The sequence below is a fragment of the Scomber japonicus genome, chromosome 23 (assembly GCF_027409825.1).
Source record: "Scomber japonicus isolate fScoJap1 chromosome 23, fScoJap1.pri, whole genome shotgun sequence".
NCBI classification, from domain to species: Eukaryota; Metazoa; Chordata; class Actinopteri; order Scombriformes; family Scombridae; genus Scomber; species Scomber japonicus.
Genome location: NC_070600.1, coordinates 24,054,469 through 24,126,147, shown reverse-complemented (window position 1 = coordinate 24,126,147; position 71,679 = coordinate 24,054,469). Strand labels below are relative to the sequence as shown.

The window sequence follows — 71,679 nt, the reverse complement described above, 5'->3', positions numbered from 1 at the left end:
AGGAAGGAAGGAAGGCAGGCAGGAAGGAATGAAGGATGTAAGGAAGGAAGGAAGGTAGGAAGGAAAGATGGAAGGAAGAAAGGGAGGAAGGAAAGATGGAAGGAAGAAAGGGAGGAAGGAAAGATGGAAGGAAGAAAGGGAGGAAGGACAGATAGAAGGACGAAAGGAAGGAAAAGAAGAAGGAGAAGGAAGAGTAGACAGGAATGAAAGACGGAAGGAAGGAAGGAAGGAAGGAAGGCAGGCAGGAACGAAGGAAAGATATAAGGAAGGAAGGAAGGAAGGAAGGAAGGAAGGACAGATAGAAGGAAGAAAGGGAGGAAAAGAAGGAGGAGAAGGAAGAGTAGACAGGAATGAAAGACGGAAGGAATGAAGGAAGGAAGGAAGGCAGGAAGGAAGGAAAGATGTAAGGAAGGAAGGAAGGAAAATAAGACAGGAAGGAAGGAAGGGAAGATGGAAGGAAGAAAGGGAGGAAGGAAAGATGGAAGGAAGAAAGGGAGGAAGGACAGATAGAATGAAGAAAGGGACGAAAAGAAGGAGGAGAAGGAAGAGTAGACAGGAATGAAAGACGGAAGGAAGGAAGGAAGGAAGGAAGGATGTAAGGAAGGAATGAAGGATGGAAGGAAGGAAGGCAGGCAAGAAGGAAGAAAAGATGTAAGGAAGGAAGGACAGATAGAAGGAAGAAAGGAAGGAAAAGAATGAGAAGAAGGAAGAGTAGACAGGAATGAAAGACGGAAGGAATGAATGGAGGCAGGCAGGAAGGAAGGAAGGAAGGAAGGAAGGAAGAAAGGAAGGAAAAGAAGGAGAAGAAAGAAGAGTAGACAGGAATGAAAGACGGAAGGAATGAAGGAAGGAAGAAAGGGAGGAAGGACAGATAGAAGGACGAAAGGAAGGAAAAGAAGAAGGAGAAGGAAGAGTAGACAGGAATGAAAGACGGAAGGAATGAAGGAAGGAAGGCAGGCAGGAAGGAATGAAGGATGTAAGGAAGGAAGGAAGGAAGGGAGGAAGGAATTACAATAAGACAGGAAGGAAGGAAGGAAAGATAGAAGGAAGAAAGGGAGGAAGGACAGATAGAAGGAAGAAAGGAAGGAAAAGAAGGAGGAGTAGACAGGAATGAAAGACGGAAAGAAGGAAGGAAGGAAGGAAGGATGTAAGGCAGGAAGGATGGAAGGAAAATAAGACAGGAAGGAAGGAAGGAAAGATGTAAGGAAGGAAGGAATAAGGAAAGTCGGCCGGATTGGACCCCTCAGCGGGCCGGATCTGGCCCACGGGCCGCATGTTTGACCCCCCTGCCCTACAGTGTAGTTAAATGGACTTATACTAACAACGACTTCATAGGAGAACATTTTATAGAACATGAAGAATACAACATGTTGGAATATTTTAAATTAACAGAGGGTCAAATTTAGACATTTGCAAATACATAAATGTTTATCAGCTGCACAAAAAATATGAATATGAACCCTTTTTAAAATATACTCAGGGTAACGTTCCCCAAACACCGCTGGAGAGAGAGAGAGTTAGAATAGTGAGAATAACTCAAACATATGTAGTCCTCTTTAAATCTAGACCAGAGGAGTCAAACTCATTTTCATTCAAGGGCCACATACAGCCCAATTTGATCTCATGTGGGCCGGATCATTAAAGAGATGGAGGGAAGGAAGGAAGGACAGAAGAAAGGGAGGAAGGACAGAAGAAAGGGAGGAAGGACAGATGAAAGGAAGGAAGAAAGGGAGGAAGGACAGATGGAAGGAAGGACATGAAAGGAAGGAAGAAAGGGAGGAAGGACAGATGAAAGGAAGGAAGAAAGGGAGGAAGGACAGATGGAAGGAAGGACATGAAAGGAAGGAAGAAAGGGAAGAAGGACAGATGAAAGGAAGGAAGGACAGATGGAAGGACGAAAGGAAGGAAGGACAGATGGAAGGAAGAAAGGGAGGAAGGACAGATGGAAGGACGAAAGGAAGGAAGGAAGGAAGGAACAAAGAAAGGATAAAAGGAAGGTAGGAAGGACACAGGAAAGTGGGCCAGATTGCACCCCTAGGCGGGCCGGTTCTGGCCCACAGGCCGCATGTTTGACACCCCTGATCTAGACCATGTGACTCTGACTGTGTGGTCAAAACTTTCAAGAAGCTGGAGATGAAGACTTTTGGAGAAGCGAAAGAGGAAGAGGATATCGCTGAGTGTTGTTTCTGTCAGCTTAGCACAAAAAATAAAAATGTAGGGACATAAAATCCCAAATATCGCTGCTAGTTAGTTAGAGCAATAAATCTATATTATATCGTCTTAGATTTTGAATATCAGGATGTGGAATAAGAGTCTTTTCCTGCTTTTAAAGGCTTCATTACAGTAAAAATGTGATTTTCTGAGGTTTTTGTTATTATAGTTTTAATAAGATAGTTTTAATAAGAAAGTTTTAATAGTTTTAATAAGATAGTTTTAATAGTTTTAATAAGATAGTTATAATAGTTTTAATAAGATAGTTATAATAAGATATAAGATAGTTATGAGGATGAAGACTGATGGCTCTAATGGTTCTATAATAAACTCCATACTTCCACAAAGCTCTGCTCATTTTACCTTCACATAGAAAATAACATTTACATCATTATGTCTATGTTATATTATCATGTCCTTCCTTCCTCCTTTCCTTACTCCTTCCCTCCCCCCTTCCTCCTTTCCTTCCCTCCTTGCTTCCTCCATCATTATGTCTGTTATATTTTCATGTCCTTCCTCCCTCCCTCCCTCCCTCCCTGCCTCCCTCCCCCCTTCCTCCTTTTGTTCCTTCCTCCGTCCTTTCCTTACTCCTTTCCTTCCTTCCTTCCTCCCTCCTTCCTTCCTCCATCATTATGTCTATGTTATATTTTCATGTCTGAGGTAAAATAGGACATGATATTGTGTGATAGGAGATGTTTAGTCTCTCTGCTCTGAGACATGAATCAAGCTTTAATCTTTCCTTCCTTCCTTCCTTCCATCTGTCCTTCCTTTCTTCCATCTGTCCTTCTTTCCTTCCCTCCCTCCCTCCCTCCCTCCCTTCTTCCTTCTTTCCTCCCTCCCTCCCTTCCTTCCTTCCTAGACTCGAGCACATGATATTGTGTGATAGGAGATGTTTAGTCTCTCTGCTCTCTGAAACATGAATCAAGGTTTAATCCTTCCTTCCTTCATCTGTCCTTCCTTTCTCCCTTCCTCCTTCCCTTCTTCCTCCTTCCCTTCTTCCTCCTTTCCTTCCTTCAGCTCCCTCTGCTCTCTGAAACATGAATCAAGGTTTAATGTGCTTCAACGTTTAGTATAAACTCTTTTTATGAGGAGAACAAACTGTGATGGTAGAATATGAACAGTCTGTGTCAGCTAGGCAGAGAAGCTCCTGTATAACTAATATAATTAATATAATTAATATATATATATATATATATATTAATGTTAATAGCAGAGACAGCGCCGTGTGTGCTGAGCAGGTTAGAAACTATTTTGCTTTATTATAATTTTTTTACCTCCTTTTTCCCGGCGTCTATTGCTCACGTACAACTCTGAGCAGAGATATGAAGGAAGCGAGACGTCTCACTACTCAGCACTTAAAACATAACCAACTAATAACTGACTATTAAATTCATTCTGTCGTTGGTGACTAATTGTTGCACCACTAACTTTAACAACTACTAAGAGAAAGATCCGACAGGAAGTATCGATTATCACGGTAACACTCTGATTTTAAACCTATGATTATTATCCTTCCTTCCTTCCTTCCTACCTAACACCATATCAACTAGTTAGGCATGATCTTACATCCTTCCTTCCTTCCTTCCTTCCTTCCTTCCTTCCTTCCTTCTTACCTAACACCATATCAACTAGTTTGGCATGATCTTACATCCTTCCTTCCTTCCTTCCTTCCTTCCTACCTAACACCATATCAACTAGTTTGGCATGATCTTACATCCTTCCTTCCTTCCTTCCTTCCTTCCTACCTAACACCATATCAACTAGTTTGGCATGATCTTACATCCTTCCTTCCTTCCTTCCTTCCTTCCTTCCTACCTAACACCATATCAACTAGTTTGGCATGATCTTACATCCTTCCTTCCTTCCTTCCTACCTAACACCATATCAACTAGTTTGGCATGATCTTACATCCTTCCTTCCTTCCTTCCTACCTAACACCATATCAACTAGTTTGGCATGATCTTACATCCTTCCTTCCTTCCTTCCTTCCTTCTTTCCTTCCTACCTAACACCATATCAACTAGTTTGGCATGATCTTACATCCTTCCTTCCTTCCTTCCTACCTAACACCATATCAACTAGTTTGGCATGATCTTACATCCTTCCTTCCTTCCTTCCTTCCTTCCTTCCTACCTAACACCATATCAACTAGTTTGGCATGATCTTACATCCTTCCTTCCTTCCTTCCTTCCTTCCTTCCTGACACCATATCAACTAGTTTGGCATGATCTTACATCCTTCCTTCCTTCCTTCCTACCTAACACCATATCAACTAGTTTGGCATGATCTTACATCCTTCCTTCCTTCCTTCCTTCCTTCCTACCTAACACCATATCAACTAGTTTGGCATGATCTTACATCCTTCCTTCCTTCCTTCCTTCCTACCTAACACCATATCAACTAGTTTGGCATGATCTTACATCCTTCCTTCCTTCCTTCCTTCCTTCCTTCCTACCTAACACCATATCAACTAGTTTGGCATGATCTTACATTATAACTTTTATATTAAATAAAGCTAATGGAATACTATTGTTCTAAATATTACATTTCATCTGGGTTACCATGGAGACCAGGAAACATTTACAGTCATTACTAGTATAAGTCCACTTAAATACACTGTAGGTGGTTATTTTGTGGTTACACCATTTGACATTTTCAGGAGCATTCAGTCTTACTTTTAGTTTTTTGTTGTTGTTTTTTTTAAAATGGTGCAAATTTTATTTTTAAAAAATACAAAATGTACTTTTTTAAATACACCTGATGCTGCTTTTAAGACACAATTTAAAGATATTGTGGTCATCTTGCTAGTAATCAGCTCTTCTCTGCCTTTATATAACAGGGTTTCTGCAGGTTTGAACAAGTTAAAGACCTTTATTAATTAAATATTTAAGACTTACACGAAGTATGCAAAAGTAAGGAAAGGTCTTTAGTCCCATAATTCATTTCAGAGTGACTAAACATCTGATCTTGTGTGTGAAACCAAACTCCAAATGTGCCTAATTTGAGGGACTTCTTTCAGATAATGCACACTGCGCTTCAAATGGACTGTTTAGTATCAGTTTTAACCAAACACTGAACTCTGATTGTTCAAGCCAACACTACCTGGATCCTTCATGAAGAATTACAAACAATAAAACAAAAGAAAAAGGCGACGGAGGAAGCAGTAAATTAACGCACATAATTAAGACCTAGTGTGCAACATATGGACGGATTTAAGACTTTTTAAGGCCTACAATTGAGATTATTACATTTTAGACTTTTTAAGACTTGTTAATACCTTGCAGAAACCCTGATATAAACATAAAGGCAGATTAAATGTTTAAAACCTGGTGAAAAGCTGCAAAACATGAGGCGATGTAAACACGGAACCACTGAAATATGTTTGTTTACTACAGAAAGCTGATAGATTAGACGATGCAGCGGTTTCAAACAACGTGAAAAACAACTCTTATTATGCTGTAATGTGAAATAAAAGAGTGTAACACCGGTGAGAAAAGTCTCCGTGTGCTTTTAAGCTCCTCTTGTTCTTGTTTAGGAAGCTGCAGCACTGTCGCAAAAAAAGGCTAACGTTAGCCACACAAAGCTAATGCTAATTCTGTCTTATTCTGAAATAAAACATTTAATTAGGACGTTCAAGCCTAACAAATAAGCATAATTACTGAGCTTTGTGTTCGCTTTGCAAGGTCCAACACAACACAAATAATGGTTAGCGTTACTTTGTTAGCTGCTAGTGTATCGAGCTAGGAGCTAACTGCTAACAGCTAACTGCTAACAGCTAATTCTATTGAAATACATGGGAGCGTTAGCATGCGAGCTAACACAACCGAGCGCTGCCGTTCGGCTAAAAACAATGTTTAAAAAGCCCCCAGCTGGAGCACCTGTGAGCCCGGTGTGAGATGAGTTAGTGAGCCGGTGTGAGGTGAGTTACTATGCGGGTTGTGTGAGCAGGCAGCCGGCTGTGTTTGTGTCCAGGCCTCCAGCGGTTAGCTCCATAAACAACAACACAAAGCAGAGAAACTGGACCAGAAATCACGATTATTCCCTCGTTCATTCGCAGCTGGGTTACGCGGCTAGCTATCGTGTTTCCGGTGTGTTGTTCGCCGGGCTGCTCTAGCTGATGAAAGAAGAGAAAAGAAAGTAAAAGGAATAAAAAAAAAAGCAGCTCACCGCATCAATCTTTCTTCCCCGCTACAATCCAAGATGGCCGACATCATCAGCGATGATGCTGGGAGGCCTTTCCCCTCTGACCTCTGAGCCTCCATCACTCTACTACAGCCTTCTCTAGTGTACTATACTGTGCTTTACTACCTTATTATACTCTACTACTTTCTGTCTCTGAGCCTCCATCACTCTACTATACTATAATATACTCTACTATACTATACTGTGCTCTACTCTACTTATACTATACTCTGCTATACTATAATATACTCTACTCTACTGTCCTCTACTATACTATACTGTGCTTTACTACCTTATTATACTCTACTATACTATACTCTGCTATAATATACTGTGCTCTACTCTACTCAAGTGTACTTTACTACCTTATTATACTTTACTATACTCTACTATACTATATATACTATACTATAATATACTCTACTATACTATACTGTCCTCTACTCTACTCTACTCTACTTAATTATACTGTGCTCTACTCTATTATACTCTACTGTTCTTTACTGTACTTATACTCTACTCATACTGTGCTCTACTCTACTGCACTCTACTATACTATACTTTATTCTACTGTGATCTACTCTACTGTTCTTTACTGTACTATACTCTATACTACTATACTATACTGTGCTCTACTGTGCTGTACTCTATTCTTCTGTGCTCTACTATTCTAAACTATACTTAATTCTACTGTGCTCTACTCTACTATACTATACTCTACTCTACTATACTATACTCTACTCTACTGTTCTTTATTCTACTGTGCTCTACTCTACTGTTCTTTATTCTACTGTGCTCTACTCTACTGTTCTTTATTCTACTGTGCTCTACTCTACTGTTCTTTATTCTACTGTGCTCTACTCTACTGTTCTTTACTCTATTATACTCTACTCTACTCTACTCACACTATACTATACTTTACTATACTGTGCTCTACTCTACTGTTTAATGTGCTATACTGTGCTGTACTCTATTATACTATACTCTTCTCTACTGTACTCTACTCTACTCACACTATACTATACTATACTATACTGTGCTCTACTCTACTCTCGTCTAGTGTACTTTACTACTTTATTCTACTCTACCATACTATACTATACTATACTATACTATACTATAATATCATCTACTATACTGTGCTCTACTCTACTCTTCTCTAGTGTACTTTACTACCTTATTCTACTCTACTGCTTTCTCTCTCCAAGCCTCCATCACTCTGCTATATATTATAATATACTCTACTCTACTGTCCTCTACTGTACTATACTGTGCTTTACTACCTTATTCTACTCTACTATACTATAATATACTCTACTGTCCTCTACTGTACTATACTGTGCTTTACTACCTTATTATACTCTACTATACTATAATATACTCTACTGTCCTCTACTGTACTATACTGTGCTTTACTACCTTATTATACTCTACTATACTCTACTATACTATATATACTATACTATAATATACTCTACTCTGCTATACTGTACTATACTGTACCAATGGATGGCAGAACTAATAAAAGTGGGCAAACTCTCCAACCTCTGCATCTCTCTTTGGAAGGGGAGGAATGTGTCATGCTGTAGTGGAGAGGTGCTGCCATCCCTCCACATGAACTAACCGGAGCTGAAAGTGCTCCAACACTTTATAAACACGTGGTGGTGAGAGATGACCCAACATGCTCAGCTCGTCTATACTGTTAACGTCCTGAAGCCTCCTGCTGTGGACAGATCTGTGCTACATCAGAGCAGTCTGTGATGATTAGGCATGGGCCGGTATGAGATTCTGGAGGTATGATAACCATAAGCAAAAATATTACGGTTTCACGGTATGGCGGTAATGTGATTACAGATCTAAAATGTTCCTAAAAGGAAGAAAAATAAAGACAGACATGTTAATTTAACCTGAATCTGTAATGACAGTGTGAGGAGTCGTGATACTCTACGCTGCAGCTGCACCACCTGAGGGATTTCTGACCAGCACTTCCTGTCTTTGACCAGCACTTCCTGTCTTTGACCAGCACTTCCTGTCTTTGACCAGCACTTCCTGTCTTTGACCAGACTAAAAACAGCTCATACCTTAGGAACAGTATGACAGAAAATGTGGCGGTTTGGGTTATCGTGGCTTTTCATATTGCGGTATACCTTGAACACGGTTATCATCCCATGCCTAGTGATGATGCAGGGAAATCCTTCTCAAGATGAGTTGGAGGTGAATCTAACACTTCATCAAATGTTGTGGGACCAATTCATGAGAGTGGAGGTGGATCTGTTCGCCTCATGAGGAGAAGCACAGCATCCGTTATGATTCTCCACGAGCACACGAGACGATCTTCCACGAGGGAGTCGATGTGTTTTCTCACCAACCGAAGAACAGAGGTCTCATTTACACTTTGACTGACCATCAAACTCTCGGGGAATTGGGGCAGTGTGTGTCATGGTTCCTGACTATGATACAGCTGCTATCGGGGAAACCATGGCAACCACATAGCACAGCTCTCACAGCCGGACAGGTTAATCCTTTATTGGGCAAATAATTATATTTGGTAACTTCTGTAAATATCCCAAAATATCCTTCCTTCCTTCCTTCCTTCCTTCCTTTCCTTCCTCCCTGCCTTCTTTCTTCCCTTCCTCTTTTCCCTTCTCCCTCCCTCGTTCCTTATTTCCTCCGTCCTTCCTTCCTTTCCTTCCTTCCATCTGTTCTTCCTCCCTCCCTCCTTCTCTCCTCCCTTCCTTCTTTCCTTCCTCCATCCTTCCTTCCTTCCTTTCCTTACTTCCATCTGTTCTTCCTCCCTCCCTCCTTCTCTCCTCCCTTCCTTCTTTCCTTCCTCCATCCCCCTTTCTTCTTCCTTCCTTCCTTCCTTCTTTCTTCCCTTCCTCCCTCCCTCCTTCTCTCTTTCTGTCCTCCCCCCTACCTTCCTTCCTTCCTTCTTTCCTCCGTCCTTCCTTCCTTCCCTTCCTTCCTTCCTTCCCTTCCTTCCTTCCATCCATCCGTCCTTCCTTCCTTCCTTCCTCCCTTCCTTCCTCCCTTCCTTTCGATGAGTGTCCTATAAAGGGTTACTCCTACACTTCCCAGCAGCTACGGGTCTGGCCCATGAACAGAAGCACCTGGAGAGATCGGGTTCGTCCCCTACGCTGGTACAGACTAGCCAGGGGACAAAGGCCCTTTCTACTAATGCCTGTTATGCAGAGAAGTGGTCCACTTATCAACACTGGTGTGTGGAGAGGAGCTCTGATCCTACATTGTGTCCTCTGTCCTTGATTTTAATCTTTCTCCAGCTGCTATTACACTGTAAACCCAGATTTTGTTTCTAATTAAACATCTGAGTGATCATTACTTATTCTTTTATGTTTTGTAAAAACCTGCTATCATTACTAAACAACATTAGTTGTTTGGACTATTTAGCTGAAAGATTCATTGCACTAATCATGTTTAGTAGAGATAACTTGGTATGTTAACTTTCATAAGAAAAGGGAGGGGCCTAATTCAAAAACCTGCCGGTTAGGGTTAGGGTTAGTTGTACCAGTTCGATCTGGTACGAGTTCACCGGTCGGAAGTTACGAGTGGCCGTTATAGTGACTTTCACCGGTAAAACAGGTCGGAAAAACACGAGTGGGTTGCCTGGAACGCTACAAAGTCAGCTTTTTTTTTCTGTGTAAAGTTACTGTTCGAACCTGTGCATGGTGTAAATAGGCTAACACTAGCTAATGTCCACTCAAAATTGTGTTGGCTAAATGTTAAAGTTAGCTTAGTGTTAACAGTCTGAGGACGGCTCACACACGGCAGGTTTGCGCGACTGTATCATATTACCGTCATTTTACGCAGTAGAAAAGCCGTTCAATAGCTGTCGGGGGCTACGGAGTTTAGTGAGCACTGTGAAAGTGTTTATGTTGTTCACACCGGGTGCTGTGCGCAGCGCATTTATCCACTTGACCGCTCTCTTTTTCCCTCTCACTCACTCTCTCACACATGCTTGTTTACATGCGGTTTTCCCTGTAACACAGTCGTTAGTTTTAGCTTGTGTAAAAAGTTAGAGTTCCATGTTAATACAACTTGACATATTTAGTTTTAGCTTGTGAAAAAACTAAAGTGGTATAGGGCAACGGGTTTCCACGCGATTTGCGAGTAAAGTCAACTAATTCGGGTTAAGAGTGTAGACAGAAATCTGACTCTATCTCTGGTTAAAACATATGCAACAGCTACTTCATCCTGTCATGACAGCTATGGAGAAAGATTGGTTTTCGTGCACTTTCAAAAAGGACTCAGATACTACGGCTCTGCTGCCTCATACGAGATCTACCCAGGATTACTGACAAGGCAACAACCTATTTTCTGATGTGTAGAGATAGTTATAATGTCTGAAAGAAAAAGTCAAGTTTTTCTTTATCATTATCCATAGTTGCACAGTTCTTCTTTAGCCCTTACACAGACAACGTGCACCAGGAGATACGGACTCTTTAACAGCCTGTTAGGAGTATGATAGTTTAACCCTTTATTGGGCAAATAACTATATTTGGTAACTTCTGTTAATATCCCAATATAACCTTCCTTCCTTCCTTCCTTCTTTCCTTCCATCCAGCCTTCCTTCCTTCCTTCTTTCTTCCCTTCCTCCCTCCTTCTCTCTTTCTTCCCTCCCCCTACCTTCCTCCCTTCTTTCTTTCCTCTGTCCTTCCTTCCATCATTCCTCCCTCCTTCCTTCCTCCCTTCCATCATTCCTCCCTCCTTCCTTCCTCCCTTCCATCCTTCCTTCCATCCTTCCTTCCTTCCTTCCTTCCATCCTTCCTTCCACCCTTCCTTCCTTCCTTTCCTTCCTCCCTTCCTTCTTTCTTCCCTTCCTCCCTCCTTCTCTCTTTCTTCCCTCCCCCCTACCTTCCTCCCTTCTTTCTTTCCTCTGTCCTTCCTTCCTCCCTTCCTTCCTACCTTCCTTCCTCCCTTCCATCATTCCTCCCTCCTTCCTTCCTCCCTTCCATCATTCCTTCCTTCCTTAAGTATTTCAATGAGTGCCCTATAAAGGGTTAATAGTATGTGCCTTGAATTGATAGAACTGGATTGGTAGAATTGAAGCTTGTTGTAGGTCTATACTTTGATATAAATGGTAAAAATCAGTTTAGAAACTAGTATTAATGACCCGGGAAGGCAAGAATGTACCACTTCATTCCATTATTTACCATTATGACCATTTTAATACATTAATAGGGGCAAAGTATCCTTTTGGACATACAACTCATGAAATCCCAAATATATTAAAAAACACATATTTGTGGAAATGCTTTACTTCAGTGCAAATGAGATAACTAGTGACATCACATAATGTTTCACTCCTGCCTGTTTAAGGGTTAGAGGCATTTTGTTTGTTGGTGCAGTGTTCGCCCAGAAGACCAACCACGGTAGGTTTTACATACGTTGCAGCAGCTACTGCACGCCATGAAACAGCCAAGCTAACAAGCTAAGCTAACTAGCTCATTAGCATCAATTTTTTAAGTCTGTGTTCCTGAATTGGCGTTGAAATCCAGATAGTCTGAGGTGCGAAATCCAGAATCAGTTGTATTAAGTGACAATAGCGTCTAAAATGCTGAGAAGAAGAGGTGCAAAAAACACGGATACAGACAGCGACACGGGAGATACCACATGCATTAGATTATTGATAGATTATTTAATCTATCTGAGCTGTAAACACTAAAGGATAAAAATATATAGCAGCACAATAACATACACACATTTTCTCTGAATGTGCTCATAATATATTATTATTCATTTAAAATACATCTGCTCCCATATTCTCCTAATTATAATATATTCATGGTTATAATGTTTTAAGCATGACGGTGACAGAAGGAGCTTCACACTGAATGATGAACTGCTTTGGACTGTAAGTGTCAGGCGGTATAAAAGGTATTCACAATGTTAGAACTGGAAATGCTTTTAAATAGACAAAATCTGGATTCTCACTTCCTTGATCTTATTCATTTCATTATTATACTGAGAATTATGCAAGTGGTATAATAATAGACTTCCCTTTTTAAAATGTATTTATTCTAATGGATTTTTGAAATTCATATGAAGGATGAACAGCTGTCTCAAAGCCTCCTGTGTAAAGTGTGCAGTGTCACCCTCTACAGTCATCAAAGTACAACAACCACAACAATAAGAATAATTTATTTGGATTGCACTTTACATTTGAAGCAAAGAGCTATAAAAGATAAAGGCATCAATATACAAGACAGGTAAAAAAACGAACATTAAACTCTATAAAATAAGAGCGTAAAAGCAGCAACCAGCAAGTTTAATCAAAAGTCAAAGTTTCTACTAAAAAAACATGTTTTGTGTCCTTTTTTAAAAACTCTCAGTAGTCTGTGGCGCCCTCTGCTGGTCAGACAGGGTATTACCACAGATGCACTGGTGAATCAGGAGGGAGATTTTGCATTTTTTCAAGGAAGGAAGGAAGAGAGAAGGAAGGAAAGGAGGATGGAAGGGAGGAGGGGAGGAAGAAGGAAAGAAGAGGAGGAAGAGAGGAAGAAAAGGAGGAAGGAAAGAAGGAAGGGAGGAAGAAAAGGAGGAAGGAAAGAAGGAAGGGAGGAAGAAAAGGAGGAAGGAAAGAAGGAAAGGAGGATGGAAGGGAGGAATGGAGGAAGGAAGGAAGGAAAAGAGGAAGGAAAGGAGGAGGGAGGAAGGGAAGGAAGGGAGGAAGGGAGGAAGAAGGAAGGAAGAAGGAAGGAAAGGAGGACGGAAGGAAGGAAAGGAGGACGGAAGGAAGGGAGAAAGGAAAAGAGGAAGGAGGAAGGAAAGAAGGAAGGAAAGAAGGGAGGAAGGAAAGAAGGGAGGAAGGGAAGGAAGGGAGGAAGAAGGAAGGAAAAGAGGACAGAAGGAAGGTAGGTAGGAGGGAGGAAGGAAGAAAAAGGGGGAGGAAGGAAGGAAGGAAAGGAGGAAGGGAGGAAGGGAGGAGGAAGGAAAGAAGGAAGGGAGGAAGAAAAGGAGGAAGGAAAGAAGGAAGGGAGGAAGGAAGGAAGGAAAAGAGGACGGAAGGAAGAGAGAAAGGAAAAGAGGAAGGAGGAAGGAAAGAAGGAAGGGAGGAAGAAGGAAGGAAATAAGGACGGAAGGAAGATAGGTAGGAGGGAGGAAGGAAGGAAGGAAAGGAGGACGGAATGAAGGGAGAAAGGAAAATAGGAAGAAGGAAGGAAATAAGGACGGAAGGAAGATAGGTAGGAGGGAGGAAGGAAGGAAGGAAAGGAGGACGGAAGGAAGGTAGGTAGGAGGGAGGGAGAAAGGAAAAGAGGAAGGAAGGAAAGAAGGAAGGGAGGAAGAAAAGGAGGAAGGAAAGAAGGAAGGGAGGAAGGAAAAGAGGAAGAAAAGGAGATGGAAGGAAGGGAAGGAAGGGAGGATGAACGAAGGAAAGGAGGAAGGGAGGAAGGGAGGAGGAAGGAAAGAAGGAAGGGAGGAAGAAAAGGAGGAAGGAAAGAAGGAAGGGAGGAAGGAAGGAAGGAAAAGAGGACGGAAGGAAGAGAGAAAGGAAAAGAGGAAGGAGGAAGGAAAGAAGGAAGGGAGGAAGAAGGAAGGAAATAAGGACGGAAGGAAGATAGGTAGGAGGGAGGAAGGAAGGAAGGAAAGGAGGACGGAATGAAGGTAGGTAGGAGGGAGGGAGGAAGGAAAAGAGGGAGGAAGGAAGGAAGGAAAGGAGGACGGAAGGAAGGTAGGTAGGAGGGAGGGAGAAAGGAAAAGAGGAAGGAAGGAAGGGAGAAAGGAAAAGAGGAAGGAAGGAAGGGAGGGAGGCATTGATATACAAGACAGGTAAAAAAAACTCATATAACTCCATAAAATAAAAGCAGCAACCAGCAAGTTTAATCAAAAGTCATAGGTTCTACTAAAAAAACATGTTTTATGTCCTTTTTTAAAAACTCTCAGTAGTCTGTGGCGCCCTCTGCTGGTCAGACAGGGTATTACCACAGATGCACTGGTGAGTCAGGAGGGAATATTTCTGAGATGATGAAAGGAGATCTTGCAGAGATGTTTGATACAGGCTTCAAAATGTGAGTTAACCCTCCTGTTGTCCCTCAAGTCAAGGAAGGAAGGGAGGAAAGAAGGAAGGAAGAGAGAAGGAAGGAAAGGAGGATGGAAAGGAGGAAGGGAGGAGGAAGGAAAGAAGGAAGGGAGGAAGGAAGGAAGGAAAAGAGGAAGGAAGGAAAGGAGGGAGGAAGGGAGGAAGAAGGAAGGAAATAAGGACGGAAGGAAGATAGGTAGGAGGGAGGAAGGAAGGAAGGAAAGGAGGACGGAAGGAAGGTAGGTAGGAGGGAGGGAGAAAGGAAAAGAGGAAGGAAGGGAGGAAGGAAAGAAGGAAGGGAGGAAGGAAGGAAGGAAAAGAGGAAGAAAAGGAGGAGGAAGGAAGGGAAGGAAGGGAGGAAGAAGGAAGGAAAAGAAGAAGGAAGGAAAGGAGGGAGGAAGGAAAGGAAGGGAGGAAGAAGGAAGGAAATAAGGACGGAAGGAAGATAGGTAGGAGGGAGGAAGGAAGGAAGGAAAGGAGGACGGAAGGAAGGTAGGTAGGAGGGAGGGAGAAAGGAAAAGAGGAAGGAAGGGAGGGAGGGAGGAGGGAGGGAGGAGCGAGGAAGGAAAGAAGGAAGGAAAGAAGGAAGGAAAAGTCAAAACAGACGGGTCAATTAGACCCGAGAGGACGACAGGAGGGTTAAGGGTCAAAATTAATTTACTTTATTGTCCAATTTAACCCTTTGTAGTTCACACCAAGAAAGTGCTATTTAAAAAAAAAAAAAGTCCTACCTCATTGGCTACGTTCACACCGCAGGCCTTAATGCTTAAATCCGATTTGGCTGTTCTCATATTACACTTTTAAATGTGTCCTCCTGAAGTGAGCCGCATGCGCAGTTGATCGTTAATGACGTCACGCACAGAACGGTGTTTACGGAAGTGAACGTGATGAAAGTTACTGCAGAGGTAGTCTCGTTTATGGTCTCATGTTAAAAACAGTGTGTGACGGCAGCCGGAAAACCTGTGAGCGGGGTGATGTTAAAAAGAAGGAAGAGGAGAAAGAGAATTAATACTCTGATGATGTCTTTATAGCTGTGTGATGCTCTCAGAATAACGTCAAAGCTGCATTAACCCTTTATTGGCCTTTATTTATATTTGGTAATTTCTGTAAATATCCCAAAATATCCTTCCATCCTTCCTTCCTTCCTTCCTTTCCTTCCTCCCTACCTTCTTTCTTCCTTTCCTCTTTTCCTTTCTCCCTCCCTCGTTCCTTATTTCCTCCGTCCTTCCTTCCTTTCCTTCCTTCCATCTATTCTTCCTCCCTCCCTCCTTCTGTCCTTCCTTCCTTCCTTCTTTCTTCCCTTCCTCCCTCCCTCCTTCTCTCTTTCTTTCCTCCCCCCTACCTTCCATCCTTCCTTCCTTCTTTCCTCCGTCCTTCCTTCCTTTCCTTCCTCCTTCCTTCCCTTCCTTCCTTCCTTTCAATGAGTGTCCTATAAAGGGTTAAATTAAAAAATCCGCTATATGTATCAGAATCAGTAGCACATGTGTTGAAAGTGGCCTGAATCAGATTTGGAAATGTCAGATTCAGTGTGACTTGTGCTGTTCACGTCATCAGAAACAAATCAGATATTGGTCACATTAGAGAGAACAAATCGGATTCAGGTCACTTTTAACTGCGGTGTGAATGTAGGCCTAGTATTTGAGGTCATAACATAAAACCATGAGTTACTTCCTCATTGAGCCTAAAAGTGATGTTTTACAGACGTCTTTCACACTGTTAGTGTACAAGATGAATAAATGAAAGCCAACTTCAAAAAGGTCTCCAGTAGGATCTCTGATGTCAGCAGTGATTTGTATTATTCTTCCTTTATACACTAGAACAACCTGTATCTATAGCAACCATAGCACAACCTGTAACTATAGCAACCATAGCACAACCTGTAACTATAGCAACCATAGCACAACCTGTATCTATAGCAACCATAGCACAACCTGTATCTATAGCAACCATAGAACAACCTGTATCTATAGCAACCATAGAACAACCTGTATCTATAGCAACCATAGAACACAACCTGTATCTATAGCAACCATAAAACAACCTGTATCTATAGCAACCATAGAACAGCCTGTATCTATAGCAACCATAGAACAACCTGTATCTATAGCAACCATAGAACACAACCTGTATCTATAGTAACCATAGAACAATCTGATGGTCTGTACATTACATACCTCATACAAGTGCTAAAGATTGACCAAAAAGTTAAATGGGTTCAATCAGGAGGGTCAAACTCATCTTCATTAAAAGGTCACATACAGCCCAATATGATCACGTGGGTCAGATCATTAAGATAAAAGAAATGAGTAAAGGACAAAGAGAAGGACAAAGGAGGAAGGAAGGAATGAAGGCAGGAAAGATTGTCGAAAAATACATTTCTAGATTTAACTTTTCACCAGGTATCATGACACAAGTGGAGCTACAAACTTATACAGTCATAGAGAAAGTAGACTAGAAAGTATAACAGTATAACAGGGGTGTCAAACATGCGGCCCATGGGCCAGAACCGGTCCGCCGAGGGGAGCAATCCGGCCCACTTTCCTTCCTTCCATCCATCTTTCCTCCCTTTCTTTGTTCCTTCCTTCCATCTGTCCTTACTCCCTACCTTCCTTCCATCTGTCCTTACTCCCTTCCTTCCTTCCTTCCTTCCATCTGTCCTTACTCCCTACCTTCCTTCCTTCCATCTGTCCTTACTCCCTACCTTCCATCCATCCTTACTCCCTACCTTCCTTCCTTACTCCCTTCCTTCCTTCAGTCCTTACTCCCTACCTTCCTTTTTCCCCCCTTCCTTCCATCTATCCTTCCTCCCATCTATCCTTCCTCCTTTTTGTCTGTCTTTTCTTCCTTCCATCTTTTTAATGATCCGGCCCACATGAGATCAAACTGGTCTGTATGTGGCCCTTGAATGAAAATGAGTTTGACACCTCTGCTGTAAAACTCCTATAAATGTGTTTTTATATAAATAGTTAATCTATAGTATACTGGGTGTATTTTAGTTATATATTGGGTGTATACTGGGTGTAGTACTGTGTGTAGTAGTGAACAGCAGGACAGCTCTCAGAGTTGGTGGTTGGCTCTTAAAAGAGCCTTTGTGTGTGTGTTTGTGTTTAAGGAGCAGGGTGGTGGTGGTGGTGGTGATGTTTAGCCGCCGAAGCCGTACAGAGTGCGGCCCTGCCTCTTCAGCGCGTACACCACGTCCATGGCGGTCACGGTCTTCCTCTTGGCGTGCTCGGTGTAGGTGACGGCGTCCCGGATCACGTTCTCCAGGAAGACCTTCAGCACACCGCGGGTCTCCTCGTAGATCAGACCGGAGATACGCTTCACTCCGCCGCGGCGAGCCAGACGGCGGATGGCGGGTTTGGTGATTCCCTGGATGTTATCACGGAGGACTTTCCGGTGACGCTTAGCGCCTCCTTTACCGAGTCCTTTCCCGCCTTTTCCTCTTCCGCTCATCGTGTTTACAGTTCAACAGTTAAAAAAAACAATGAGCCGCAACAAGCAGAGCTGTAGATTTAAACACAGTCTGCGGACGTAAGAGAGGACACCCCGCCCACCAACTTTCTCCAAAACAAGGTGACGTCACACTGTCTCACTGTCTCGCGCTTCGCTGTCTCACTGCTTTCCTGTCTTTCTGTCTCTCTGTGTGATATTTATGTAATATCTGTCATTAATTATGTGGATGTCAGCAGATAAGATGAAATATTCCTTTATTAGTTCCTCACTGGGGGAAATGTTCAGTATTACAGCAGCAAGCGGACAGTAAAATATAGAAGAGTATCAATAAGAAAGAATAAACAATATTAAACAAGTATGAAAAACAATAGCAGTATAAATATATAATACAAAATAATTGTGTCATTATATACATTTACATCACAACAGTAATATTGGTATTGAGTGGTGATAAACCAGAGATTATATTGTTATATATGATAAATGATATTACTAGTTCTTTAGCTGTCAGCGTGGATGTCTTTATATTTATAGTAAACCAATATAATATCTATAGTGAATATTAATAGTTTGTAGTTTACACATGTTTGAAAAGTTTTACAGGTGAAAAAACATCTTACTGGTTTGGTTTAAGGTTTTTGTGGGAGGTTTAATGCCTAAACAATCAGACAAAGAAAAAGTGGATTCATATTGACACAAAGTGAATCTGAATTAAGGTAAAGTTTGTAGCTCTGTTATCTTGATTAAAACAAAAAAAGGAGGGATTTGTCTCAAAACATCATGATTATATAAATATGTGTAAATCATTAGTAGGAAATAGTCTTTAACTGTACACAAAAAATCATCCTATTGAAAAAAATAATGTATATTTGAACAGTCAAAGCTGACTATACAGTTATTGGCTCTACATTAAACCATAATATTTATATCTCTACATAAACCAGCTTTATCATTATACATGTAAGTAATTCAGACCAAGAGGTTTCAGATTACACTGCTTATAAACTGTATTAATTGTCATCTCCACCAGAACTTGTGGGTGGCTATTTTATATTTAACCCTTAAACAGGCAGGAGTGGAAAATTAGATGTAAAAAATCATAATTTGATGTTACTAGTTATGTCATTTGCACCTAAAGTAAAATATTTCCACTCATATTTTTAATATATTTTGGATTTTATGAGTTGTATCTCCACCAGGATGCTTTGCCCTTAAGGTATAAAATGGTGATAATGGTAAAAACACTTAAATGTGTTATTTAACATAGTAAAGTGATACATTCTGCTCATTAATGCACAAATACTAGTTTCTAAACTGATTTTTTATCATTTCTATCAAAGTACAAACCTACCACAACCTTAAATTCTACCAATTAAAGGCTCATATATACAATTAAACAACCACTTTAACCAATCATGCTCCTTAAAGAGTCTCCTGGTGCACGCTGCCTGTTTAAGGGTTAAGTCTCTATTGAGCATCTATTATTTGTAATTATCTGATACATACTGTAGAAAACAATATGACAATGAATTTATCATCCTGTATGAAGCAAACATGACACATTTCTGTATAAAGCTTTTAAGATATTGCCTACCTTATAACATACTGAGAATAAATGGAAATTCACAGGCCTCTTTTCCATTTGATGGTTTATTCTTGGTCCCTTATAAATTGAGTCTTGGTTGAAGTTTTGTTGCAGCCTGAAGCTTTTCATTTAATGTTTAACTCTTTGTAGGTCTGCTCAACTGTTTGGCATCACCAGATCATGCTGTGGTTGCTAGATACAGGCCATGTTAGTGTACAACCAATGAAGAAACAGAAATGACTGCCAATATGAGAAATCTTGCTGGAGCTTTTTGAAGTTTTAGTTTTTCCATCTTGTCCCTTGTGATGGTTGATCTTAATGGCCACCTCCAACCATTTGGTAGAGGCCTGTAAATATTAAGTTAGGGCCAATTAAAAAGTTCATGGCCACAAACCGGTAGGGAAGACAGAAATAAATACCTATATAATGCCATATTCTTAGTGTGACCTACAAAGGGTTACATGTAAAATACAATTATAGCCTCCAGACACCATATTAGCCAACCGAGTATGAACAGCACTGGGATCTTGCTCTTTAAGGTAAAAGGTGTGTGGCTCTTAAAAGAGCCGTTGTGTTGAAGGAACCGGGCCTTGGGGTTTACTTCTTGGCGGGTTTCTCGGTCTTCTTGGGCAGCAGCACCGCCTGGATGTTGGGCAGCACTCCTCCCTGAGCGATGGTCACTCCTCCCAGCAGCTTGTTCAGCTCCTCGTCGTTGCGGACAGCCAGCTGCAGGTGACGGGGGATGATCCTGGTCTTCTTGTTGTCTCTGGCGGCGTTTCCAGCCAGCTCCAGGATCTCAGCGGTCAGGTACTCCAGCACCGCCGCCAGGTAGACGGGAGCTCCGGCACCGACTCGCTCGGCATAGTTTCCCTTCCTCAGATGCCTGTGGACACGGCCGACCGGGAACTGGAGCCCGGCCCTGGAGGAGCGGGTCTTCGCCTTGGCTCTGACCTTTCCGGCACCCTTACCACGTCCAGACATGTTGGTTGTTTATTCTTCGAGTGAAACAGAAAGAATGACGCACAGCTGTTAACGCCGGCCTTATATAAGGAGCGGCTGCGCGCGCATTGGTCAGACGTTAACACAATCCTCCAATCAGAAGAGAGCTCCTCTTTTCCGTCTTTTAGCCGCTTTTAGTTTTTACCTGAACTTTATTAAACACAAGGATGATTTATTAAACACAAAGATGATTTATTAAACACAAGGATGATTCATACACAATAAATAAATAACTACATTTAAAAAAAAAAGATACACATTTTCTTCTGTGTTTGAATTAGCATATACTGCCATTCACTGTATGGGATTATACATTATATCAAATCATCTGAACAAAATATGATGTTTAGAAGAGAAATGCTCCATGTAGATGATTATATTTGACAAACATTATCAGTATAACATCAACTTATATCATCAATTAAAACTAAATTAGGTACTACTATAAATTATGTGTTTAAATATCGTATTGGTAAAAATATATTTTCCCTAAATCATGGTTTAAATGTGCATGTAGAAATACATTCTGGTTAATTTCTGTTTGTGTGACTATACTCTTTCCTAATATTTCACTCTGTCATCTAAGTTACTGTTGTGGATGAATCATTAGGAACAATTTTATTTTTAAAGCACTTCAGTGTAGCACCACAACACTATAACCTAAATTATAAAAATAAAATATTATCACCTTCATGACAAGATCCACAGAAACTGAAAACTACTACAAAAGTAGAATTTATAGCAGAGCTGTTGTACTGGATGGCATTATATTGCACAGGTGTACCTAATAAAGTGATCGTAGTCTCATTTGTATAAATTATGCCATACAGGTCAGTTATCATATAAAACTGTTTATCATCCATATATTAGTCTATTATCATTAATCATAAACATGGTTCTTAAACCTTTAAATAGGCAGGAGTGGAAAATGAGATGTTAATTTTTCTTTTTATATACATTGATGTTACTAGTTATCTCATTTGCACCTAGTAAACATTTCCACAAATTTAAAAAAAATGTTTTGGATGTTTTGGATCTCATGAGTTGTAACTCCACCAGGATACGTTGCACATATTAAGGCATAAAAAATGTATATAAGTATGTAACTCCTGGTGCATGTTGCATGTTTAAGGGGAGCCACGAGTGATTCATTCAACTGTACCCTTCTTTTCTTTTTAAAATAATCTTTATTGAAATGTCATAAGTATTGTAAATATAATACAATAATAATTATTACAACACAAAACAAAAGAATGTAGACCTACCTACGTACATTTAACAAGAAAGTGTAACGTGCCAAAAAGCATTTCAAAAAGAGGATATTTGTATGAATAATACTTCAGTGGTCTGCTGTTCACAGGTTCAGTATGTTCCAGAGAAGGACAAAAAGTATTTAACTACGGTATCACTTTTGATTACTGTCTGTTTTCCATCATCTAGAACATAAAACAGATATGAGTTGGATCATTTCTTTGTGTTTTGATGGCAGTTTGTCATTAATAAAACAATACATGACAGAAGTATAACTAAACTCAAAGTGCAGACAAACAGCTTTCAGTCTAGTCCAGACTTCCTGTGCTCTGTGACAGTCCATTAAGAGATGCTGCTGTCTCAATAAATAAATCATGGGACATTTTTTTGGTCGTAACATAACACGGAGACACAACAGCTCTCACAGGACACCTGACCACTGATATCAGCCAACGTTCATCCCTAATGATCTCTGACTGGTTCTCACTCTTTAAATGTTTTATCACGTCTGTACTTTCATAATACGTTTTTATAATTATAATAGTATAATAGTTTTATAGTCATATCATTTTACTGGGCAGATCACCCTAGTCTATGGGTTAGTTTTCAGGTATAAAATCACCATATACTAATTTATAATAGAGGCCTCATCTCCATTTTCTCCGTTTTGGGAGCTCTCCTATCCAGAGAGCATTCCTAATGATTCCCCTTCTTGCTATTCTCAATCATACCAGTGTGTAACTTTCACTAGTTGTTCTAAGTAAGCACATTTAGAGGGAATATGTTCTTATCCATAACTGTCATTTAAGTTTACATGTTATGTAAAGGCAACAGTAATGATATTGTTATAATAAAGCTACAGCTCAGTGTCAGTGCTTGATGCAGCTCAGTGAAGACCATAAAGCATCAAAACAGCACCATAAAGTTTTACAGACCAGCCCCCCCCCCCCCAACCAACAATACCAAGAGACAGGAAGTTGAGATATGAAGTGATTACCTTGCAGTGATCTATGAACTGACCCCAAGTTAATTTAAGATCAAATAGCATACATGTCAGTATATTATAGTTTTTGTATTTACTATAGCCTTCTGAGAGCACATTGTGGTTTTAAACTGCAGGGTATAAAGCTACCTGGGACTGACTGAACATCTGAATGAATGTTACAGATCCACTGTATGTGTAAAGGAGAGGCAGCAGTCTATTTCTAAGCAGTTATTGTAGAATTGCAGCTTCATGCCATGTCTGAATATTTATAAAAACATGACTACATTAGGACAGTTAATGTCTCTTGAAATAACATGTGAGTGAGGTCTGATATAATATACAGCCGAGTATAGAGCCATTCAGTGCTTTATGTGTAGAGAATATAAGATTACCTGTGGCAGGAACAATTCAGACCTATGCCTAGACTTCCCTGCGGTGTATGTAAACTGTTGCTTCAGTTTGTTTATGTACCATAGTCAAGGTTTAGCTTAATTTCTGAACAACAACTTCAAGTAAAAGTTTGATTCCTTGAGATGATAAAGTAAAGTGCCAAGTTACCATGCTTATATTTTGAGCAATGGTACATTTACAGAGTCAAGACTTAGCGAAGCGAAGCAAGATTTTAACATTAAAGCTAAGTAATGAGTCGACATACAATCAGATATAGGACGTGTTGCTCTTAGAGAAAGTTGGTGGCTCTTAAAAGAGCCGTTGTGTATCTTTATCAGCAGGTCTGAGATCAGTTTAAGCTCTCTCTCCACGGATGCGGCGGGCCAGCTGGATGTCTTTGGGCATGATAGTGACCCTCTTGGCGTGGATGGCGCACAGGTTGGTGTCCTCGAACAGACCGACCAGGTAAGCCTCGCTGGCCTCCTGCAGAGCCATGACAGCGGAGCTCTGGAAGCGCAGGTCGGTCTTGAAGTCCTGAGCGATTTCTCTGACCAGACGCTGGAAGGGCAGCTTGCGGATCAGCAGCTCGGTGGATTTCTGGTAGCGACGGATCTCTCTGAGAGCCACGGTACCGGGCCTGTAACGGTGAGGTTTCTTCACTCCGCCGGTGGCAGGGGCACTCTTACGGGCAGCCTTAGTGGCCAGCTGCTTCCTGGGAGCTTTACCTCCGGTGGATTTACGGGCGGTCTGCTTGGTTCTTGCCATTTCTCCCTCTGTGACTTCTTAGCTTCGACAGAAACACGAATAACATCAACGGCCGAACTGCGGCGTTTTAAAGGAGCTGCCGGCGTAAAGGCGACGCTGATTGGTCCAGGCTGGGAGGAGCGCGCGCTGCAGCTCATCTGCTATTGGATAAGAAATTCAAATTAAGCCCCGCCCCCACAACGGCTACAAACAAAGAAATAGAACACGTTACAGTATTTATCGTTTTATCCTGAATTAAACACGTTAAAAACTTTAAAACCATATGTATACGTTTATATATTTTCCTCACTGCTTTAATAATGATATAATAATACAATTATTATTTATTTATTTACATTTTAAACCATATTTCGCGTTTTATGGGTATAAATGTGTATGTGGTCGCGGATATGAGTGCGATGTGCTTGGCTCGTGCGTATCTCTTATATACAGTCTATGGTGCGTATGTGTATTTGTTTTATGTGCATATATCTTTTTTATTTTTTATACTGTATTGTGCTGTTTAGGGCGCACTCACACGAGGCAATCGTATCGTGCCCACGTTTGCCCCCTAAAATCCGGATTATTTGGCTAGTGTGAGTGCAAGTGTACTGTGCTTGAGTACGGATTAATATTTTTCCCGAAAATAAGACATTTTAAATCCCGGGAAAAGAAGCCAATTTTCCAGGTAATCCCTGGAAATCGACGATTTTTAAAAGGCAACACTAGCTGAGCCCTGGTCATTTCAAGCAACACTAAATGCAACGAGGAGACATTATGCATATATGGGTTCCCAATCCGATCATTTTTTGTGTATTATTTTATCATTATTAAGGCAAAAGAACTCAATTCATGTGCATGGATATTGCATCCAGCGTGCTGCGTGGACTTCATTACATCTGCTGCACAGCTGCTACCACACTAAAATGTAAGTTTGTTTTCTGTGACTGTGACCCTCATAAAAGTAATATTTTACTAATCTGCATTATATAAACTAAGAAAATTCATTAAAGTAAGTCATTTGGCGACTTCTAAGTCATCAAACTAAGTCTTACTTTTACTGGAGTAAAGAGTTGAATCAGTACGTTTGCTTTTACTACACTGTGCATGTTTTATGAGCGTATGTTTTTGCGCATGTGTCAGAGGCAACCGTGCTTGAGTTCACTTGGGGTTGAGGTAATGTGAGTGCAGGCCAGCGGGGGACAGCATTTCGTTGTACACTTGCAATGACAATAAAGATCTATTCTATTCTAAAAATAGATGAATAAAAAATGACTTAGAATTCAGCACTCACTGATTGTAATACCTGAGCATTAATTCTATATGTCTTCATTTCTTCCACTGTACTAAAACAAAGCCAGTAAAGTTATGTATTAAAGCGATCAGAGGTACTGATTTAGTAGGAACTGCAGTTTAGATAAGAAAAAGATAAGATACTCTTCACTGTATATCACATTTTACTGCACACTCTGTCCACCTGTGGTACAGATACTCATCTATAGGGTGAATTATGCACAGAACAGACAATATTGGACACATACATTAAGATATACAGTCACTGGCCTCTGTATTAGCTACTGTGCAATCTAATGTAATCCAATAAAACAGCTCTGCATTAAATTTATGTTCATAACTGAGGTCAAAGTGGGTGATGGTGGTGTATTAGGGTGCACTATAATAACTGGTGTTCCTAATTATTTTGTCCACTCCATTAACATACATAAGAAGAGTAAACTATTAGGAACACCAGTCATAATAAGTTATAATGCACTTCAGTACACCACTAACACTTAGTACGACCTCAGTAATAAACATAAAGTAGAATTATCACCTTTTTGACAATGATAACATGTATAAACTTCATAAATGTAGAATTCATAGCAGAGCTGTTGTATTGAAATTAAATTAGATCACACACAGGTGAACCTTATACAGAGGCCAGTAACTCTATATCCTAATTAATGTGTCTAATATTGTCTGTTCCCTATTGATGAGCATCTATAAACCGCAAGTGGACACAGTGTATATTAAAATGTATTAATATGTGATATACAGTTAACACTATTTTGTGGTCTATGGGCATCACAGTTTGTTTCAACACTTTATTTTATATATGATGATTATCTATATGTGATATTACTTATTATGTCTTATTATATTGTATTATACGGATAAGATCTGCAAATCTTAAACAAATAAAATGATCATTTTTTGATATAATTACCAATAATATAGTCTCAATAACGCTACAAAGCATTTAAGAAAGTTGTTGTTTTTTTTTGACTGACTGACTGTACGACCTTAATATGGGCTATGAATTTCTTTTAGGATTAATAAAGTATTAATGTATCTATCTATCCATCTAATACTGTCTTTTACCTTTAGCAATTGTGGTCTTTGGGCATCGCATATATATTATCTATACGTGATATTACTTAACATGAACTGCACTACCTCACCTTACTGTTTTATCTGTTCCACACTGTGTTTAATCTTTATCGTTTTGTTTTACTATTTACTCTTTAGTTTATTAATTGTACGGTGTAAAGTGGCCAGAGAGGTGCCTTCAAATTAAATGTATTATATTCTACAGGATATAATCTGCAAAACTAAGAAGAAAAACATCTATAGGTTTAATTTCTGGTGTAGAAATCATGGAAAATCTCACTTTAAAGCCTACTTTTATAGAGTTACTATGACTATATTATTAATAATTATACCTAAAAAAGATCATTCTACTTGTTTACAATTAAAAAGGTACTATGAGTAATTGATGCAGTGAGTGAGATGAGCAGGAGATGCACTTTAGTAAATGTGGGGGGCTCTTAAAAGAGCCTTTTGGGTGCTGAATGAATCTCAGCTGTTTTACTTCTTTGCCTTCTTGGCTGCTGCTGCTTTCTTTGCCGGAGCTTTCTTCACGGGGGTCTTCTTCACAGCCTTCACCTTCTTCACTGGGGTTTTCTTGGGAGTCTTTTTCACCACTTTCTTGGCAGCAGCAGCTTTCTTAGCCGGAGCCTTCTTAGGTGATTTCTTAGCCGCTACTGGTTTCTTTGCTGCCGGCTTCTTCTTCTTGGCTGCGGCGGGCTTCTTAGCAGCTGCTGCGGGCTTCTTGGCTTTCACCGCGGCTTTCTTCTTCACCACCTTCTTGACCGGTTTGGCTGGTTTTGCCTCCTTGGCGAGCTTGAAGGAACCGGACGCCCCTGTACCTTTAGTCTGGGTCAGAGTGCCTTTAACCACCAGCTTAGTGACGGCGGTGTTGATCCGTTTGTTGGACTTCGCCACATCGACGCCTTTAGCCGCCAAAGCCTTCTTCACCGCGGCCACTGAGAGTCCTTTCTTCTCCTTGGACTCCGCCACAGCAGCGATGATCAGGGTCGGGAGGCTCGGTCCGTCCTTCTTTGGCCGGGGAGCAGCCTTCTTTTTCGGGGCTTTCGCCGCGGGTTTCGCCGGTGCCACTGCTGGAGCTTCTTCTGCCATCTTTGTTTGTAGAGTTTAACGGTTTGTCTCGCGCTGGTAACAAGAGGCGGGACTTATAAAGCACATGAGAACCGTGGAGAGGCAACTCACAAAGCCGCTCTGCCTGCCGACTCAAATCAGAACACACTTGTGTTTTCTCCTCTACATTTAGGAGTTAAATCGCATGTAAAACGCAAACTTTTAAACTATCTTTTTATCACAGCAGTGAGAAAACGTTCATCCCTTCAGTCTGAGCTAATTTCTGGCGACTTATACTGATTTATTTTACTCTGGGAGTCTTCAAACCTCGCTGATACACCATCATTTTGCACGCCACGCAGCGAGTTTTCTTCACAAATTGTCTCTTAAAACGTGTTAAAATGATTTCTGGTAAATGTGACAGTGGTGCTACAGTAAGCAGAGACGTTTGACGACACAATAAACCTAAAACCAATGTAGTGATGTGATTTATTCGTTTCTAATTTGACATGTTTTCGGTGGAGTTAAACACACGGTTACAGTCGTTGACTTGGGGCGGTCATACAGACTCCATCACTGATGGATCTGATGGAAATGACCCATGTCTCCATTAAATGTTAGACTGAACACCAACATGACTGAAATTATAATACTTAAAAGTTAACAATCCTCTTTTTATAGGTTACAAAAACACCACATGCATTTTCTCTGTTGTACAGGGACATATAGCTGATATCGTTGAAATTAGCTTCAGTGTGATCATTTCCACCCTGAAATATGCCTAACTATCAACATTTTTATTTAATATTTAGCTTACATGTGATTTAAAACATTTTTTTATTAAATCAAGCCTTTTAGCTGGACTGAGGTTATAAGTTGTGTTTGTATTTCTTTCTCGGGGAACCTGAAGTGGATCTTATAAGCTATAATATAATTTAAGTTATATATAATCGATTTTTTTAAATGCAGATGTAGATTTTTTTTTAGACTGTGTCATTAAACTATTTTTTATTAAATTTGGATACATTTTTGACTGAATATTTTTTAGGTCGTGGACTAAACAAGATATTTTAGGTTGCATCCTGGATTTTGGGAAATCATGATTGGCTAAAAAAGAGTCGGATAATAATAAAAAAAGTGCTTCATAGTTCAAATGCTTTATTTTTTTTCTATTTTCCACCTTTTTCTGACATTTTATAAACCAAACAACTAATCTATTAATCAAGAAAATAACCTACAGATGAACTGATAATGAATTGTTAGTTGCAGCTCTTCTTAATGACCTTCTTTATCAGGCGTGTCAATTCATTTTAGTTCAAGGGCCACATAAAGTCCAATTTGATCTCAAGTGGGCCAGACCAGTAAAACTAGTGCATAAATAACCTATGATGATTGATTTATATAAAACACATTATAATTTCACTATAATGAACCATCCAGAGGTACCATGGCAAGGAATACGATCAAATCTGTCCAAACCCACCAAAGAAAAATTTGCAATTACTTCAACTTGGACATCCAGAAGCCTTGAATGTGAAAATAGGCAACAATAGTGGTGCATTTTATTGGAAAATTGGAATTAGGCCTACTTTTCTGCAATTTTGCACACACACCTTTTCTCTCCCTGTGCTCTCCCACACACAAACACACACACACCTGTTTATTTGTACAGTCATACACATCTGTGGTTGTTTGTCTGTTAGTTATGGTGGTAGTACAATTTGTAACTTATTAATAGTTTTAGCTTTAAAGAGAAGTATTTTTGTGATCATTGTGCATATGTTATTGTGATAAGTGGCTGATAGAAAATAGACAGTGCTCTGAGTTTCACCTTTTTTACTTTTATGACTGATTGAGGTTAATCAGACAGTTTGGTTATTGTTCCAGTTTTCCCGGTGGTGCGCTATATTAATCATTAGAATTGATAATTCTATAATTTCTTGTTAATAATAATTAATTTTATAATTATTAGTCATTAATAATAACCAAATGCATTCCTTTCACCAACATTACAGTAGTCCCTCCTTAGTGGTGCTAGTTCTTAATTTTTGGTGCTCAGCAGTGAGTTCATTATTTCTGGTGATAACTGAATCCCTACAATTTTAGTGTTCTTTTAGTGAGGCAATTATTACCAGTTACAACAAATGGTGCTCTGTAGTGAGGCCATGAGTTCTAACAGTAAACTGAGATCTGTAGTTTCAAATGCAGGACTAGAGATGCTTATACATCAATCAATCAATCTCAATCAATCTTTATTTGTATAGCGCCAAATCAAAACAGAGTTATCTCAAGGCTCTTTCCACATAGAGCAGGTTCTAAACCGAACTCTTCAGGTTTTAATTTTGATGAGACCCAACATTCCCACATGAGACACAGTGGCAAGAAAAAACTCCCTTTTAACAGGAAGGAACCTCAGAACCAGACTCAGAGTTGCCTGGACTGGTTGGGGTTGAGAGGAGAGAAAGGAAAGATAGAGGAGAGAAGCACAATGAAAATCAACAATGAATCACACGCAATACATTCCTTTATTTTATCTCATATTGACTACTGTAATGCACTTTTCTCCTCAATTGGTATGACTGCCCTTGACTGTCTGCAGGAAATCCAAAATGTTGCTGCAAGACTCACTAGGTCAAACAGACAGTCTCTCATATAATCACCTTTCTGATTACGACAACATCAACAAAACACTGAAAATGTATGAGATTTGTAAAAGTAGAATTGATGGCAGTGCTGCTGTATTGGATTACATTAAACTGCACAGGAGTTCATAATAAAGTTGGGTGAGTATGTCCTGTAAACATGAGTCATTTTCTAGTTCTCTGGAAACATTATTCAACATTGACACAAACTCCGCCTCAACAGTAGGTCATTTACACAGTTAGGATTATACTGTAATTCAGATGTCTTAAATCATACAATGTGTATGTGTTCCTGTTGTTACATGACTGTTTTAATACTTTCTGTCTCAACGGTTTACTGATTAAGGGTTGCTATGGACAGCTAAGGCCCAACGGTTGCTAAGTACAGCTAAGGCCCTACGGTCACTACGGCAATGTGAGAATCTGCTTAGCAAAAACCTTGCAAAAAGACTCACCACAAAGCATACACATAAAGTCAACTGTAGGTTTCACTTCCTCTTATGCACATCTGCGGAAATTAAAACATAGGCTAACCATTAATCATTCCTGATCTCCTTCACATATGGTTTTGGTGGAAGTGATTCCACAGTGATTCCACACAGTCATTTAAAAGTAGATGATCAGCTTCTATTGAGCGTCAGCAGTCTGAGTCAGTCACATCAAGTGACATCTGACACATTTACAGTAGTTTTTATCATAAAATTCCTCTTAGTGTTTCCTGTTGAGGTGTGGTCGACGTATAGTGACAAAAAGACTTTGGTACTAAAAACACTGTAACGTTGAAACATAGAAGATGAAGATTTGACTCATTTGGACTCTGAAGCTTCATATTAGCTTCACATCAACTTTTAAATCCATGTTTACACAGGAGGAGGACTGTGGGTTTAGTCCTCCATCACTTCCATTGTAATTGTTCAGTATGAACAGGAGCAAGAAAAAGTATTATAAAGTATTATAGATTGTTTAACAGAAATTCTAATTTTGAGTCCTCCAAAATAGCCTAATACCAAATACAATATTATTATAGGTTAAAACTGACAGAGACAGATCCTTTGATGATTTTTTCCCCCAAAATAAATCAGAGACGTTACACGAAAAGAAAATATGTTCCTGAGTTTCAATTCCATGTGTTACTGTAGAATGTGCATTCATTTAAATCAATATTAAACTTTAGGTGCATACGTTCTCATTCATCGTTTTAAAGTGCACTTCTTTAGCTTTAGGTGGAATCGATTATTTCATATAGGCCTAGTTACATCTATGTATCGGTATGAGGTAGAATCATCAGTAGAATATATTATTTAACATAAATCCTTTTAAGGGCGAAGCGGAAACATTCTTAGATAGAGATAGGCCTAAGTGAAACAAGATTTCTACAATTCTCCCATTAACTCCTCCTTCCAAACATTACTTATCCTTTTCTATAATCCCAAACAGCCTCAACACACCCACACACACCCACACACCCCCCTTGCATAAACTATGGAATTTTTCTGTTTGGCTTCTCGGAATAAGTCCCTTCTCTCCTTTCTCCTCTGTTCAACCCTCTGTTTGAGCCAATAAGCACCGGAAATCTCCATTTTGGATAGCATCCAGTGGAGTCATTTACTGGAAGCACCTCCCATCGCAGCGCTGGGCCGTCCCCTTCCACCTAAACTAGTTCTTCTCCTCTACGGATGTTTCCTCAGTTTACCTCCTCACAGGCGAAGCGTCGCAGCCCGAGAAACTGACAACTCAAGTACTGTATTTTTATTGTGTATTTTTGTCATTGAAACGGTTTAAACATGGCCGGAATCGACCCATGCCTCAAAAAGACCTTCACCATCTTCAACGTCTTTTTCGCGGTGAGTGTTTTAACGGGTTTTTTTTAACGTTCGTCTTTGGTAAATTAAAAGTGCGTAGTGATGGTTGGCCTCGCGAGTTTAACCGTTGGCCATCTCTCTCTCTCTCTTTTTTGCTTTTATTTAAACATTTAGTTTTGTTTTTAACGGTCTAATACGCGTTTAAACCTAAGCACTACAATTTAACGGCAGCAATGTTTTAAATGAAAAAATAAATGAATCCTTGCTTTCTCTCGGGATATAGACAGGGTTAAAAAACAGGCTAAAGTTAAATAAAATCAATTTAAAAAGAACGTTTGTTTTACGTTAAGCAGGATGTCGAGCATTCATTAAACTGTATGTGTTTTTAAAAGGTCAAACAGTGTTTCAAATCAAACAACAAAAGTGCAAGTCATCCCATTTTATGACTTATGTTAATGACTTGTGCTGTATTTATTTGTGTCCTTGACTTCATTTATTTAACTTTATGAGGCTATCATTTGATTTTTTTTGTGTTGTTTTATATTATATAATATATATATACATATATATATTATTTATATAATTAAATGTTGTCAGTGTATTTAGTCTGTTGCCAGGGCTGCACCTACTCATAAACATAACAAGGAAATGGGCATTATAGTTACCCAGAGTCTTCAAAGTAATTTAACATGTTTTATTTGATTCCGCGTGACTTTTAAATGTTACAGCAGCCAACAATATAACAAAATAAAGACATCAGATAGAGTCAAGCTGCAAAATTTCACATTTTAGAAGTCAAAACCATCAAATGTTTGACATATTTGCATGGAAGAAGTGACTTATGTTTCAGTGAAGCAGTTTTATTAATCGTGTCTCTGTTCTTGGGTTTTCTCTGCTGGTTTCCAGTTTGTTTAGGTTTTATGAAAGCTTAATTTCTGGTGATTTTCACACTGCAGTCTCTGTGTCTGTGTGGTTTTATCTGTAAGTGTGTGGTTTGACTTGTTGGACAAGTTGAGGCTGACTCTTATCAGGTCACCTGTGACTGAGGTTATACCACAAAGCTTTACCTTTTGTCATATGAACAGGATCTTAAGCTTTTCCAATGTGCAGATTAGAGCTTTTCCATATTTATAATTGATTAATACTAAAGTAAACGGTACAACAGCCAGGACACTGAGCATACTTGCTTCAGCATTTCCGTACAGCTGTTTCACCGACGTATGCATGTTGGATGCCAAAGATTGATTGATTTGATTGTACACGTACAACACTTGAGCTGCAACAGTTACAAGAGGTCATGTGAAAATAGACTGGAAACTATTTTGATGATTTAATAGTTGTTTATTAATTATTTTACACTAAAATTCTGAGAACATCTTAGTTTCAGGTTCTATGTGACAGTTTGAAGCTTTTCTGTGTCATATAAACAGTCACTGGCCTCTTTATTAGTTCAGCTGTGCAATATAATTCAATCCAATACAACAGCTCTGCGTTCAGTTCTACATTCATGAAGTTTATACATTTTCAGTTTTTGTTACCATTGTCAAAGAGGTGATAATTCTATTTTATGTTTATTATTGAGGTCATAGTGGGTGGTGTATTAGGGTGCATTATATTGAATGGTGTTCCTAATATTTTGTCCAAAATACATGAGTAATGCACCCTAATACACCACCGTCACTAGGTATGACCTCAGTAATAAACATGAAGCAGAATTATAACCTTTTTGACGATGTTAACAAAAACTGTTACCAAAAAAGTTGCTGACTGCGTTGATTGACCCCTCAATTACTTAATCGCCTAATTGTTGCAACTCTAACTGTTTCCCAACTTTTCGGGCAGGTTGTGACCTCAGTGTTTCTAAAATGTAGGCTCTTGCAAACCCTCAGATTTATTTAGTCATCACCTCTAAAGGTTGGGAACCACAGACATAGATGATGATTTGTTTTTTATATTTGTTTTGGTCGTGTTCTTGTTGCAGCAGCTCAACATCGATCTAATCATGCTCTTTCATTGTTGTTTCAGATTATTGGCGCCATCATCATCGCACTTACTCTGCTGTGTCAGATCCTCACCAGCGCCAATGGAGATGAGGTAAGAATACTTTGAGGACAAAAAAGAATCCCCCCCCCCCCCCCCCCCCCCCCCCCAACCTAAATAAAAACTGCAAATATGAACCCGTCAATCATCTCTTCTGCCTCCAGCTGGAAGGACGCACCTACAGCATCATCGCCTTGTACGTGATGGGCGTCATCACCATGTCGATTGCCATCTTGGGAGCCTGTGGAGCCCATAAGGAGAGCAAAGTGTGTCTGATTGTGGTGAGTATGCTGTGCTATGAAAATCAAGGTCTCGTCACACAGGAGCGAGAAGAGACTCAGTGACTTTATCAGACTGACATGAGTATGATTCAGGTCATCTGTGATGCGGCTGCTTTGAGGAAAAACAGGAAAAAGTGTAAAGAGTGGGGTTGTTCATTTCCTGTTGTTTACATTGAGAGCAGCAGATGTGTTCCCGTCTCAACTTTTCGTTTCCTCTCTCCAACTAAAAAAGCTAAAACGGCAAACTACAGTTAAGAATCAGTCTATCAATCAGAGTTTATTTTATATATTTGTATCGCACCTTTCATAAAGGTTTGTATACTGCTCACACGCTCATGATAACACATAACAGATGTAAAATAAGTTGAGGTTAATGCACACAAGAAATAAGACTGATGAAAATGTAATAAAATAAAACAGATTTAACTAGATCAAAGAAATAGATCAGATGGATAAAAAAAACCAAAAGAGATAAGTTTTATAAGAGTAAAAATAAAACTTTACAACACAAATATATTCAATAAGTGAATAAAATACAGTTTGTCTGATGAAAAATCATTGTTAATTAAAAGTCAGGCTAAAGAGAAAGATTTAAGTTTATGGTTAAAGACGTCCAGAAAGAGAAAAGAAATTCAAAAAGATAAACGCTGTATAATACAAGTTTTCGTCATTTTAAAAATTGATGAATTGACACATTTTCAGTCACTTCTGACTTCACACTGTGATGCAATTCGTGTGTTTTTGGGGGGTCGTTGTGTAACTGTGGGCATCTTTACAAAATTGCAAGAATAAACCAACACTTTCGTTTCCTCAGAAAGGTCAACCATTGATTTTGAGTTTTCCAAAGTAAAAAACTATGCTTTGGAAAGTTTTTAAAAGTAATAAATCATTCATTCTTTCTCTGTGTGTTCACATCCAGGTCACGTAGTGACGACAAAAGTGTTAAATTAATTCAAATGTACCTTTTCATATGTGTTAAATTGCAAGTCTGTGTGGTATTAAAAAGTGAGTTACAGATAAAAGCCTCTTCTTGTGTCTCTCTGCAGTTCCTGATCTGTATGGTGATTGGAAGTCTGCTGATGCTTCGAACTGGAGTCCCCATCGCCGTCGCCCGCCCCAGGGTAAACCACTCTGCCGTTGACTGTATTGACCATAACAGAGAATTGGTCTGCTAATTGAGATGAATGTCAAAAACACACTTGTGATGTGTGAAGTCAAGGTCTCGTTCAGAGCTGCAGCTAACGATTATTTTTAATTATCCATTAGTGTGATTGATTTGTTTTTTTGATTGTGCACACATTCAGTTTATTTGTGTGTTTATGAGGAAATGGTACAAGCAGGGTTTTGTTTGTATATCGATGTTAATTTGATGCTGTGTTTGTGTAGCTTGAAGGTTTGATGGAGGAGAAATTCCGTCAGCTTCTGCCTTTGGATAAAGCTTCAGAAGATGTGAAGGACATGGCCGACTCCCTGCAGACACATGTAAGACATCCTCCTCCGTCTCTCTCCAGTCGGTCTCTGTGGTCTTAGATAAATGAAACTAAAGTTCTGCTACCAGGAAACAGACTCTGCATGTTAGACACAGCACAGAATTTATTCATTTGGATCTACAGCAGCTGTGAGTATACAGTACCAGTCACACTTTCTCATTGATGTGGATGGGAAGCTGTGTCCACACTTTTGACTGGTGCTGTATATATAGATATTTACACATAAAACAAGTAAATAAAGTCTTGTTTCTTTCTTTTTGAAACTGCCTTTTCGTGAAAAAGAGAAAAATGAATGACGCCTGGTCCGGAGCATAATAAGGACTAAAACAATGAACAGTTTGTTAAACAGTTGATGAACAAATTTAAGACTTCCATGGGTATTTTTGTTTTGTGGTTATTAAATTGATGAATATTCAAATCTGGAACAGCTACAAAAAAAAAACAACAGATTTTTGGAAATGAACTTTTGTGTTAACAGTTGATGGTGTGCAGTAAGTGGCTTCCATTTATGTGGTAAAATGTAAATATTAGCATATTAAACATAAGATTTCCATGATCCCCAGAGGATGAATACTGATAATTAACTTTTTTTCCCCCATTAAGTTGAATCAGGTCGAGTATTAACAGTTGAAGTTACTTTGTTCAGGAAATAGTTACTATTTAAAACTCACAAAAACCAGATGGTGAATCTCAGGAGGTATATCTTTAAATATTTTTTAAATAAATAACGTGCAAAAAGTGCCAAAATCCAGGTAACCATAGCAACAACACTTGCTAATGGTTAAGATGATGAATCGTATTTTTCTGATAAAATGAGAACCAAAAAGAATTGTTTGCGTCTTCTTTTAACCCTCCCACCTGTCTCCTCTTCTTCTTCTCTTGTTTAGCTCCAATGCTGCGGTCTGTTCAGCTACCAGGACTGGGAGCGCAACATCCCCGACTCCTGTCACTGCAACGAGGAGGAGGAGATGGAGGGACTATGTCAGACCGAGTCCATGTACAAAGTCAGTCTAAAACACATATTCACACACCGTCATCTCCTGAAGTCTGTTTATAAATGCAGGAAACTAACATTTGTCTGTTTTTTAACGTCTCTTTCAGGTTCTCATGCAGCAGAAAAGCTCCATCTTCTCCAGGGTCAGTGAAGTTAAACAAGCATCGACTTGCTGTTAAATTGATGGTGTGAAAGTGAAATATTTAAAGGTTTTTCTGTCCTCTCCCTTTCAGCCCTGCTTCCCCATCATGATGCACTACGTCCTGATGATTGTTGACATCATGATCGGTGTGGTCTTCAGTCTCGCTGTGCTGGCGGTAAGTCGGAAATGTCCCAAACAACTTCATATTTACTATAAAGTGCACATTTACCCTGTGAGTAACAAATAAGTGTCAAATATAAAAAGTTACATTACTTTGATGAAGTCATTGAAATAGTTACATTACTTATTACGTTTTTAAATAGACTAACTAGTAATCTGTAGCCTATTACATTTCCAAAGTAACCTTCCCAACCCTCTCTGTGATATTAACTTTACTTCCTGTCTCTCTGCAGCTGCTGGGCATGATTCTGTCCTCCATCATGATCCACCAGATGCGTTACCGGGCCAGCCCCACCATGGTGGTGGTTCCCGCCGTCTTCACCTGCGGACCTCCCAAGTACCAGGAGCTGCACAACCAAAAGTCATAATAGAGGAACCTCCTGTGTCCTTCAGTTCAGGAAGATTTCGCTTTTTGTTTGTTTGTTTGTTTGTTTCTTCTTGAATTCGCTGAGGCGACTATATCCAAAGTGCCTTAATTCACTATGAGGAGATCTGATTGTCGGCTTGACATGATGATGAAAGATATAGAACACACCACTGGTTTAATTTTCTAATGAGGAGCTGCTTAAAAGAAAACCTGCAGCAAGATTATTAGCTGCTCTTTTTAAATGTAAGAGTGAATCTGATTTATTGTTTGATTTTTTTGTCAGAATCTGCTGCTTTAATACAACCAGAGAGGAGAGTGATTTCTTATTTCCCCTTCACAATCACACGATAAGTTGATTTTGATTTTACTGAATGTTTGGTTTATTTTAGAGAAAAATTATTTCATTTTCAGTGGAGGGTTAATACTGCAAGCTCATTTTTCTAAACCAAAAAGAGACGAGTTAAATGTGACTTCTAAAGTGTTTTTTTTGTTTCCCTTTGCGAACACGAAGCTGTTCTCCAGGAATACAAATGTCAAAACAGGAAAGGTAAATCCATGCAGTCGTGTCTAGACGGTAACCCTAGAGCTGCAAACTGCGGGAGAGTTTCAAATATCTGGGGTTTCCATCTACACACAACTGCAAAACATACAATAAGAGTTAACGAATCATATTATTTGACTTGTTGCTTAAAGTCGAGATAATTGAAGTAATTCATATATTTTTTTTAAAAAGCATCTTTCTATATAAAGTTTTAGCAGCCGAGTGCCTGCGTCACATAAAACATTAAAATATAAGTTAGTTTTTTTTGTGTAAGAGACAAGAGTTGCATCTGTTTAATAGAGGTTTGGTCCTAAAACATCCTCTCAGCTTCAGTGTCAGAAAGTTTTTGATTTGATTCATAAAATAAAAAGGATTTTTTTGTGATTGTAACAAACCAAAGGGAGAAAAATCTGTGGTGAAACCCTCTCTGGTGTTTTTCTGTAACACAATGTTTTTGTTTTGCTGCAGTTTCTTAAAGCTTATTGCACTTTTCACGTCGTTAAACAATGCAACAAAAAAAGGGAGAGATAAAGAGACTTTTCTTTATTACATTAACAAAACGTATGTCCTAATTCTCATTTACTGCCTTTTTGTAGATTATTAAAGCCATACCATCGGTGCCAAAAACTTTTTTTTTTCCCTGCAGAAGCTCAGAAATAAATCTAAAATATGTTTTACAGCCCAAAAACTGAAAACTGAACAACTTTAATCCATCAGTGGTATGTTTGCAGAAGCTCGCCTTAGTCATGTTTATTTTTTTTTAACTATTATATAAAATGTCGATCAGTGGGTTTTTTAATTTTTATCTTTCTGGGACATTAAACAGACCATAGCCGATATTTGTCCTTCATACTCCATATTTTCCCATTAGCTTAACGTCAAATATCGCGATATCAAGGCTTCTCTTTTGTAGACTCAACAGTGTGTCGACAAAGCTTTAAAAAAAAGCTTCCTGTCCAGTTTTTGTTTTGTTTTTTTAATGATAAAACATTGTGGGAAAAAAAAGTTGAAAGATTGTCTTAATCTGGAGCAAAGGGAAAATTCTGTGTATCATTGCATTTTTTATTCTGTTGCGATGACTTAAAGAAATAAAAACATTAAATAAAACTACTCCTGTGTGTTTTTTCGTTTGTCAGATTGTTCGGAGAGACGTCGGAGGTCTCACTGAAGGACAACGTCAACATAGTAAAACTTTAAAGGATAATTACCGTTTTTTACAACCTGGACCTTATTTATAGCATAAAATACGATCATTTACTCATCATTCAGTCATTTGGAGTCGTTCGGACGAAATTAGCTCCAGTGTTGCGCCGCGTATATCCTTATAATGCGAGTACACAGGGCACCGAAGCGCAGCCTCTATATAACACATTATCTGCCACCAAACTAGTTCATTTCACCTATATTTACCGGTTGTTATGATACGTTAGTGCTAATCCCTTCCGAGTCCATGGTGGCATGTTATCAACATCCGGGGTCTGTAGGTTGACCCAGAGCGATAGCTGGGATATATAAAGGCTGCGCTTCGGTGCGACTCCAAATGACACCAAAGTTATCTGGGTGAGTAAATGACCGTATTTTATGCTATAAATAAGGTCCAGGTTGTAAAAAACGGTAGTTATCCTTTAAATATGCACGCTGATTGTCAAACAAATAAACCGCATGGACGCTTGTGGTGTATATTTTAATATTAAGACTAAAAGTTTTAACTACCACATTAATAAAGCGCAGTGTATTTTAAACAAAGCTTTAAAGTTGTAATTCATAGCATTATAAAGATCACTGAAACACATGAATAACAACTGCAGAGTTATTTCAGCCGCAGCAGGTGAACCATCAGATGGATGAAGCTTTAACCTGCAGCACACCTGGTGGTTTTCAGACGTTATGACAGCTCCTCAATACCACGTTTCAAGTATCTACTGTTGGAAAAGTACATTATTACATCAAGGTATTTGCATTAATACTTCCACTCTTCTACATTTTGTACTTTTTACTCCACTATTTGTATTTAAGTGCTAGTTACTTTGATTTTACATACAAAAACGTATTTAATATGATGTATTGTTATATACTCACACAGGCGTTTTCAGTTAATTGCATGTATTTGTCTGTGTTGTTGAATCCATGTTTTGTAGAGGTTCAACAGCTCAAAGTCTGTGTGGCTGAAATAATTGGTCAATCAAAAGTTTAATTGACAGCTAAATTAATTAGGTAATTTAATGCAAATGATAACAGATTCATTTTAGTATTTTTCAATCATAAATTCTCTGGTTGCAGCGTCTCCAACATGAAGATTTTCTGTTTGTTTGTAAATTAAAAAATGTTTTGGTTGTAGACTCGATTATTTTATTAATGAAAAAATAATCCTAATTCTTAACCAGACGAAGGTTACTAACAGGAGAAAAAAAAAGAAGGCCAAACTCAGGATTTGAAACATTCAGAAACTCTTTGCTGATCAGTCTTTAAAACATACTGAAGGACAAGGCTGCGATTTTCTATATTTGTCTCATTGTCAATAAATCTCATGTCTGGATCCAAACCAACAATGAACTGATCTACTAAGAAGTAAATCAGTTTGTCTGATATATGTTATTCCCAGGCTTGGGGAGTAACTGGTTACATGTTACAGCGTTGCGTAATTTAAATACAAAACAAATGTAACTGTAATCCGATACAGAAAAAAATGTGTTATTAAATTACAGTTACTGATGAAAATGTTGATCCAGGGTTGCATCTGCAGTCAGACCTTTTCCTCATTTTACCATGTTAATGAATACATATTTGTATTATTAGTCATTTGTATTGCTGTATTGGTGCTTTTAATTTAGTAAAGGATCTGAATACTTCTTCCACCACCACTGTTGAACTTGTTATCAATTTACTTCCACATCCAGCAGTTACTGATCAATATTATCATTAATTAGGAGTCGTGTTTCTGTCCACCTGGCGAATGTAAAGTCCAATATTCACTCTCTTTTTGCTCTGTTTTTGTTCTCTAGCAACTCCTGAGGGAAATATCTGCCTCTTTAGCTGCTAAATGCTCCACTAGGTTGATGATTTACATTATGGCGACACCTTTATGTCCTCACAACACGAAGAATACCTGATGCAAACACCCACACACACGTGACTTCCTGCAAAGAAGCCAGGAGGAACAAACTATGAGGAAGTAAAGTTAAGTAAAGTCCAACTCCATTTTAAATGAACAAAGCAGGAAGGAGGAAAGCAGCAAGTCTGAGGTGAGTGTTATTATTAGTGCTGAAAATAAAGATTACTGTCATTATTGATTCATCTGCTGATTGTTTTAAGGATTAATTGTTCAGTTTATTAATCAGTGTCAAAAACATGAAATCATAGAATTGATGTCTTCAAACATTGTTTCCTCTTTTTCTTTCCCTGGTTTCTGCGTCCTCACCCTCACAGATGTAACATGACACACTGCTCATATCATCCACTGTGATCAATAACAATCTTACCATGTCTTAACCCGAGCATGAAGTACAACTTAAAACCATTCGTGTAAACACATTATAACAATATGATGTGAAAATATATATTATTATCATTGTAATGTGAAAACCATTTGTCCCCTTATTTCACCATAAACAGCAGCTATCTTATTAATTTGACTATGCCTGTTGCTTGTTTGTTAAGCCATTAGCTTATCAGACACATACTATCCCAGGTTTGTTTGTGTTTTGTCTTATATTTGGTTACAATTCACATTTCAGCTAACTTTTTGGTTAAAGTACAACACAGACATGTATTAAGAGGAGCCCGACCGATATATTTTGAAACCGATACCGTTTTTAAGGTGAAAAAATTCACCAATAACCGACATGGTAGCCGTTATTATTTATTTATTTAACTGGAATGAAAATACACCTTTTCTATGCGGATGTGTGATTTTGCACTGACATGAGGCTGCTTTATTAAACAAGTAACCAATGAAGTATATTTAACATTGTTAAGCATTTCTAGAAATTAACACTAACAAAATAAAGAAAAAACTAAAATAAATAAACGCAGGTATCAGTCATTATTTAAATTGATTGAACTCCAATCAGAAATGCTTTTCTTGTTTATCAATAAATGTCATGATCAATATTTCACCGTCCATGTATAACTATAACTCACAAACAGCAGAGTGAAGAGATGAAGAGCAGCATCAGTGTTACACTGTGTGTTATTCTGTGGAAAAAACTCATTGAAATTTTAATTTCTGTAAATGTAACGACTGTAATTATTCAGTTGGAGGACAAACTGAACTGTGAGACCTGAACAAAACTGTTTCACATTAACTTCCAGCTCTGCCCTGAGGCTGACACACAGACCAAACAGCTTCCCTCAGTGTCCAACGTTACCAGCGGATCACTCATGAACTCCTGTAGAGGTATGTAAGGTAAAAAATATCAGTTTATCTTTAAGTGTGCTGTAATACCAGCAGAGGGCAGCACTTCATAGAAACTTTATAATACAGACTCCAAAAGCCTCACACTTGGAACATGGCTGCAGAAACTTTGTGGTTTGCTTCCTCACACAAGATGTAAATGTATTCAGCTAGAATTCATGTGATAATATTTAGATTGTCATGAGTTTCACTCACAGTGAAAGACTGAAGATATAAAGATAAAATTAATTCAAGCAGTAGATGATTTATATGTAACGAGTCGTACAAAAGTAGCATGAGATGAGTTAATATATGTCCTTCCTATTTAATGTCTAATTTTTTCATTTATTATTCATATTTTTTAGCAGGGGGCCATAATGGAAAAACTCAAAGAGGAGCTCTGGAAAACTCTGCAGGATTTGAAAGAAGATGAGTTCAATGATTTCAAGTGGTTCCTGAACCCTGAAGGCATCCCAAAGGCTGATCTGGAGAATGCAGCAAGGCGGGACACAGTGGATCTGATGGTACAGAAACATCAGGATCATGGAGCTCTGCAGCTAACCAAAAAGCTTTTAGAAAAGATCGGCAGGAATGATCTGGTACAGAGTTTACAAAACTTCCAACCAGAACCAAAAGGTAAGTTAGAGGAAGGAATCTGAAAAGCAGTGACACATGAAGTTCATAAATTATTACATGAGTTATGAGTTACAGTATTCTATTAATAATAATGTGTTAATAAAGATAAAGAATAAAATATAAAGATAAAATCTCCTTTTTTATTATTATTATTTTTGTTTGTTTGTGTGTTTACCCGCCACATCCTTGTTGCTCACTGCAACCAGTCATTCGTTAGTCTTGCTCTATCTTACTCTTACTGATAAGTAAGACCCAAAGATACTCGGAGTTCCTCACTTGGAAAACCCCAGACCCAGAGGAAATCATCAACTTTTTATAGCCTCTTGAATTAATCTAAACCACTTCACATTTGGCTACAAATAAGATATATAAGATATATAAATATATTTGACATGGACACATAAAGCTGCTGCTGCACAATACCAAATAACTCAACATTACTACACATCATCCATCTCATAAATACTGTGATAAAAAGCATCTGTTTGTGTGTCTTATTGCTAGTGGCACTAAACCACTGATATTTAGACGTCAACATAGTACTTGGTCATGGTTCAATGAGAACAGCAGACCCACAGTACCAGTCAAAAGTTTGGTCACACTTTCTTATTCAAATGAGTGAGAAGGTGGTCTGGTGTCTGTACGCCACGGATTTTATCTTTATCCACCATCCAACTATCAATGCAACAAACCTCTCTACGCCAGCGTGAACTCTTGTCAGGTGGGCAGTGATGCAATGCTGACAGCTGGTCGCTATAAAGTCACTGTTACTGGTTACTGTAATCAGGGCTGTTGATCAGAGAGACTCTGTCTTTCACTATGAATGAAAAGTGTGGTATTGATTAAAGGTAGTTTTTATTACTTTTATCATTTCCCCAGCTAGATTTCTCCTGGAGGCTAACAGTTTCTCTGAAATGTAAACATGTAACATGTACACAACAAAATACTGTAGATAGAGAAAATGGGGCAGCTGGATGTAAGAGGAGGTTACTGTAAGGAGTGATTTATCCTTGTATTTAAAGTACATCTAGCACAAGAGTGTCCTCTTGCAATCTAAATAAGTTAATTTCCACCACTCAACATTTTACTGTTGGTCAGAAACATTCAGGCTGTGAGGAAAAGTTCTGACTCACACAGAGCAAAACTAAACGTCTCAATCATTAATACAGATAAAATAAGAAAGCCATGGTTTGAGAATGATCAGTGTAGAGAAAAATATGATCACTGATTTACAGTAAACAGTACTGTGCAATTACATGTTTAACCTGGTTTCACTGAGTAACCTCGTTATAGAATTGCATGTAAAGACACTGATAGTTGATCAAATCTTCATTTTCTTCTCTTTCAGCAGATAGTGGTCAGCAGGAGGATTCAGATCCACATAAGATCACTCTGATAAGGAAATCTCAGAAAGTGAATGAAGGAACTGAAGAAGCAGGAAATGAAACCCTCCTCAATGATAACTACACTGAGGTCTTCATCACAGAAAGAAAGAGTGAAGAGGTTAATGCTCAACATGAACTGAAACAGCTTGAGATAGCTTCCAAGACAAAGTCCCTCTATGACACTCCAATCAAGTGTGACAACATCTTTAAACCCTTACCCAACCAACAAAAACACATCAGAACTGTTCTGACGAGTGGCGTCGCTGGCGTTGGAAAATCCTTCTCAGTGCAGAAGTTCACTCTGGACTGGGCACATGGCTCCAGAAACCAAGATATCAGTCTGCTGATTCCTATTCCATTCAGAGAGCTGAACATGATCAAAGATGAGCCGCACAGTCTGCTCACACTGATCCGTGCTTTCTATCCAACATTAGACGTCACAGCAGAGATGCTCAAATCTAAAGGCTGTAAAGTTTCATTCATCTTTGACGGCCTGGATGAAAGCAGACTGTCACTGGATTTCAACAACAGGAAGGAGGTCATGTCTGATGTCACACAGACGTCATCAGTCAGCGTGCTGCTGAGAAACCTCATCGAGGGGAATCTGCTTCCCTTGGCTCTCGTCTGGATAACTTCCCGACCTTCAGCAGCAAATCAGATTCCTCGTAAATGTTTTGACAGGATAACAGAAGTACATGGCTTCACTGACCCCCAGAAGGAGGAGTACTTCAAGAAGAGATTCAGTGATGAAGAGCAATCCAGCAGAATCATCTCACACATCAAGACATCCAGGACTCTCCACACCATGTGTACCATCCCAGTCTTCTGCTGGATCACTGCAAGAGTTTTGAAGCTCATGTTGACTCCAGACCAGAGAGGAGAGCTACCCAAGACCATGACTGACCTGTACTCACATTTCCTTCAGGTTCAGACAAAGAGGAAGAAGAACAAGTATGATGAGGGACATGACCGCCACTCACACTTCCTGCTGATTAAGACAAAGAGGAAGAAGAACAAGTATGATGAGCGACATGAGACGGGTTCACAGGACCTGACGAAGGCTGATGGGAAACTTTTTCTGAAGCTAGGGAGGCTGGCATTTGAACATCTGGAGAAAGGAAACATCCTGTTCTACCAAAAAGACCTAGAGCAGTGTGGTCTTGATGTCAAAGGGGCCGCTGTGTTGTCAGGATTTTTTACAGAGATCTTCAAAACAGAGAGTGTGATGTTCAAGAAAAATGTCTACAGCTTTGTTCATCTGAGTGTTCAGGAGTTTCTGGCTGCAGTCTACATGTACCACTGTTACACAAACAGGAAGACAAAGGTACTTAAGTCCTTCCTGGGAAAATACTACACTACGTCATCACTGGATGACTTATTGAAGAGTGCCATGGAGAAATCTCTCAGAAGTGAAAATGGCCACCTCGACCTGTTTGTTCGCTTCCTTCATGGCCTCTCTCTGAAGTCCAACCAGAGTGTCTTAGGAGACCTGCTGGGGTGGAAAGAGAACAGTCCAGAAACCATCCAGAGAGTCATCAACAACCTGAAGGAGATGAACATGTACAATATCTCTCCTGACAGAAGCATCAACATCATCCACTGTCTGATGGAGATGAACGACCGCTCAGTACATCAGGAGATCCAAGAGTTCCTGAAGTCAGAGAACAGATCAAAGAAGAAACTCTCTGAGATTCAGTGCTCAGCTCTGGCCTACATGCTGCAGATGTCAGAGGAGGTTCTGGATGAATTGGACCTGAAGAAGTACAACACATCACAGGCAGGACGACAGAGACTGATCCCAGCTGTGAGGAACTGCAGAAAGGCTGAGTAAGTCCAGATGTGATTAACATTATAAATCAGTGCAGATTAGTAGTTTAGTTCTTCAGGTATAAATAATATAAAAGTCTTACAATTGTTAAAATAGTGCTTAACTTTTTCATAGCTAAAATAACATGTCAATTATATTTGGTCACTTCTGTGACTAAATATAACTGACAGAACACACCTGCTCTATGTGTGAAGTGCCTTGGGATAAATTTTGTTGTGATTTGGTTCTATATGTACACATAAAGATTGAGCTGAATCGTACCATTTTTATAATCATATTGCTCCCCATCATCTAGATGCATATCGGATCGCCTTGTATTGGAGAGATGCACACCCCTATCTGAATGTACACACTATTTCACATACTTTTTAAAGTCTATCATTGGAATATGCACTCTCCACAATTGTAACTCATATTTAAAAAAGTAATTAGAAATACTCACCTTTTTTGATTTGCAAAGGAGAGACCTCTTCTGACCTACATGGAAATGCAATATAAATGCACATTGTAAATATACACAATCTGTATACTTACAAAACATGAATAAACACACACATACTGTACATTATGTACATTAATACCCTAAAGCCCACACAGTCTTCTCTGTGGGGACCTTGGACAGCCCGTGAAACCTTGTGCCCCAGCAAGGCAAGCAAAGCAGTTAGGGTCCAAGGGTCCATGCACTGAGATGACCCAGTTAGGGCCTTAAGAGCCTAGGCTGGACGATAAAGGGGGGAGGCTAGAACAATGACACTTTCATAAGCGGGGGGCAATGACATGCAAATTTTAAAGCATTTTAAATCTTCTTTGCATCCAGTGTGCAGGCATGGTGGCCTTTGAGGAAAGCCATTAATAAAATAACATATTGTATCACTTATCAAATAATTAATGTCACACTGTTTTGTCATCAAGTGCATGAAGCAAATGAAAAGTGTCCTCTTTCATGATAACATATGATGTAAAATATGTGTCATTACAGACTTTCTTGGTGTTGGCTCTCAGAGACTCACTGTGAAGTTGTGGCCTCAGCTCTGAAGTCTAACCCTCATCTGAGACATCTGGACATGAGTGGAAGCGATCTGTCTGATTCCGCAGTGAAGCTTCTGTCTGCTGGACTGGAGAGTCCAAACTGTAAACTGGAGACACTGAGGTCAGTTCACTGAGCTTTGGTAGTTTATATATTATATTGTCTCCAATTTTTTTACTATATATTCGGGGTGTGACGATACACTCAGCTCATGAGACAAGACGATACACAACGATACACAACGATACACGATATAAGGTTCACGAGACAAGGCAAGATTTTAACACTATTTTCAACTTCAATGATGAAATATGACTGGAGAAATAGTTTTTGATTTGATTGAAAGTCACACATTTTGAAATGTTTTAACTAATCATTTTGTAATGAATGTCACTTAAGTTCTGCTTTCTAAGTATGAATTATCATATGCAGTATGTAATATGAAAACGCAGTAAAAAGTTTTGCACCGCCAATAGGCCAAGATAGATAGATAGATAGATAGATAGATAGATAGATAGATAGATAGATAGATAGATTCTAGTATATAAATTAAATAAAGAATCTTTTCTCTTGTTTTGGATGTGCACGCTTCATGCTGCCCCCAGTATAATGCCCATACCACTCATATCTAAATCCGCCACTTACGAGACAGCTTCATGAGACAGCATTCACCTCTATGAGAAATATTGTTACGTTTTAATATCGTGATATCTCATCTTAGTAATAATAATAATTTATAGTATAAAGTGGTGGAAGTGCTGGAATATTCCTCTGGTCACTGCAGTGGATGTAAACATACTGGTTGATGAAGACATAGTAATGTTGAACTACACATTTAAAACCTGAACACGTCTGATTGGATCATAAATAGATTTTGATCTTCATCATTTATTCTTTATTCAGGTTGCAGCGCTGCAGGTTGTCAGAGATCAGCTGTGCTTCTCTGGTCTCAGCTCTGAAGGACAACCCCTCCCATCTGACAGAGCTGGATCTGAGTCTCAACGAACTTCAGGACTCAGGAGTAAAGTTGTTGTGTGATTTTCTGAAGAGTTCAGACTGCAGACTGAAGACTCTGAGGTCAGTTCACTGACTGTCTGTTACTATTGTTGATCTTAATGTTTAACAACTGAACCTCATAAAACATTTCTTTATTACATTTTTAATTTACTATTGTACAAAGTTTAGTCTGTAGGTATAAAAGATGACTGATTCTTAAAGAAGAAAATGTCCATCTGTATACAGACAGACAGACACACACACACACACACACACACACAGAGAGCTCATGTAATAAATCATTAATAGGTCTGATTTCATATTGATCTTCTAATTACAGACTTAACTGACTTCAGCAGCATGTTATGACTCAGTGTTGGCATGAATATGTGTCTGAATGTTATGGTGACATTTGGATGATGTCTGTAGAAGGCTGACATTATGATGATCCACAATAACATTATAGAAAAAATGAGGACATAGTAATGTTGAACTACACATTTAAAACCTGAGCACATTTGATTAGATTTTAGAAATGCGCTATATATATAAAACTGCCTTGCCTTGCCTAGATTATAAATAGATTTTAGTTTACACAGCAATAAACAAGAAACCCGCGGGCTATTACACAAAACCTAGATAGCAGATTAAGCCAGGGTTTTCCAGTTATCCTGGCTGAAGTTAGCAGGGACTCTGATCGGGACTCTGATCTTCTGTATGTTTTACATCATTTTTATTAGCCTGCATTAAATTACCACATATACATTTTCATTCAATTATTTTAATTGTAGCTAATGATTATAATTTTTATAATCATGCATGTGTCAGTTATTATTATTGTTAGACTTACTGTTGTATCATTTTTATGAAGACTATGGTTCATACTGCTGTCAGAGTTTTGATGAATACATATATTGCTGCAGTTATTTTTAGATGACATAGTAATGTTGAACTACACATTTAAAACCTGAACACATATGATTGGATTTAAATGGATTTTAATCTACATAATTTATTCTTTATTCAGATTGAGGCTCTGCAGTTTGTCAGAGATCAGCTGTGCTTCTCTGGCCTCAGCTCTGAAGGACAACCCCTCCCATTTGAGAGAGCTGGATCTGAGTCAAAACAAGCTTCAGGTTTCAGGACTGAAGCAGCTGTGTGATTTTCTGAAGAGTCCAGACTGTGGACTGAAGACTCTGGGGTCAGTTCACTGACTGTCTGTTACTGTTGTTGAATTTAATGTTTAATTACTATTGTTGATCTTAATGTTTACAAGGTATAAAATATGACGATTCTTAAAGAAACTAGAGAGAACTAGAGAATGACCACTGTTAATTGTTAAAAATCTATTGATATATATATATTTTTTAGTTAAGAGTCACATCTGTATACAGAAGATCTTCTCAACTAATATCTGTTTGAAACTGATCCAGTTTACTTGCTAAATGAGAAATATTTGTTTATTTTATTCTTAGTATAAAGTTTTAAATAGAAGGTACTGAAAATATTGTTTATTTCTGATAAGTCATGAGTTGTTTTTCCATCTGAATCTTCATTTTTTGTGATAAGTGTTCTTTTTTTGTTTTGTTTAAGTTGACTGGCTAGAAAAGGACCTGATTTGTTGTCTTAATTGAGTTAATATGATTTGTGTTTTTTGATTTAATATATTATTTACTGTAAAGTATGGAGTTATTTAATAGAAAGAGGTCAACGTGGGAGTATGATTTATGATATGGTGGGTAGTAAGAATATTCTCTGATCTGCGAATTTAGAATATGCCAGGCATCACCAAGTCCATGGTCAGACATATATTGCTTGACTATTATTGCTGATATGCTCTGCCTCTGTCCATGATGCCAGGGGTGTATTGCTTGTTTATGGTCAAGTGATTACCTTTGAGTCTTTTACCAATTCCTTCGATGAGTAGATTGTTGACTGTTGTTTTAAGTTTGTCATTTTCTGTTTAGAATGTTTTGTGTATTCACCAAGTTTTTCAGGTCAGCGATTTCGGCATAAAGTGGGTCAAGGTAGTTTGCTTAGCTGTTCGAGTGGTTTTAGCTTGTCCTCAAAGTTATTATACTGCGTTCAGCATCCGATAGCTCTGGGGACTCTTGACTGGGCTTACGGGGTCTTTTGGAGGCTGATGTTTTGCTGGTTGTATCCAGTAGTGTGGGTTTTGGCTTTGGTCTGTAGCACAGTTGGCCTGGTATATTTGTTGTGGTTGTGTTGAATGTCCATAAATGAACCGAAAAAAGAGTTGATGTCTTGAATTGTTTGCTGGGGGTGATGGCTCTGAGTTGGCAGATCCTGGTTTTCTTCAAATTGCATATTGGTGAGGTAGACAAAAGTCAGAGATTTGTTTAAGTTCTGTTCCTGTACCTGAGCTCCACTCACTTAGTGTGACAACATCAGCTCACCGGTGGGATGATGTAACCCCTTCTGTTCTTTCATTCAAACCTGGTAAAACAAATGAAGGTCAACAAATGTTAATCAAAATAGTGAATGTCAAACTGTTTCATCATCAAATGCATAAAGTAAATATAAAGTGTCCTCTTTCATGATAACATATGTTGTAATATATGTGTCATTACAGACTTCGTGACTGTGGACTCTCAGAGACTCACTGTGAAGTTTTGGCCTCAGCTCTGAAGTCCAACCCTCATCTGACAGATCTGGACCTGAGTAACAACAAACTGTCTGATTTAGGGATGAAGCTTCTGTCTGCTGGACTGGAGAGTCCGAACTGTAGACTGAAGACTCTGAGGTCAGTCCACTGACTGTAGCTTTGGTAGTTTTTCTTTTTACATATATAATTCAGTTTCAAATGTCAGGATGTCAAACCGTATGTTATATAGTTTGTTTGACATCCTGAGATCAAAGGGTCAGGGAGCATAATACCTTTATTGATTTATTGTAATTGTAAAAAAATTGACAAAAAGATATATTTGAAAAATAAGCTTTGTGGCACATGAGCGATATTAGTCTGTATGTTATACAGTTGGTTTGATATCATTCATTCGAATGGTTGAAGTGCAAAATAGGTTTGTATTTTGAATGTCAAATTAATATTGAATATCAAACTAACCCGCTACCACAGATAGCCTTGAAGTCGACCACTACCAGACAGCTCCTCTCCCACAAAAGAAGCAATTTCTTCCAAGTACGCGTGGTTCTTTCTTCGAAATAGACAGTCGTTTGCACAATCGTTTCAAAGTCCTGATACTGATCATAATTTGATGCTGACGTACGCAAAGAGTCAGTATTTCCTTATTTGTGAAACCGATACCAACTTCACAAGATGCTCAACATTCCTCATTTTAACACTGGGGGAAGACTGCTCTTTCTTGTAAGAGTTCTCATAAAATTACTTCTTTATTCTCGTGATATTATGACTTTATTCTCACAATATTATGACTTTTTTCTTGTAATATTACGACTTTATTATGACTTTTTTCTTGCAATATTATGACTTTATATTTGTAATATTACAATTTTATTTTCGTAGACCTAATATTATGACTTTATTCTCGTAATATTATGACTTCATTCTCGTAATTTCCAACCCCCAAAAAATTCTCTCAGTCTGGTCCTAATACTCTGTTGTACTGAACATATTATGAAACTCTTTCAAGCATGAACTTTGTCTTCTAAACTGACATAATTTATCCTTTATTCAGATTGAGTTTCTGCAGGTTGTCAGAGACCAGCTGTGCTTCTCTGGCCTCAGCTCTGAAGCACAATCCCTCCCATCTGACAGAGCTGGATCTGGGTGGAAATGAGCTTCAGGACTCAGGACTGGTGCTGCTATGTGATTTTCTGAAGAGTCCAGACTGTAGATTGAAGACCCTGGGGTCAGTTCACTGACTGTCTGTTACTGTTGTTGAACTAAATGTTTAATAACTGAACCTAATTTATATACATACATAACTTACATCGATGAAATTAATTTTCTTTTTTTTCATCTTTAATTTTTAACAAAGGTTATTCTGTAGTATTAAAAGATGAAGATCATATTAGTTTCAGCTGAAATTGCGAAGTAATTTCCTACAGTGTAGCTGTGTTAGGAAGAGACCACTTCAGAGTCGGTATAGACAGGAAGAATGATTACTGCCACCAATAACATGTTTTAATAACACACACCTACTAAACTAGCAAATACAGAAAGAAGAGCTCATGTAATAAATAATGAACAGGTCTGATTTCATATTGATCCTTTAATTACAGACCTGACCTGAGTTCAGGTCTGTAGTAGTCACAATATGAATCTGTGTCTGAATGTCGTGGTGACATTTGGATGATGTTTGTAGAGGGCTGACATCATGGTGATCCACAATAACACAGTGAAAAAGTCACTCTGCTCATTTTAGAGAAAAGCTCATTGATGAGAATATAGTAATGTTGAACTACACATTTAAAACCTGAATACATCTGATTGAATTATTATTATTATTATTGAAAGGATTTTAATCTACATCATGTATTCTTTATTCAGATTGAGATACTGCAGCTTGTCAGAGATCAGCTGTGATTCTCTGGCCTCAGCTCTGAAGGACAACCCCTCCCATCTGACAGAGCTGGGTCTGGATTGCAACATACTGCAGGACTCAGGACTGAAGCTACTTTGTGATTTCCTGAAGAGTCCAGACTCTAGACTGGAGTCTCTGACGTCAGTTCACTAACTGTTATTTTTGTTGATCTTAAAGATTAACAACTGAACCTAATTTATCAACTTAACTCCATGAACTTCATTTTTTTATATTTAATTTTTTACTTTACAAAGTTTAGTCTCTAATTATAAAAGATGACTAATTCTTAAATTAAGTGTAGAAAATGTCCACTGATAGTCGTAAGTCAATCAATGTTCATAATTTTTGGTAAAGAGTCACATCTAATAATAATCATCATCATTTTATTTATAAAGATACAGAAGATCCTCTCAACTAATATTTGTTTGAAACTGATCCAGTTTACTTGATGAAGGAGAAATATTTCTTTATTATATTCTTTAATGTGTTTTAATGATATATGTCTGATCTCACACACACACACACACAAACTCTTATTGACTCAGTGTTGACTGAATGAATATGTGTCTGAATGTTGCGGTGACATTAGGATGATGTGTGTAGAAGGCTGACATGATGATCCACAATAACACAATGACAAAGTCACTCTGCTCATGTTAGAGAAAATCCCATTGATGAGGACATAGTAATGTTGAACTACACATTTAAAACCTGAACACATCTGATTGGATTATAAATGGATTTTAATCTACATAATTTATTCTTTATTCAGACTGAGGAGCTGCAAGTTGTCAGAGATCAGTTGTGCTTCTCTGGTCTCAGCTCTGAAGGACAACCCCTACCATCTGACGAAGCTGGATCTGACTGAAAACAAGCTGCGGGACTCAGGACTGGAGCTTCTGTGTGAATTTCTGAAGAGTCCAGATTGCAGACTGGAGACTCTGGGGTCAGTTCACTGACTGTCTGTTACTATTGTTGATCTTAATGTTTAACAACTGAACCTAATTTATGTTCATACATTACTTACCATGAACTTCATTTTCTTTTTTCCATATTGAATTTTTTACTGTTCAAAGTTTAGTGTGTAGTTATAAAAGATGACTGATTCTCAAAGAAAGTGCAGAAAATGTCTACTGTTAGTTGTTAAAGTCGATGAATGTTTATAATTGTTGGTAAAGAGTCACATCTGTAAACAGAAGATCCTCTCAACTAATATCTGTTTGAAACTGATCCAGTTTACTTGATGGAGAAATATTTCTTTATTATATTCTTAAATGTGTTTTAATGAATAATCTCTGATCATTGATATTGATCCTGTACAACACACACGCACGCACAGAGACAAACATGAATATGTGTCTGAATGTTGTGGTGACATTTGGATAATCTCTGTAGACATAATGACAAAGTCACTCTGCTCATTTTAGAGAAAAGTGCATTGATGAGGACATAGTAATGTTGAATTACACATTTAAAACCTGAACACATTTTATTACATTACTGGATTTTAATCTGCATCATTTAATCTTTATTCAGATTGGAGCACTGCAGGCTGTCAGAGATCAGCTGTGCTTCTCTGGTCTCAGCTCTGAAGGACAACCCCTCCCATCTGAGAGAGCTGGTGCTGGATGGAAACTACCCGGAGAATTCAGACGTGAAACTACTGTCTGATTTTAAGGAGAGTCCAGACTGTAAACTGGAGACTCTGAGGTCAGTAGAGAGTTGGAGTCAGCAGTTTAGTATTAAACACAGTCAGTATCAAAGCAAAGATCCAGTATCTCGTCGTGAACCTCCAACCTTCTCAGTGCTGCTTTCCTCAGTGAAGCTGTGAGAGGAGAATGGTGACAGGCTTCAGGATTGGACAGAAAGACAGAGAGAGAGAGAGAATAGTTAGCCAATCAGATGAGCCAGAAGCTTGTTGTGATCGTGTGTTTGAGTTGATGTGAAGACGACTGTTGTTGTTGTGTTGATGTCTGCAGGAAATAAAGCTGGATTACAGCTGACAGCCTTACAAGATGTATAGAGACAGTGATCCTCATCATCAAACTGTCACACCATCAAATCTGATCTCAAAGTGTTTGTTCTCTCATTTCAACACTAAACTATTGATCAGTTCATCTTTGTCAGAGCTCTAAGATCAGTCTGACTGCAGCCTGCAAATCACTGGCTCTGATTTCACACAAGCCTCATTACGTTTAGTAACTGTGTGGTCTTTATACAGATCAGAACCTCTGCTGAAGTCCAGGAATCACAGCAGCTGTTTATCTGAGAGCTCTGACTGATTGTCATGTGATGATTTAACAGCAGGAAAATCCCACAGAGACTCTGTAGCTTTAAACTTTGATAAGAGTTGACATGTATCAGCAGTAAATCCATCAGTAAACTGATGAGTGAATGTCTCTGTTTCTGCAGTAATGATGTGTTCATGACTCTCAGCACTTTATTTCCTCTGTGTACTTGAGTAAAATCTGCAGAGGAAACACACTTGATAGTAAAAGTGTGTGAGCTTGGAGCTCAGTGTGTTCACTCCAACACGTTAACATGAGAGCTGAAAGGAAGCAACCTACGCTGCACAGCTGTTCCACTTCTGGTCTGAACAGGACTGAAGTCCCTGCTGCTTTTTATACTGGATGTGCTGCATCACTGATTGACAGCTGATCAAGTGAGTCTCACTAAAAAATTATTTACTTATGTTGTTTCTTCTCTCATTAGCTGGGGGCCGTGGTATTGCCCTCCAACAGATAGTGAGTGAACATCCAGGAGTGTTGAGAGAGGATCAGCTGGATCTCGATGATCCATCTGGACCGGAGTCTGGATCTGGATTTTGTCGTCTTCACTTAAGTCTCTTAACTGACTACAAACTGAACAGATATCTCTGGATTTAGCTGAAGTCCGCACTTTACACATTTGTTCTACATGAGCTGTTTGATGCAGAAAAGATAAAAACAGGTGTTATAAGTCAGACTGTGAGCCTGGGCTCATATTTATCAAGCGTCTCAGAATCACACTGAGAGTTAACAAGGACTAAAACTAATGAATGAAGCAGAAGAGAATTGACTGTGACTTTCAGCAGGAGAAGGATTACTGCTGGGAGAGAGTGAGGCGTGGCTGTTTTACCACAGTCAGAGCAGCAAAGTAGAAATAATGATGACGTGTTGGAGTTTTCTCACAGCTGGAAATATGAAACAGTTTTAATTTGGTATATTATGTCTGTATTAATTATGTGTATAAGCAGGTAACTTACCAAGATTATGTAATAAAACTGATGCTAAAATTCTTTATAAGATGATATTTACAAACTGAAATCAAACTAAATCACTTCTTTAAACACATTTTTATCCACTGATCTACCAATTATTTTTTTAATATGCTGTACATCTTAAATTTGAATGTTATGTTTGTTTTCTGGTTTATTTTCTTGCTGTATGTTTGTGGGAGGTGTGTGTGTGGAGGGGGGGGGGGGATTTAACACGTTCTGTAATGTTGCTTTTAAAAAGTTTTTTTTTTTTTAAAAACATTTTCATTTCATTAATTTTTCAACAGGGACCTGTGTACAAGAATAAAGAGACACACATCAGATATTATTCTCAAAGTAAGAAACGCAACTAGTGAGTCACTAGTCAGTGAGTGTATGTACATCATTTACTGGACTAATTTACATATTTCCTCTGCAACTGTTCTTATCGGACAATCGTGGATAGTGCAGTAATACCCATAGAAGCAGCAATTAAGAGTTCATTGGGTCAGCATTCCTGAGGTCACACCTTTGGTATTCAGTAAACCAGCACCTCCTTTACACCATGACCCTGATCAAATATAAGGGGATCTGCAGAGGCAGCCAAATGCCAAGAAGAAAAATATGATTTTAGGGGAACTACTGTTAAAGCTTGACCACTATTCTGTTAGTTTTATTCATTTATAAAAGAGTATGCAGTGGGTTTTATTTCATTTGATAACATTTGTAGTTGTTTTACTGTAAACAAGTTAAACTATAACATTTTACCCTCAGAGCATCAGTTAAAATTCTGTTGTTTTTCTTGTTGCTGTTGCCAGGGGCTGCTCGGGGGAGAACACTGGGTCTCTGTGAATTAAAGGCTTCTACACCAGTTCTGTATGAAAAGTGTCCTGAGACAACTTCTGTTGTTGCCGCCCCCCAAACACACACACACTGTAGTCTACCCTTTAGCTGTTTTATGGTGGTTTGTGAATTGTGTTGTTTTCAGTTTGAGCTCACAGTATTGGAGATCGCAAGGCAGGCCTATTCATGACCCCCAAAGTAGACTATAACACAACTGTTATAATTTACTTCCTATAGGTTACTGTACAATAATATACAACCACACAAGACTCAACAGTCAGTCAGATTTTACTTTCAAAAGAAATGTAAACAAGTTTCCACACCTGGCTTAACATTGCTGTGATGTGATAATGTTAAACTCTGGACCCCCCCCCCCCCCCCCCTGCTTTTCCTCTGAGAGTGAGACTCACTCACAACCTGCTCACAGCCTCTGCAGTGCCCCCCCCCCCCACTCCCCCAATTGCCTTTTCTTCTGACACACACAACCTGTATACATGACTCTCAGCAGCAAGTTGACGTGATAGTAGGGGCCCACTGCACCAACTGGATGTGGAAATGAGCGGTATTAGTCTAGAAAACTGGCGTTTTTTTGTTTTGTTTTTTGAGGACGCACTTTTTTTTTTTGAGAGCGCTCGTGCGCCCCCAAGTAGATTGCGCCCTGGGCGGTGGCCCACATTGCCCATAGCAAAAGCCCCTGGATATAGTTACAAATAGCATTTTATAATAACTGTTATAAGTCTATTTAGCCTTCACCTAAGAGGGCTATTGAATTTGGTGTTAATGGGTTGTCTCGATTCAAAACAGGAATTTCAAGCACTCTGGCAGCCTGATTCACTCTTTCTGAGAAACAAGTTGCTGCATAGCTCAGAGCCTGGAGCACTGTGTAGGAATGTGTCACTTAACAAACCATGCCGTTAGCAAGTCCTGCCATTCCTATTTCTCCCCCCACTTCGACGCCCATGCACACACACACACACACACACACACACACACACAGGTGACTTGCAGTATAAAAAGGTGGGGAGTAGACAGGTAGGGCATAAAGCTGAAAGTCTTCAGTCCGTTTCACACTGTCAACAGAGCAGATGGAGGAAAGGTGAGTAGTGCTTAAACTGATAATTACTGTGCTTATTGATCAATCTAATGATTATTTTTCAGTTTAACTGTTTACTCGATTAACCGTCAGGAAATTATTAAATCACGGCGTTGATATCTTTAGTGGAAACAAGCTGATGTTATAATGTGACTATAAGTGCTGTATTTAAATGTGATCAGAGAGCAGAGCCTCAAAATTGTACTAAAGTGCAATACTTTTACTTAGTGGTTTATTCGGGAGAAATAAGGTAAAATAAACTAGAACTGAACTCTGCTTAAAGACATAACAGAATAAAGTTAAATGAAATCATCTTTCTGTAGCACTAACATGTAAAATTGATAAACCTTAGTGTTTCACAGCTGACAGTCATATTTATTTTTTATATTTTCATTTCCAGTCAGACTCTGACATCTAGTGGACGGTCAGCTGTACTGCAGACAGAGACAGAAAGCACTATGGGGCTTCTTGGCAGGACTGTATTCACTGATTGTGAAATGTAACATTCACAGAAATCCAAAACAAAGAACAGTTAATTTATTTCCAAAAAAAATGTTTCTGCTGTTAAAATTTGGTCTTGGTTTTTTTAAAAATTTAAAGTATTGAGTATAAAACTTCTTGAAATCAACGTTACAGAACATTTTACACAAACAAACAGAAAAACACAGCATGAAAATAAACCAGAGAAACAGATAAGATTCAAATTGTACACCATATAAAACAAAAATAATTGGTAGATCAGTGGATAAAAATAGTTTATTTATTATCATGGTGTCTGGTGATGAGAGGGCTGATACATCCTTGTACTAGATATTTCTATTTGCATTATGTAATTCCTGCTACATTGTTATGTTTATTACTATTGCATATGCCTAATATCTGTACATGTTTTACATTTATTCTCTTTCTTGTAGTAACCACATCTACAAAGGAGTTTCCAAAATGACCAGCAATAACTGAGTGGTATGTCAGTGAGTGTATGTTCGTCATTAACTGGATTAATTTACATATTTCCTCTGTAACTGTTCTGTTCTTATCGGACAATCGTGGATAGTGGAAGAGTTCAATGAGTCAGCATTCCTGAGGTCACACACACACACACACACACACACACACACACACACACACACACACACACACACACAGGAGCATAGCACAAAATTCTCGGCCCCCATACATAAGCCTCCTGAAGGGCCCCCAAACACACACACTGTAGTCTACCCTTAAAGACAGTGTAAAGTGAATTCAGACATTTTCTTCTAAACACATTAAATAGGTCATAAATGTTTATCTGAAAAAGCTGTAAAAAGCATTTCAACCATTTAGATTTGAATTGTGGAGCTAGGCTTCACAAACTGTGTTTCAAGTTTTCTGTGTTCAGGATTTAGTGGGCGTGTCTGAAAATTACTGCGGCGGCAGGGTTGTTAAGAACACACTTTTCTGTGGTATGTCAAACTCAAAACACATATTTATTTTTACTTTACACAGACTTTAAGCTATTTTATGGTGGTTTGTGAATTGTGTTGTTTTCAGTTTGAGCTCACAGTATTGGAGATCACAAGGAAGGCCTATTCATGACCCACAAAGTAGACTATAACACAACTGTTATAATTTACTTCCTATAGGTTACTGTACAATAATATACAACCACACAAGACTCAACAGTCAGTCAGATTTTAAAAGAAATGTAAACAGGTTTCCATAATGCCACTCATGGCTTAACATTGCTGTGATGTGATAATGTTAAACTCTGGATCCTTAATAAACAATAAACAGCAACAAAATTCTGACTCAATAGTCATTATGACCTCCACTCAAGTCTGCAGTAGAGGATAATGGAGTAGCTGATCCACTTTCTGACACTGTTTCTGAAAGGGACTTTTGATTGAAAAGGTGAGATTTAGATTCGCTAACGGGTAATGGACATTTGCTGTATTATGTGCTAGGTTACTTATGCCATTAACTAGATTTTTGAATTATTATAAGTCTATTTAGCCTTCACCTAAGAGGGCTATTGATTTTGGTGGGTTGTCTCCATTCAAAGCAGGAATTTCAAGCAGTTAAACCCCCCCCCCCCCCTCTGTCAACCGACGGCTCCTCCTTCAGTAAATTAGGATGCGATCTCACGCCAAACTTGGGAGAGCTGGTATTTCATCTATATAATGTGCTTTAACATTTGGGCTTGAACTAACCTTTCTTTGAAAAAAACTTTGTAAACATCTGGTTGCCTAGTCTTTGCCTTCTTTCCTTCTCCTCTCTCTCCTTTCTCCTCTGACAGCCTGATTTACTCTTTCTGAGAGACAAGTTGCTGCATAGATCAGAGCCTGGAGCACTGTGTAGGAATGTGTCACTTAACAAACCATGCCGTTAGCAAGTCCTACCATTCCTATTTCTCCCCCCACTTCGACGGCCACTGCTGCTCTAAATAAACATGAACTGAGACAACGATCATAATAACTAACAAACTAAACATTATACATTCACTGAAAAATATGAAAATATAATGCACATTTCATGCTAGAAATGTTATCAAAACACATTTAATGCTGAAACTATCTTAAAATATATTTTCCAGTGAAAATAAAAGGAATGGCAGCCGCAGACTGAAACTCACAGTAATGTGAGATGGAAGCAGGTCAATAGAAAATAATAGGCCAAAACAATTTCACAAATTCAAAACTGTTATTGTGAAACTAACACGTTTTGCAGGTTAAGTGGGTTTATTATACAGTGTGTGACTCCAGTTTGACTGGTTTACCTCTCAGACTCCTTCTCACAATATGACTGCCTCTGGTAATTACCACTATTACTACTGACAGCAGTCATAGTAATATTACTTACATAATGTAATGTTACTGCTGCTGTTAATGATAATGATAATATTACAAAATGAAATGACTATGAGTTCAAAAATTGGACTGAAACTTTTTGAAGACAAAGAAACTGGTGTCAAGGATAAAAAATTTTCAGAAGGGGATGAACAGCGGCCGATTTTAAAAATTGATGTATAATCCCTGAATATTGAGATTTGTTACAATTTGATGAAATATCTGAGGATAAAAAGGTAGAAACCTCCTTTAGACATCTAACGAGAAGGTATAAGATTTCACACTGTTAATCGTCTTCAGTGAATCTGACAGGGATACCAGGTTAAATGAATTTATAAATCTGATATGCCTTGCAATGTAGTAAAATAAGTGGAGATGGTATGATTTTGTCTCTTAAAGTCTCAGTTATGAAACTAAACTAGTTGGTATATGGAAGCGTATCTGCACCTTTATTTCAAATGTCAATATTTGCATTCTGCAAAATGGTTGGATGGATTGCATTTTGCCACACACATTATCTGCATCAAGGCGGGTCTTCCATTACAACCTCACTTCCATGACCTTTCAACTGTGTCCAGGTATTGGGTAATACAGACACACATGTAACCAATCAGGGACCTAGAACTAGGGAGCTAGGTGGAGTCATAAGAACTGGTTTAGCTGAGGGGTAGATTCTTGAAGAAGAACTTCTTGTCATTCTTGATCAGTGAAGTTATGAGGAAACAGCAGCTGAACACACACAGGGCTGATCAGCAGAGTTTAGCTTTGGGGCGTCCTACTGTAACAAGGACTGATGATGTAGAAGAATCAGAGCTGAATAATGATGGTGGAGTTCTAACTGAAGCAGGTCACACTGACTAAATAATCTTTTTTAGACATTGTCACTGATGATCAGCAGATGACCTCTGACCTCCCAGTTTAAGCACCAGGAATGACAATAGTGAAGTGTAGTATCTCATCATTATTCTTTTCCCTTCAGGTTTCCACCCAAGAGCTTCCCTCAGTGTCCAACGTTACCAGCTGATCATTCGTGAACTCCTGTAGAGGTATGTGAGGTAAAAATATCAGTTTATCCTTAAATGTGCTGTAATACCAGTAGAGGGCAGCACTTCATAAAACGATATACAGTATTTATAGATATATATAGAACTATAGATTCAATATGAAATACAGATTTCTAAAGCCTCAAATCTTGTTTGCTTCCTCAGACAAGATGTAAATGTATTCAGCTAGAGTTCATGTGATGAGTTTTGCAGTGGTGAAAGACTGAAGATATGAAGATAATACAACTTGTTCAAGCAGTAGATGATTTATATGCAACATGTACAAAAGTCATAGTGGTAAAGTAGGATGAGATGAGAAGTGAATACATGTTCTTCTTATTTAAAATGTCTCATTTTCAGCATGGGAGCCAAATCATCAAAATTTAAAGAGGAGCTCTTTAATATTCTTGAAGACTTAAAAGAAGATGACTTCAAAAATTTCAAATGGTTCCTGGAGCAGGATGGCATCCTGGAGGGCTGTAAAGGCATCTCCGTGGCTAAACTGGAGAAAGCAGCAAGGCGGGACACAGTGGATCTGATGGTACAGAAACATCAGGGTCATGGAGCTCTGCAGCTAACCAAGGCAGTTTTAGAAAAGATTGGCAGGAATGATCTGGTGCAGAGTTTACAAAACTTCCAACCAGAACTAAAAGGTACGTTAGAGGAAGAAATCTGAAAAGCAGTGACACATGAAGTTCATAAATTATGTAATAAGAGTTATGAGTGTTATGAGTGCTCAGGATATAAATACATTGAATTCTGAAATTAAACAAATCACTTCAAAAAACGTTGATGATTTTAAGGCGCTATGACTGACAGTCATAGGGCTCCTAAAAATATTAGAACATTAGTTATTTTTTTATTAACTTCATTAACAGACATTATTAGAATATTTTATTTACAATGTGCACATTGAAATAACTCTTTTTTCCCCTTTTTTTCTGGCAAAAATTAACCATCTAAAGCGTATTGCTACGTATCCAAAGATGCATCTCCAGGCACAGCAGTATTGTCCCCCCATGATACTCAACCAGCCCCACTTCCAACTGAAGAAAGAGGTGAGCAGCATGTGTTCAATGACTTGTCACTTTACATAACTGAAGGAGATCTGTGGGAATTTTTTTCATTGTTATTGTGAAAAAAAAGAAGAATGATTAAATACTTTTAAATTCTAATAACTGGTTTTATACTTAGTTAAAACAATCTTCAGCTGATTTTATTTTCAAAATAAAACAATAATGGAATATACATCCTCACTTTAAAATGCAAACACTGAAATCAGGAACAGCAGTCTCTTTTTACCTCCACATGGACAAGAAATCACTATAAAATGGAGAAATGTTTGTCTTTGCTATATCAAATGGCCTGAATCACAATAAAAATGGATTACTGGCTTCATTCTTGAGTATAACTAATATAACGACATATGTGACACTCCAATGAACATAAAAAAGTCTTTTAGAGGACTGTCCCTGCTGGGTTTTATAGCCTTTGACCCATGTATGTATCTAGTTATTCAAATCTATAATTTTCTCCTCTTTCAACAGAGAGTAGATGGAAGATAGTTTTGGGTAAATATGACTTCATTCTGAAGAGGAAATTTCAAAAAACGACTGACGGAACTGATGAAGCAGGAAATGAAACCCTCCTCAAAAAGATTTACACTGAGGTCTACATCACAGAGGGAAAGAGTAGAGAGGATAACGCCCAGCATGAAGTGTGGCAGCTTGAAACAGTTTCCAAGACAAAGATCCTCCATGATACTCCGATCGAGTGCCACAACATCTTTAAAGTCTTACCTGGTCAAGAGGAACACATCATCAATGTTGTTCTGATGAGTGGCGTCGCTGGTGTTGGAAAATCCTTCTCAGTGCAGAAGTTCACTCTGGACTGGGCAGAGGGCTCCGAAAACCAAGATATCAGTCTGCTGGTTCCGCTTTCATTCAAGGAACTGAACGTGGTCAAAGATGAGCAGCACAGTCTGCTCACACTGATCCGTCGTTTCTATCCAGCATTACAGAAGGTCACAGCAGAGATCCTTGACTCTGAAGACTTTAAAGTTTTGTTCATCTTTGACGGCCTGGATGAAAGCAGACTGTCACTGGATTTCAACAACAGGAAGGAGGTTGTGTCTGATGTCACACAGACGTCATCAGTCAGTGTGCTGTTGACAAACCTCATCACAGGGAATCTGCTTCCCTTGGCTCTCATCTGGATCACTTCCCGACCTGCAGCAGCCAACCAGATCCTGGATCAGAAATGTGTTGACAGGATAACAGAAGTACGAGGCTTCACTGATGACCAGAAGGAGGAGTACTTCAAGAAGAGATTCAGTGATGAAGAGCAGTCCAGCAGAATTATCTCACACATCAAGACATCCAGGAGCCTCCACACCATGTGTACCATCCCAGTCTTCTGCTGGATCACTGCGAGAGTTTTGAAGCTCATGTTGACTCCAGACCAGAGAGGAGAGCTGCCCAAGACCATGACTGACATGTACTCACACTTCCTGCTGGTTCAGACAAAGAGGAAGAAGAGCAAGTATGATGAGGGACATGAGACGAGTTCACAGGAGCTGACGGAGGCTGACCGTGAACTTCTTCTGAAGCTGGGGAGGCTGGCGTTTGAACATCTGGAGAAAGGAAACATCATGTTTGACCAAAAAGACCTGGAGCAGTGTGGTCTTGATGTCACAGAGGCCGCGGTGTCGTCAGGATTTTTTACAGAGATCTTCAAAACAGAGAAAGTGATCTTCAAGAAAACAGTCTTCAGCTTTGTTCATCTGAGTGTTCAGGAGTTTCTGGCTGCAGTCTACATGTACCACTGTTACACCAAAAGGAACACAGAGGTACTGAAAGACTTCCTGGGAGAAGAAGAAGGAGAAGAATATGAAGAAGAAGAGGATGATGATGATGATGATGAGCATGATGATGATGATAACCTATCCCTGGATGGCTTCCTGAAAAGTGCCATGAAGAAATCTCTCAGGAGTAAAAATGGCCACCTGGACCTGTTTGTCCGCTTCCTTCATGGCCTCTCTCTGGAGTCCAACCAGAGTCTCTTAGGAGACCTGCTGGGGTGGAAAGAGAACAGTTCAGAAACCATCCAGAGAGTCATCAAGAACCTGAAGAAGAAGAGCAGTGGTGATATCTCTCCTGACAGAAGCATCAACATCTTCCACTGTCTGATGGAGATGAACGACGGCTCAGTACATCAGGATATCCAAGAGTTCCTGAAGTCAGAGAACAGATCAGAGAAGAAACTCTCTGAGATTCAGTGCTCAGCTCTGGCCTACATGCTGCAGATGTCAGAGGAGGTTCTGGATGAGTTGGACCTGAAGAAGTACAACACATCAGAGGAGGGACGACAGAGACTGATCCCAGCTGCGAGGAACTGTAGAAAGGCTCTGTAAGTCCAAACATATAAATCATATAAAATTTGTATTATTGTCAAAATAGTGATCTACTTGTTTATAGCTGAAATAACATGGCAGTTGTATTTAGTCACAGATGTTCTTTAGCTGTTTCAAATGTTGTGTGTGTTGATTATTCAGTTGGTTATGTTTATAGCTGTTACGTTAATGAACAGTTTATTTCAAGTAATTGTTTAAATTTGCAATGTTTTCTTCTATCTATCTTTCTTTGGGTGTTGGAGGCATCAGTTAAACCTAGTAAAACAAATGCAGGACTTTAGAGGTTGTGGTTGAGGGTTTATTACAGCAGTATTTTATCACAATATATCTCAGTATTTTATAGTCATCAGTGAATGCAGTGAAGTTATTTTTACATGAGCATTAGTGCAAATCATATATATTTAGACACACACTGTTTTTAATATTATGATTAGGAGTTTAAAATAAGGTCTGTATCATTTTCCAAAGAAATTTCTGAATTCAGAGCGGATTGATTTTATCATTTCATAGTGAGCACGGAGGATCAGCCAATCAACAAACTGATTCAGTAATGTTAGTTATATAACATCTAAAGTTAGCTAACATTATGCAACATTAGCTTCCGTAAACTACTAATCATATGAGACAAAACCCCTGAATGTGTCGAACTGAGCAATGCTGCCTTTTATTTCTCGTGAATTTGTGAAAGGTAGCAGGAAATGCACAGAGGCCTGATCAATATGTAACAGCAGAATTCAGCCTGTTTAAAGAGACACATGAAAGCTCAATGTTATATGTTTAATGCTGATACCCTGATAACATCTTTCTGATGACATGTAGAAAATAATTCAACCTTATTAGCTTGTTACTTAGATTCTCAAAAAAGAAAGTTAACAATTAAATGTCATGCACTCATCTGTCATACACATCTAAATATTTAATTGCATTCATATTTAATGATGTACAGGTCTAATATTGTCAGGTCATTAGTTTTGTTTGTTTTTGTCAGCAGTCAGTAAATGTTGCTGCTTATGGATGTGAACTTGACAGCAGCAGGTAGCAAAGAGAGATGATCTTTCTCAACTGGAACTGTTCACTGAGTTGATCTGACTCAAAATATCCTGCAGTCACATTAAAAATAGTGGACAGTAAAACTGTTTTTCTAATCAAGGTGTCCCCGTGTTAACTTAGTGGAGACAGACATGGGATCAGATCACACAGACTCACTGTGCACATTATGGAAGCCTCAATGTAACTCCATTTTCACTCCTTCATTTGCAAGATTAAAGCAAGACAAAGATTCAAGTCTGCAGGTATGAGAGAGAGTGATGGGAATGATTGTTTAATTCAAGCACAGTGAGAAATCATCAGCTGAACTGGGAGTGTTCTGGTAGCTTACTGGTTAGGATGCACCCAGTATAACTGTAATGTTCACTGATCTCTCTCCTCTTGTTCACTGTTTATCTCTCAACTGTCATTTTACATTAAAGGAATAATATGGATCCATAAATAAAATGCAAAAAAAATTCAAAGCTTTTAGAAGAACCATTGATGTGAAGAGCAAATGTTAATCAAAATAATGAATGTCAAACTGTGTCATCATCAAATGCATAAAGTAAATATAAAGTGTCCTCTTTCATGATAACATATGTTGTAATATTTATGTCATTATAGACTTTCTAACTGTGGACTCTCAGAGACTCACTGTGAAGTTTTGGCCTCAGCTCTAAAGTCCAACCCTCATCTGACAGAGCTGGACCTGAGTCACAACGACCTGTCTGATTCAGCAATGAAGTGTCTGTCTGCTGGACTGGAGAGTCCAAACTGTAGACTGGAGACTCTGAGGTGAGTCCCCCTCCCCACCCTACCCTTATACAGTGCATCCGGAAAGTATTCACACCCCTTCACTTTCCCCACATTTTATTATGTTACAGCCTTATTCCAAAATTGATTGAATTCCTTTTTTTCTCATCAATCTACACACAATACCCCATAATAACAAAGTGAAAATGTTTTTTTAGAAATTTTGGCAAATTTATTAAAAATAAAAGACTGAAATATCGCATTTACATTATTACAAACAAGTATTCACTCCCTTTACTCAGTACTTGAGGCACATTGGCAGCGATTACAGCCTCAAGTCTTCTTGGGTATGAAGCTGCAAGCTTGGCACACCTGTATTTGGGGTATTTCTCCCATTCTTATCTGCAGATCCTCTCCAGCTCTGTCAGGTTAGAAGGGGAGTGTTGCAGATATTTTCAGGTCTTTCCAGAGATGTTCAATCGGGTTCAAGTCTGGGCTCTGGCTGGGCCACTCAAGGACATTCGCAGACTTGTCCTGAAGCCACTCCTTCGTTGTCTTAGCTGCTTGCTTACGTTCGTTGTCCTGTTGGAAGATAAATCTTTGCCCCAGTCTGAGGTCCTGAGTGCTCTGGAGCAGGTTTTAATCAAGGACCTCTCTGGACCTACTTTGCTCTGTTCATCTTTCCCTCGATCCTGACTGGTCTCTCAGTATGATACTGCCAGCACCACGCTTCACCGTAGGGATGCTATTAGCCAGGTGATGAGAGGTGCCTGGTTTCCTACAGATGTGACACTTGGCATTCAAGCCAAAGAGTTCAATCTTGGCTTCATTAGACCAGAGAATCTTGTTCCTCATGGTCTGAGAGTCCTTTAGGTTCCTTCTGGCAAACTCCAAGCGGGCTGTCATGTGCTTTTTACTGAGTAGATCCTTTGTTGTGTTGGCAGTGTGTTATGGGTCATTGTCTTGCTGCATGATGAAGTTCCTCCCAATTAGTTTGGATGCATTTCTCCATAAAAGACACAATGTTTCTGCATTCATTCTGCTGCTACCATCATGAATTTCATCATCAATAAAGATTAGTGAGCCCATTCCAGCAACAGCCATGCAATATGACATGACACCAGACCTTCGTCATGCTTCAAACATGAGCTTGTATGTTTTGGATCATAAGCAGACCCTTTCTTTCTCCACACTTTGGCCTTTCCATCACTTGGTCTCATCAGTCCATAACACTTATTTGCATATTCTATCTGGCGATGAGTGGTTTGCACCTAGTGGTATGGCCTACCAATAGTTTTGGAGGTGACTGTAGCTATACAAGTCAATCTTGGAAGTTTAGATTAAAGTCTGCAGCTATATGAGAGTGAGTCATGAGAATGATTGTTTAATTCAAGCACAGTGAAACACCATCAGAGAACTGGGAGTGTTCTGGTAGCTTATGTGTTAAGATGCATCCAGTATAACTGCAGCATCCGCTGGTCTCTCTCCTCTTGTTTCCTATTTATCTCTCAACTGTCGTTTTACATTAAAGGAATAATATGGCTCCATACATAAAATGCAAAAATAATTCAAAGCTTCTAAAGTCTGTGTAAAGTCAATTCATTGATTTACTTTTAAACATAATATACATGTTGGAAAATTGTTACAGAAAACATGTGAAAAGGCTGATAACTATGCAGTACTGAATTGTGAGATAGAGCCTTAAACTGTTTCTCACCCTCTCATTTTTCCTGATTTTCTGAGCCTGCTAAAAAGGGCAACACTACTAGTCAGTTAGCCAGTTAGCTGAGTTAGCCGCCGAGTTAGCCACTGAGTTAGCCACTGAGCTAGCCGTAGAAACCATGTGACGTGATGACTTTGATTGACAGGTAACACTTGGTAGGGGGCGGGGTTTCAGTGAACTCCGCGGGCACACCCACAGCGTTTGGGAGCAGAGACAGAGGCTGATTTTTACACAACTTTGAAGCCTAATTTCACATATTTGGCGATTTTTTTAATCATTCAAATTTGGCAGGGTGGTTAACAACACACTTTTCTGTGGTATGTCAAACTCAGAACACATATTTATTCTTACTTTACACAGACTTTAAAGAGATTAGTAGAACCACTGATATAAATAGCAAATGTTAATCAAAATAATGAATATCAAACTGTTTCATCATCAAATGCATGAAGTAAATATAAAGTGTCACCTTTCATGATAACATATGTTGTAATATATGTGTCATTACAGACTTTCTTGGTGTGAACTCTCAAATACTCACTGTGAAGTTTTGGCCTCAGCTCTGAAGTCCAACTCTCATCTGACACATCTGAACCTAAGTGAGAACAGATTGTCTGCTTCAGCAGTGGAGCTTCTGTCTGCTGGACTGGAGAGTCCAAACTGTAGACTGGAGACTCTGAGGTAAGGTAGTTCTTATATATATATATATATATATAAATTTTTTTTCAAATAAAATCCTTGACTGACATTTCAAATGTTTCGCTCATAAATTTTCAGGATTTGCTTAACACAAATCTGTACAATTTAAGTATTTTTTCAGGAATTTAAAATCCACAGTCTTGTTCTGTGTAAAAATGACTTCTAGAGTTTAAACTAATATGAGGCTTCAGCAGTCTGAGATCCACATATCAAGTAAGATTGTTTGTGTTTCTTCAGTGTTTCCTTGCTGAGCTGCAGTGGAGATGATCCAAAGAGGGAATTTAGTTCTAAATATTCTGAAACTTTGAGTCAGACAAATCAAGTGTGAGTCTACCAGACTGTCAAAGCCTCATGTTAGCTTCATCTAAATGTATGAAGTCATTTCCTACAGTGCAGCCAAATTCCACCAGATCCGGATCCGTTCCGGAACAGCTGCGCTGTGTTCCGGCTCCGTCCTCTGCCGTCCGTCAACACCCACCGCCTCCATCTGTGTTGCGGTTCCATCCGGCTCCGGCAGGCAGCGGGAGCCGTGAGGACCCATGAGATCTCCCAAATTCACGGATAATTGTGCGATATAGCGGGATGTACTTTCTATATAGATAACCACAAAACCAACACATCCATTCGGAGGAGTAGTATGGGTGCTGACCTGTTGATCTGCCTAGTAGTTACGGTGGCCCTGAAGGGCAAATGACAACAACAAAAAGAAAAACACAACGCCAAAAAGGAAAACACAACGGCAAAAGGAAGGTTTGCTTCAGTTAGGTGTGAAGAAGTAACACTGCATTTTTTTTGTCAGTAACGCTAACAGCATTGTAACAGTGAAACAGTAATTAATTTGATTACTCGTTACTGAAAAAAATAACACCGTTAGTAACACCATTTATTTGTAACAGTGTTATTCCCATCACTGGTTAAGGGGCAACGCAGAATTTTCACCCTCGACCAGCAAGTTGAAAGAAGCTTTTAAAAGAAAGGGAAAGAAAAGAAAACATGAGTGCGTTGTCGTCTTCTCTCGGCAATTGGTGGTTCGGAAGGACAAAGCTATGTGCCCTGCCTGCGCCAAGGAGGCCGGTTGAGAAGCTTTGGTGACGTCAGCCACTGGAAGTGACGTTGGGTTTCTAACCCAGGCCCAAAAATAGCATTCATGTTTTTTTAATGTGTTTAATAATGAAGCTCTTGTAATGACCTCTTGCATGTCTTCTATTATAGTTGCTCACCTGTTTTGCACATTTAGGCCTAAAAAGTATAGATGATATGTCATGTTTTAGTCTTTTTACATTTTACTTGTGTTTGGCTGAAACATGAGTTTGTATAGATTCAGAGTCATTGGTAGAGCTGCAGAGTTTAAGAGGTGAAGTCACTATGTCTTTATTGAAGTAGCAACATTTTGCCATTCATGTTAATAATGATAGCTCTTTTTCACTAATTTTCATTTGTAAGTTTTTAACCTGCATCATGTTGAGTTCAGCTACTTGGAGTTTCAATTTTCTAAACTTTTACATTTAAACATTCTTCAGCTCTGAACGGATTATGAAATGCTGAATGATTTCATAAATTTTGTCTTCCAAACTGATATGATCTATTCTTTATTCAGATTCATTGGCTGCTGCTTGTCAGAGGTCAGCTGTGCTTCTCTGCTCTCAGCTCTGAAGTGCAACCCCTCCCATCTGAGAGAGCTGGATCTGAGTAGCAACAAGCTTCGGCACTCAGGAGTGGAGCTTCTGTGTGATTTACTGAAGAGTCCAGACTGTGAACTGGAGACTCTGGGGTCAGTTCATTGACTATCTGTTACTATTGTTGATCTTAATGTTTAACGACTGAACCTGATGTATGTTCATACATAACTTACATCCATGAACTTCATTTTCTTTTTTCCATATTATTTTTTTTAATGTACAAAGTTTAGTGTGTAGTTATAAAAGATGACTGATCCTCAAAGAAAGTGTATGTCCACTGTTAGTTGGTAAAGTCAATGAATGTTCTGTTTGAAAGGGATCCAGTTTGATGGAGAAATATTTCTTTATTATATTCTTTAATGTGTTCAATGAATGTCTGATCATTGATATTGATCCTTCACAACACACACACACACACACAGATTGACTCAGTTTTGACATGAATATGTGTCTGAATGTTGTGGTGACATTAGGATGATGTCTGACATTATGATGATCCACAACAACACAATGACAAAGTCACTCTGCTCATTTTAGAGAAAAACCCATTGATAAGGACATAGTAATGTTGAACTACACATTTAAAACCGGAACACATCTGATTTGATCATTATTATTGTTATATATTAGTGTTATTGTATTATTTGATTATAAATTGATTTTAATCTACATCCCTTATTCTTTATTCAGATTGATGTGCTGCAAGTTGTCAGGGATCAGCTGTGCTTCTCTGGCCTCAGCTCTGAAGGACAACCCTTCCCATCTGAGAGAGCTGGATCTGAGACACAACAAGCTTCAG

At 38.8% G+C, this 71,679-nt stretch overlaps 6 protein-coding genes across 6 annotated transcripts; 2 read left to right on the top strand and 4 right to left on the bottom strand.

The window, feature by feature from the left end:
- Positions 1-17,571: 17,571 nt before the first annotated feature.
- Positions 17,572-17,887, bottom strand: LOC128385185 (histone H4). The gene has a single exon (XM_053344046.1). The coding sequence runs from the start codon at positions 17,882-17,884 to the stop codon at positions 17,573-17,575; it is 312 nt and encodes a 103-aa protein (XP_053200021.1). The 5' UTR covers positions 17,885-17,887; the 3' UTR covers position 17,572.
- A 2,093-nt stretch (positions 17,888-19,980) lies between these two features.
- LOC128385178 (late histone H2A.L3-like) lies at positions 19,981-20,465 on the bottom strand. Its single transcript, XM_053344039.1, has one exon. The coding sequence runs from the start codon at positions 20,448-20,450 to the stop codon at positions 20,067-20,069; it is 384 nt and encodes a 127-aa protein (XP_053200014.1). The 5' UTR covers positions 20,451-20,465; the 3' UTR covers positions 19,981-20,066.
- Positions 20,466-23,402: 2,937 nt separating this feature from the next.
- LOC128385175 (histone H3) lies at positions 23,403-23,926 on the bottom strand. Its single transcript, XM_053344034.1, has one exon. The coding sequence runs from the start codon at positions 23,857-23,859 to the stop codon at positions 23,449-23,451; it is 411 nt and encodes a 136-aa protein (XP_053200009.1). The 5' UTR covers positions 23,860-23,926; the 3' UTR covers positions 23,403-23,448.
- A 2,701-nt stretch (positions 23,927-26,627) lies between these two features.
- On the bottom strand, positions 26,628-27,343 carry LOC128385184 (histone H1-like). Its single transcript, XM_053344045.1, has one exon. The coding sequence runs from the start codon at positions 27,313-27,315 to the stop codon at positions 26,704-26,706; it is 612 nt and encodes a 203-aa protein (XP_053200020.1). The 5' UTR covers positions 27,316-27,343; the 3' UTR covers positions 26,628-26,703.
- A 4,242-nt stretch (positions 27,344-31,585) lies between these two features.
- Positions 31,586-37,407, top strand: LOC128385160 (tetraspanin-8-like). The gene is made up of 9 exons (XM_053344021.1): positions 31,586-31,759; positions 33,743-33,811; positions 33,922-34,038; positions 35,085-35,159; positions 35,425-35,520; positions 36,416-36,532; positions 36,630-36,665; positions 36,756-36,839; positions 37,078-37,407. The coding sequence occupies exons 1-9, from the start codon at positions 31,700-31,702 to the stop codon at positions 37,210-37,212; spliced, it is 789 nt and encodes a 262-aa protein (XP_053199996.1). The 5' UTR covers positions 31,586-31,699; the 3' UTR covers positions 37,213-37,407.
- A 5,115-nt stretch (positions 37,408-42,522) lies between these two features.
- Positions 42,523-63,861, top strand: LOC128353144 (NACHT, LRR and PYD domains-containing protein 12-like). The gene is made up of 14 exons (XM_053313826.1): positions 42,523-42,781; positions 44,130-45,131; positions 45,198-45,993; positions 46,974-47,144; positions 47,925-48,098; positions 49,045-49,218; positions 50,611-50,781; positions 51,695-51,868; positions 53,316-53,489; positions 54,080-54,234; positions 61,522-61,582; positions 61,946-62,238; positions 63,133-63,644; positions 63,772-63,861. Exons 1-14 carry the CDS (start codon positions 42,523-42,525, stop codon positions 63,859-63,861), a joined length of 4,206 nt encoding a protein of 1,401 aa, XP_053169801.1.
- The last annotated feature ends 7,818 nt before the right edge of the window (positions 63,862-71,679 follow it).

What these genes read in the sequence shown, in the direction of transcription:
- LOC128385185 (XM_053344046.1), bottom strand. Translation starts at nt 17,884, where the DNA reads ATGAGCGGAAGAGGAAAAGGCGGGAAAGGACTCGGTAAAGGAGGCGCT.
- LOC128385178 (XM_053344039.1), bottom strand. Translation starts at nt 20,450, where the DNA reads ATGTCTGGACGTGGTAAGGGTGCCGGAAAGGTCAGAGCCAAGGCGAAG.
- LOC128385175 (XM_053344034.1), bottom strand. Translation starts at nt 23,859, where the DNA reads ATGGCAAGAACCAAGCAGACCGCCCGTAAATCCACCGGAGGTAAAGCT.
- LOC128385184 (XM_053344045.1), bottom strand. Translation starts at nt 27,315, where the DNA reads ATGGCAGAAGAAGCTCCAGCAGTGGCACCGGCGAAACCCGCGGCGAAA.
- LOC128385160 (XM_053344021.1), top strand. Translation starts at nt 31,700, where the DNA reads ATGGCCGGAATCGACCCATGCCTCAAAAAGACCTTCACCATCTTCAAC. An exon ending in GCAAAGTGTGTCTGATTGTG is followed by an intron (nt 34,039 to 35,084) that starts GTGAGTATGCTG and finishes GTCTCTCTGCAG; the next exon opens with TTCCTGATCTGTATGGTGAT. An exon ending in TCGCCGTCGCCCGCCCCAGG is followed by an intron (nt 35,160 to 35,424) that starts GTAAACCACTCT and finishes GTGTTTGTGTAG; the next exon opens with CTTGAAGGTTTGATGGAGGA.
- LOC128353144 (XM_053313826.1), top strand. Translation starts at nt 42,523, where the DNA reads ATGGAAAAACTCAAAGAGGAGCTCTGGAAAACTCTGCAGGATTTGAAA. An exon ending in TGTAAACTGGAGACACTGAG is followed by an intron (nt 47,145 to 47,924) that starts GTCAGTTCACTG and finishes TTCTTTATTCAG; the next exon opens with GTTGCAGCGCTGCAGGTTGT. An exon ending in TGTAGACTGAAGACTCTGAG is followed by an intron (nt 50,782 to 51,694) that starts GTCAGTCCACTG and finishes TCCTTTATTCAG; the next exon opens with ATTGAGTTTCTGCAGGTTGT.